We start from the raw sequence: 72,089 nt of genomic DNA on the forward strand, positions 1-72,089 counted from the left end.
AAGCAAGGATCTCACTTCAAAGTTCATTTTAAACCTGTATGTACTCTTTCCCACTATTTTCACCATGATAATTTGGTACAGACTCTTGTCAAATTAGTGAAAAAGATGACTTCACATTTTTGGCTCCAACATAGTAGCTGGTGTTCAGTGTCTAGACAAATTTCACTCAAATTTGGAAAGCCTAGAGAAAACATTCACTCAGGTGGAATGTCTCTGCAGCTCTGGGATTGTTTTTAGATACCTTAGCTGTTCCCGGAGTTTGGGCCTGAAGACTGGGGGAGGGCGGTTTGGTTTTACTGAGTATTAGGCATTAATCAGTCACTGTAGTTCTAAGTGTGTGGCGTGCACACGTATACCCAGTAATATTCACATGAATAATTACAACAAACATATTTCCTCTCAAAGTGGCCATATTTTGACTTAGAAAGACAGAAAACCAACATCTAACAAATAATTAAATTGGAGTTAACCATTCGTATTACAAAATGCTTATTTTGGCTTTTGAGCAGAACTCAAATCTGGGATCTTTCAAACTCCCACCAGCCATTAGAAGTAAGTCACATATAATACAAGGATCTAATATTAGACAGCAATGGATCTTATATAAGAACTGAAACAAAGGTAGAACTGAAACAATTTCATGCGAATGTGAGGGGGCTGGAAATATTTTTAAAAAGAGTGTTTCTCATTGTTGCATGCATAGTGAGAGAAACTGCCAAAATGTGGGCAAAATGAGAGAATTATGCAATGGGAGGAAAGAAATCAAAACATGTAGCATAATTTTGACTCTATTGTTATTAGGTTTTTTTTTTTTTTGAATTAATAATAAAATTGAGCAGGTGGAATGAGTCAGTTGATGACTCAGGAAGGCCCATCGGAAACTTGAAACTGTTAAGTAAAACACTCTTCCTCACCATGAATTTCAGTTTCTTTAAGGAGTTTCTCAACAGAAAACTTAATCTGTAAGATCTCTGCTCTGGGAGAGATCCCAGGTTGCAAGTCCCTGCCCACCATCTGACTCTCAACCCTCAGGAAAATGATAGATTGCTAGGACAGATCCTTCACTTAATTTCTTTCAAATTCAGAGAAGCAAATAATAATTTTTTTAATTGAAGTAAAATTATCAAACACTGTTACAGTAGTTTCAGGTGTACAACATAGTGATCCAACAATTCTGTACATTACTTGCCGCTCACCACGGTAAGTGTGGTCACCATCGGTCACCAAACAACATTCTCATAATCTTACCGACTATATTCCTTGTGCCATCTTTTTGTCTTCCCGATTTACTTGTTTTATAACAGGAAGTTTGTGCCTTTTAATCCTCTGTATCTATTTCACCCCCCTCCCCACCACCTACCTCCCCTCTGGCAACCGTCTGTTTGTTCTTTGTATTTAAGCATCTGTTTTTTTGTCTTTTTTTTCTTTGTTCATTTATGTTTTGTTTCTTAAATTCCATATGTGGAATTGTGTGGTATTTGTCTTTCTCTGTCTCACTTATTTCACTTAGCATTATACCCTCTAGGTCTATCCATGTTGCTGCAAGAAGCAAGATCTCATTCTTTTTTTATGACTCAGTAGTATTCTATTACACACACACACACATCTCACTTTTTTTTTTTTTAAGAATTTTATTTATTTATCTGACATAGAGAGAGACAGTGAGAGAGGGAACACAAGCAGGGAAGTGAGTGAGGATGAAGCAGGCTTCCTGCTGTACAAGGAGCCCCGATGCTGGGCTCGATCCCAGGACTCTGGGATCATAACCTGAGCTGAAGGTAGCATTTAACTAACTGAGCCTCCCAGGCACCCCAGGAAGCAGAAATCTTATAACTGGATATTGAAAATGGTTGCCTCATTAGGGTCTCTCCAACCTGCTTCAATGAACTCTTCTGAGAACTCCAGGGGAAAAAAACATTTTATTCTAAATAAAAACTGTGTGCACTATAATGCCTTTTTTTTTTTTGACATTATTAGCAATTTAGCTCTTCATTGACATCTGAGCTTCCTATTCCAGGAAAGGATGTTTATTTTGACATGCTTGAAGGGAATCCCTAAAATTTTCTGACAGGAACACAGGGGTATTCTGTTTTCATATCCCAATCTCCTTTTAAGAAGATAGGCTTTCAGTCATCAAGTTTTTAAAACTTACTATGGGAATCATACTCACATTACTGCTGGCACACTCCCTTATCCCATGACTGACTGATTGTAATGACCCTCAGTTATGACAGTGACCCACAGGTGATGTGATGCTATGATTGAAAAATGCTGGCCTGAAAAGATATTAGAGATTTCACCTAGATCATTGCCATGTCTGCTTTGAAGGTGAGGTGTAAAGATTTAAAATAGTAAAATAATAATCTCACAAAACAAACTGAGGGTTGCTGGGGGGAGGGGGTTTGGGAGAAGGGGGTGGGATTATGGACATTGGGGAGGGTATGTGCTTTGGTGAGTGCTGTGAAGTGTGTAAACCTGGTGATTCACAGACCTGTACCCCTGGGGATAAAAATATATGTTTATAAAAAATAAAAAATTAAAAAAAAATAGTAAAATAATAGATAAATTAGTGAGGCTATTATTTTTACTAATTTCTAAATTTTTTAAAAAGATTTTCTTTATTTATTTTAGAGAAAGAGTGTGTGTTTGTGTGTGAGCATGGAAAGGGGCAGAGGGAGAAAGAGAATATGAAGCAGATTCTGTGTTGAGCCTAGAGCCTGATGTAGGGATTGAGATCTTAACCCAAGCTGAAATCAAGAATCAGATTCTCAATCAACTGAGCCATCCAGGTGCCCCATAACCACTAAATTTATTAGATATGCTTAAAAATCCTGTGTTTAAAAATCATATTTTCCAGGTATTTTTCAAAGTTCAGAGTTTTTCTGATTTTATAATTTAACAAGACCTGAAAGGACCATGGGTGTCAAACCAGCCCTATGAAGGGCTTCCTTTGCAAGAGGGAGAAGGCAACTTTGTATCCTTTTTAGGCCACTGTTATTTATTTATTTATTTTCATTCACATATAACGAAAGCTAACCTTAAATCATGTAGATGTAAGACAGAATTAAAGTTTTAGATTGGGTGAGATTTTAACTTCCTTACTGGGCTGACATAGTCAATCCATATCTAAATTTGTTTATAGAGAAAACTACATTTACATGAATTATATTTCAGTATGCATCGTGCAGTTAATTAGATTTTATGCACAAAAATGTAAAAGCACCACAGAAGAATACAAAACAGAGTAGGTTGTTTATGGGGTTGGGGGGGATTCTCTTTACTTCCTCATTTATCTTTGGAATGACAGGTTTTTCTTTTTTTAAATTTTTATACAAAATTGACTTATAGTGAAGGAAACCATTCCTCATCTTAATAGTAAGTTTCACAGGAGGTTTGTTTTGCCTTAGTTTTTCTAATTCCTATAGCATTTGTGATTTAATAGTGACCAAAATATGCCTACAGCTTGTAATGTCAGAGAGAAGCACCTATTTGACCACATTTACTAGGAAAAGATGAAAAGCAATCCTAAAACAATGAAAGTTTCTTCTCCTCCTTCACTTTGGGGTTGATTCTTCCTATTTATGTCAAATCAGAAATTTCATGCATTGCTGAATTCTGTTTATCAATCAAGTGTCAATCACTCAGGACAATTCATCCACACTGGCTTGGGGAATCCCTCTGAAGTCTTTTTAAGTTCAAGGTTGGCGGAGACCGCAACAGAAGATCTCCAAACAGCTCTGAGTCAGAACATGCTAATATTGACAGCTAACCATTCTTACTGATGGGTATTATTAACAAAATATTTTTTCTGTCTTGAAAATGCTCAACTTACTTTCCGTCTTACTTTATAATTAATGTCTATGTGGTTTTTATGGGCTCCCTTGACTAAGGGCTCAGGTAGTTAGTGTATGGGTCTCATGAGGTACACATGTATAATTAAGATTTTCTTTTTTTGGTATCATATGTTAAGTTTACTCATCTCTCTCTCTCTTTTTTTTTTCTTTTAAAGATTTTATTTATTTGAGAGAGAGAGAAAAAGAGAGCACATGAGCAAGGGGAGGACAGAGGGAGAAGCAGACTCCCCACTGAGTGGGGAGCCCGACTTGGGGCTCAATCCCAGGACCCCAAGATCATGACCTTAACAAAAGGCCAATGATTCACCAACTGAGCCACCCAGGCGCCCCAAGTTTACTCATCTCTTGTGCATGTGTTTGTTTTTCCTATGGTCCAGACAGAGGAGTATGAATGTGTTGATGCAGAAGATTCCAAACTATGCTCTCAGACCCCCTGGTATTCTGTAGGGTATCTCATGTGTTGGCAAGGAGTATAAGATGGTTCCTGATCTCTCTACCTGCTTTGCTCATAGCAGATCAAGTTTTATCTGCTTTATGTATCTGACTACCATGTATAGTTCTGTGCTGTATAAAAGGGATCTATTGCTGAAAGATAAAATAAATTTAAAAGTACTTGGTGGAGGAAAAATCCATGGCTGCTATTGGAAGAACAACCTCCTGGTTCACCTAGTTCTCCTAAGTGTGTATAAATACGATCAGTATTAAAGCATTGGGAGTATAACAGATTAAATTAATCAATTTTTACATGTTATGTGTCAAAACAAAGGAAATAGATTATTGTTTCTTTCTTTAGCAGGAAAGCCATTTTCCAATACTTATTTGTGAGTTTGGAACTCTGGGAAGCATGGGGATTGAGGACAAGGAGATTCTTGATGCACTGAGATGCTGAGATGTTCCAGTGATCAGAAGACTGAATGCTTCCCCAAAGTCTTACTGTATAGGATAAAACATAGACACTGAAGATGAATTGGGGACATTTAACTGTACTTTAAGTTAGGTAAGTTAAGTGAAGTCATTATTTTTTTTGTTTGTTTGTTTCTTTTTCTGAAAAATACAAGATGACTGAGCCTCACTATGGATGTTTCAAACACATCCATATATCTGGATTCTAACAAGGCATTCGGAGATACCTTTGAACACAGGCTCCCTTTTCTCAACATGGCTTGACTGTCACTTTCTCTTTCCTCATGAAAGCTCTTTCCTACCCTTAGCCTTTTCCATAAGCTTCCTTGTGTGTCCCCTCAACCTTTCATTCTCAGCTGCAGCCCTTGTCTTGTACATCTGAGTTGCAGCCTCTCAGAAGGACCTTTCTGTGGGTCTCATTTACCTGGGACAGAGCGGGTTATTGAGATGTGGAATTTCAGGACTAAAACCAGGAAGGGCCCAGAAACAAGGAGGAGTTGGTTATCTTACCAACATGATTCCCTTTCTTCTCATCTTTGACTGTATTTAATTCCTTTAAGACTGTCGGTAGAATGTGTGATTATTGATCTCAGGATTGTGAGTTTGACCCCCACACTGGATGTGGAGATTACTTAAAAAAAAAAAAAAAAAAAAAGACTCTGTCTTTGATGCCAAAAACTTCTTTGTAATAATTCACTGAACCAGAGCCCATCATTGAACCACAAGGATTTTCCAGTTTGTGCATGGTTCTCCTTCCTCAGTGTCTCACTGTTCAGTTTCCATTTCTCTGAATTGGCCTCCACTGAGAACTGCTTGATCTGCAACTCTAGACTCTAAATTATTCTGTCCCTGCCCTTACATTCTGGTCAGTAACTTTCTGGATGCAACTTCTGATAATAATGACCCTTGTTTTGGCAAGTTCTGGTTTATCACTTCCACCATGAGGCCCTGGAGATTGCCCCCCTGGGCATAGATAGGCATGCCAGTAGCCAGTGGATAACTTGATATCAGGGATGGATTAAAATATAATAATAATCTTTAAGTTCAAATGCAATCCAATCTTTCTACCCTTAACAAGAACTAAGACCTATGAGATCCCAGAACCCTGTCTAAATCATCATGGAAGGATAGGATAACCAGGAGAGTTTAAAATATTCTAACCCTGGCAAGCTGTCTTAGTTAACTTCAGTAGGCTGAAGGTCACTTTCCAGTATCAGTACATGGTGTCACCTTTCCTCTTTGAATGCCTCGAGTTGCACACTCTCAGGCAATCCTCAGTTTGTTGGAAGAGCCTACTAAGACTGGGGGAACCCTCCAGGTGTTTAGTGATGAGGTTCTTATCTACAAAGAGAGGAGACCAATGAAGAAGAATGTGCTCTCGCTGTCTATAAGGAATGATTTCTGTGGAAAGTCCTCATTTATCCATTTACTCATTCACTCATTCACTCAACAAATATTTTCAAGACAATGCCTTTTTCCAGGCACTGGAGTTATGACTGTAAATGAAATAGACAAATAACACTGTCCTCATGGAGCTTAAATGTGAGGGGAGACAGGTAGACAGTAAACAAATAAATAGAATATTATGCAGAAAAGTAAAACTGAAAAGGGAGAAAGGAGTGCTAGGTAGAGGGCCTGCAGTTTACAATGGGAAAAGACATTTCCAACGAGAATGTGACATTTAAGCAAAGTCATGGAGGAGGTGAGAGAGCTGGTCCTTGGACATGGGCTGGCAGAGGTAGAGCATTCCAGGCCAAGCAGAAAAGTGCATGGTTCCTGAGGCTGGATGTGCCTGGAGTGTTAGAGGCTCATGTGGCTGGATTAAAGCAAGGAAGGGGAAGGGAGAAAGCAGGGGTTCCTCTATTGTCCTGCCTGCTTCAAACTGGCCCAGTAAGCTAGGAGCCCTTCCAGTTTGGGAAATACTATGGTTAACTTTCTCCTGGGCAATCTCTGGTCCCATTGTGGGCAGTCCAGCTCTAACTTGGTAATGGTGACCTACGCCTGAATCCTACTCTTTCCCTAATGCACATAGACCATGTGACCTCTTCTGATGTCATCATCATATGGTAGAAAGATAGAAAGTTGGACTCATAGATGTTCAGCTGTTTTCAAGACAGACGTTCAGGTGTTCCTTTAAGAGCACACCTTATTGGAAATAAAATCTTTAAAAAAAAAAAAAAGAGCACACCTTATTGGGATAGGATTTTATTTCATATGCTAGTATGTCCTTTCCTAAAGAATTTGTTATGAAAGTCCCTTATACTTAAAACATGTAAGTTAAAAACAAAAGCAAGAGATTTTTAGCTACAAAGAAATATTTTAATTTTTATTATGATTATTACTATGATTGCTATTTTATGGTTGACAAATTTACAGGCACAGACTGGTGAGATGAGAAGAGGAGGCCACGTTTAAGGAAATTCAACTAGACTCTCATTTTCTTATACAACCACTAGACACCTTCACATCTGTTAGTTCTTTCTTTCTTTTTTTTTTAAACCTCAAAATGGGTGAGAAAAGGTAAAGGAAATAACATTAGTGTCTTTGACAGCTAAGGAAACTAAGAGTGAGTGGGTTTAAGACAGCACTCAACCAGTTAATGGCAAAAGCCTTATTAGAACCAGTGTCTTTTGGGTCAGAGCCTTACAATTTTTTCCACCATGTCTCTGTGCAATGAGACCCACAAAGACGCTTAGTGACAATGTGGAGATTGTTACTGAAATAACACACTGTGAGGAAGCTGATCAAATCAACTTGCTTCTGGCCCACTTTGATTCCGTACTGTGATATGTCTTCTGTATTATAATGCATGTTCACTCATTACGATTTACCTCCATTTATCCTACCCGCAAATGTTGACAGGACACCTTAGTTTAACACAGTCCAGTGGGGAAAACAGTGAAAATGAAGTCTTGTAGGTGCCATAAGGAGACACGAGTTGGGTGCATGGAACACAGCTGGGGGAACACGTAAAAACTGTGGTTTGAGAGACTGAGAAGGTTTCACAGAGATGACATTTCAGCTGGCTTAGAGGAGATGAGAGGGAGTTTGCCAGATACAGAAAAGAGCAAATGGCATCCAGGCAGACTCATTACATACAAAAGCATGTTTATGGGAAAGCACGCGGCACATATGGAATCAGTAGTAATCCACCATGGTTAGAGCCAAGAGTAAGTTGAGGGTGGAAGGAAGATGAGGCTTAAGAAAGTAACTTGAGAGAAATGTCACATGTTCGATTTCATATATTTAACATTTTAACATCTAGGAGAAGACTCGAAGTGAAAATGTCATTTTTGGGTAAGAAATTGGGTGTCTTGGTATCTTCTTCCTTCTTGGGTTATGATGTAACTGGTGGAATCTCTGGATTCCTGCCCTGCCTTTGCCCTGGCATCTTTCAGCCTCTGCCCAGCGTGTTCCCACCAGGTGCATGGTTTTCTTCTCCTTTCCTTCTCCCTGCTTTTCTGATGGAAGGTCTTCCTTCTGAGAAAACTGACTTTGTGGATATAGCACAGATACACGCTTACTTCTGTTTCAGTTCCTTTGCCTGCCAAAACCCAGAGGGAGTGTTAGGCCTGATGGAAGCCTTTCCTCAAGGGGACTTGATGGGCCCTGGAAGGAAGGCGCAAAGGGAGACCCTTGCTCAGGGGCAGCATGAATATGGCCAAATACACCCTCTCTTCCTGGGGCTCAGTAAGGAGCTCTGGCAGCACATTTCTGATGGTTAATTTCTGAACCTAGAAAATATACTTGACTCCTGAATCCAGAAAATACCTTTCCAAGTTGAAAAAAAAAAAAAATCATCGTTCTTTTTAAATGGGGTAACATCTCTGGAATACATCGTTCCCAAAATAAGATCCTCCAATTTGGAAAAATCTAGCTGAAATAAATGAAAATAACAGATGGAAGAGAAATAACAGAAGCTATCCAAAGAACAGCAAGAGATATGAAGTGGGGAATCATCTGTCTAGAAAATGGTACTCAGTTGTACTTTTGAAATTAAAGGTACATTGACTTCTGAAGAGATTGCGATTTTTCTCTTGATAGTTCCCCTTTACACATTATGTCCTTTCTGGGCCACAGTTAGTGCATAGGAGGTATAGTTTGCTTTTCTATTCCTGGTTCTCCCATTTGTGCAGTTTCCATCTGTTCAAAGGTGTTAAGATCAACTGTTCTGGTCTCCTGGATAAAGGTTTGGGCTCTTGGCAGAGCGCTGGATAAATACAGAGTCATGTTATTAGCATAGGGATGTTTAATAACAGATTATTTATGTCCTTTTTGGCTTGTCTGAGTGCAACTGTGGGCGATCCAGGTCTCCTCAGCAGCCTGCAGAGTGCCTGCGACAGCAGGCCTGGGCCTCTGCTCCTCAGCTCAGCCACAGGAGGCCTTCGAATGGCGACAGCAAGGCCTCCCTGGTGCTCCTCCCACGGATCTCCTGAAGCGCCCTGTTCTGCTGCCTCATTGACAATGGAGCCTGTGGGTTACATAATTCATATTCCATTCCTGTTCTTTTCATAACTGTGAGACCTGACACATTGCTGACTTTCTGGGTTTCCTTCATCCTCCCAGCTTCCCTCTTGATGTTCCCATGAATGACTTAGAGGGATCCATCCACCATGAGGCAGTAGATCAGGGCTTTGTCCCTGGCTGTGTGGGCACCGTGTTCAGCTGCCGCCCCCTTACTGGGGTTGCCAAGAGATGTTTATACAAGGAAAGAGAGGGAAGTTTTGGCAGAACAATTTATGCCTCCAGTCTAGTTTCCTTCTCTAATCCCTACCTTGTTTGTCTGGTCTAATGAAATGAATGGGCCACTTGTTTTAAGTTTAGGATGAGACAGTCATGAGCCACTAGCATTTATTACTCTCCATACTCATCCCATGCACCCTCATCTTCCCCAGCACTTTGTCCTTCCAGAGTCAAAGGCATAGCCTGCACAGAGGCATTCTTGGCCTGAAATCTCATCCCCTAAATATTCCTGCAGAAGGACAAAAGGAGCGGAGAGGGAGAGCAAGAAATGGAGAGAGAAGAAGGGGGAAATGAAGAGAGGGGAGAGAAAGACAGAGAGAGAGACAGACAGACAGAGAAGCAAAGAGAGACACAGAGACATAGAGATGGAGAGAGAGAGAGACAGAGAGAAACAGAGAGAGGAGCGGAATGAGAAGAGAGGAGAAACAGAGAGGGAGGAGAGGGGTGAAGAGAGAGACACAGAGAGAGAGAGAGATGGAGACACACACAGAAGGACAGACAGACAGATAGAGGAGGCAGGGGAGGAAAGAGAGAGAAAAAGAGGAGAGACAGAGAGAGAGAGTGGCAGAGAAAGATAGAAACAGAGACAAAGAGACACACAGAGAGAGACAGAGACAGAGAGACTCACACAAACAGGCAGAGACAGAGAGAGACTTTACCAGCCTGTTTGCCAGGAAAACGTATCCCTAACCATTTCTCGACTTAGACTGTGCTCAATATGCCATTTGTCCATCCTGGATGGATGTCTTCATGTGAGTGCCACCATGTCCTTGAGAAAGCTGTAAAGATGAAGTCAGAGTAACCGGGCAGAAGCTGATGTGACCCTTTACTCACTTCCCATGTCACTGCAGTTTTCACAAACAGGTGTTAAATACCTGGTTCAATGGGGCACTTTGGCAGATGTCAAAAGTTTCAATGGAAGCCGCTCCAGAGCAAGAGCTGGGAGGGCCGGAGAAACAACACAGCACAGACCTCCTACCTCTTCTCCAAGCCCTCCTTTCAAGTTTTCATAAAGTTTCAGGGAAACAAGTGACATTCTATCTTCCCAGTGTCAAAGAGGGGGATCTTGAGGTTGTGCTTTCTGGTTAATGGCTGGAGAGGGGGTAGTGAAGTGGGGTCCAGAAGAAAGAGAGACAGTTAATTTCCCACTGGAGATTCCCAAGCAGGGACACTATTATAGCAAGAGTTTGGCTTCAAGTTTGCATGTTAGACCAAAGTGGTACATCTGCTTGCTATCAAAGCCTCCCAGATTATCGTTTTGCTTTTTCTTTCTCCAGCCCCCTCCCCCACAGCTGCTAGAAAAGAGCATGTTCTTTCCTTGTAGTCTATATCTTTGGAACTTGACATCATTCCTTTGCCTTCTTTGGCAACATAAACCCAATAAAGAAGGGGGGGGGCAGAGGAACAAATCTTTTTCTAAAATGAGATGAGAAAGATTTTTGAAGAGAAGAAAATCCATATTACTCTGTATGAGGAAGGCCTTCTTTTTTCCTGACTCCATCACTTCTTGTTTTCTACATCATTTTTTGTCTTACTTATCAAGAACATCTGACACCATGGGAAAATTGTCTCCTTCAAATTGTTGGTACACAATTTTCTTCCGAATTAGTTCTAGCATTAGAGGCCGCCCCCCCCCTCCCCTCCCCACCCTGCCCCACGCTGGTGCATTGGACCCAGGTCCTTGCTGCTAAAGTTCTTTAAGGGAGAAATATCACTGCACCTCCCTGGGGCTTCCTTACTCCTTGCTGCCTGGCTTCTGCCTCCCCTCTTCAATGGAAACTTCTCCTTTAAGGATCACCACTCATCTCTTCATTGCAAAGTCTGTGCTCATCTTCCTAAACTCCCTGCCACATTATCGTTTCTCCTTAGAACCACCTCTCAAAATAAATAAATAAATAAGTAAATAAATGAAACCCCCTCTTCCCCTTTTACAAAGCTGCTCTTTCTTCTTTACCTTTTGCTCTAGAAAGCTGGATATCCCATGGTTTTCACTTCTTCTTTTTCTCACCCTTTGGCAATTCCATCCATGCCTATGATCTGAGCATTTACCTCCCCATCTCTAGAGCTGACACTTCTGTGCTTGTGAGCTCTTGCTTCCTACCTGTCTGATGAGTATCTCCAACAAATTGTCTTATAAGCAATCCAAATTCATGATTCCCAACTGAACTTGTCTTCTTTTCCCCCCAATGTCTCATTCCTCTGTGTTCCCTATTTCCAGGATACTCAGGACCATCATTGATCATACCTTTAACCTATCTTCTTTCCATTTCATTCCCCTTTTCATTACCCTACTTAGGCACTTGGTACCTCTTGTCCAGATTGCTGTAGTAATGAAGCTAATGTTTTTTCCTACATGTCCCTCTGATCTCAAGCATTGCCATAGTTCACACACTAGAGATGGGTCTTCTAAAGTCATAGCTCTGATTATGCTACTCTTCCTGCTCAACAACTTTCAGTTATGGGTCTTTATTAACTTTCAAGGTAAACATTTGGGCCATAGCTTTTAATATTTTTGAGGATCCTATCCCACTGCTTTTTTAGTTTTATCTCCTACCACTTGGCTAAAAACTGAAATGTGTTATATTCCCTTTCCATGCTTTATGTTTCTCTGCTACTTTTACTCTATTTAGTCTATTCTCTCTGCATTTCTCTAATCATTTCTCTAATCATCTAATCAGTCCTGTCTAACCTTTAAGGATTCTCTCTCATGAAGTCTATGTGGCTCATCTAATTCTCCTTTCCATCTTAGAACACCCATTATGGTTTACACTGACCACTCTTGGCATTATCACAGTTCAACTTATTTTAAAACAATGGTGTTCAAGTTTTCTCTCCTACTACACTAGGAAATAGGGAAACTTATCTTCTGCATTTTTAAATCTCCTCCAGCATATAGCACACAACCTTCCTTGCATAGTAGGTGTTCTATTTGTTGCAGAAATGGAGTCCATCTTGATTTTTCTTACCATACTTGGTTAGCAATCAAAACTACCTTCATCTCCTTCTTTCTCACTCCTCCTCCTTCCCCTGCCCCATTTATATATAAAACACAGACTGCTACCATATGGTGCCTTTCTAATCACACTCTCGTGGGAGAGGAAGAGACATGTTATTACAGACTACTGATCCTTTAGCTGTATGAAATGATACTTCTAACTTAAAAGCAGATAGTTGAATTAAAGTTTTGTAGTTTTAATATTCTTTCATTGTATTATTTAACCTCCTTTATCAGGAAGTTGAATGATAGGCATGTACCCTACAGATTGCATTAATTTAACTTTGCAAAGATTTTAATGTGAGACATCCTTTAACAAACTGGAAAATCAAAAGCCTGTGGTGAATAGGTGTACTTCGTGAAGGGAAATTACTTTCTTTTTACTTCAGTATAATCAATGTTGTGGCAAGGAAAAAAAAAAATTAGGCACTGAAAAAAAATCTGAAAAAAAGGTCTAGGTGAGGAATAAAAATTAAAAGTAGGAGAAGCCAAGAGACAAATTGTTCTACATAATAAGCAAATGACAGACTTCTGGTACTGACCAAGATGGAGTAAGTCTACTACTGTTATCTATCCCACTGATTAAAAGTCAAACCTCTGGATGGAATACAAAAAGTCAATTACCTGAAGACTCAGAGAAGTAAATAATAGCAGTCAGGCAAAGGAGGGAAATCAAAACTCGAAGAATGGCTAGTACTGGTAAGTTCCTAATTTTTTTCTCTCTTTTAGGTCTCAACTTTGATTCATGGAAAGACAACAGTCTGAAAGGTGAAACTATACAACAGATATGAGGAGCAAAACCCAAAAGAAAGCTATCTTTCAGGTCAGAGAGCCAGGAAAAGAGGCCTCTGAAACTCAGAGAATGTAGGACATGATCCCTGTTTTATTGTTCATTTCTTTCTTTTCCTGGTCATGCCTGAGCCAACCTCAGCCATGGTGTTGCATTACTCAGATGGTCATGGTGGTATGTATCTAAATCCCAAAAGATAAACCATCTCTATGGTCAGAGAATCTGGGAAAAGGGGCCCCCATATCCTGGAGAGAGAGAGAGAGAGAGAGAGAGAGAGAGTATGTGTGTGTGGTTTGTTCTCTTTTCTTCCCAAGGCTGACTCCTACTGGTACCACCCCCCACGCAATCACTGAACACAACAATACAATACTCTGAGGCTTAAAAACCAAAGAGAAACTCATCGCTCATTATTTTTACCAAAGTAGCTGGTAAAAGGTGTCTTTAAGAATCAAAGAGTTGGGGAATTTTTGAGAAAAGTCAGCTAGAGAGGAATATCCTCTAGTTATGAGGCATAAACCAACACAAGTCCTGAAATCACACCCGAGTTTTACGTGCAGAACAAACCCAAAGAATAGCAAAGCTTTTGAAAGCTAAACTTCATTGGAACTACCACCTACAGAAGATAAGAAAGAACTTACGTTCTGAACTTCACTGAAGAGACTGACTTCTCAAACAACCCAACCCAAACCTGACATTTGCTGGAGGATTTTTACAGGACCTAGAGTTTCACAACATTATATCCAATATGTCCATAAAACAATATATAATTGGGTGCCTGGGTGGCTCAGTGGGTTAAGCCTCTGCCTTTGGCTCAGGTCATGATCTCAGGGTCCTGGGATCAGCCCCGCATCAGGCTCTCTGCTCAGCGGGGAGCCTGCTTCCCCCATCTCTCTCTGCCTGCCTCTCTGCCTACTTGTGATCTCTCTCTCTCTGTGTCAAATAAATAAATAAAATATTAAAAAAACAAACAATATATAATCACCTGACAGATAAAGAACCAGGAGATATGACCAATTCTCAAGGGAAAAGATAATAAATGAACCCAAATCCAGAAAGACTCAGATGTTGGAATTAACAAATAAAAAATTCAAAACAGCTTTTATCACCATCACCACGATGGGGTAAAGGAAAATAGCCTTGAAATGAATGAAGACAGACACTCTCAGCAGAAAAATCAAACAATTAAAATGTAACCAAATGGAAATTTTAGAATGAAAATATATAATGTCTGAAACAAACAAATATTGTATGGCTTAGCAGAATGATGGTGATGCAGAAAAATAATCAGTGAACATAAACAATAGAATGAAATTACCCAATCTGAAACAGAGAGAAATATCAAAAAGAACTGAAAAGAGGCTCAGGACTGTATAGTATAATAGAGAAACCTTTCACATTTATGTCATTGAAGTGCTGGAGAAAGAGTATAGTAAAAGTACAAGAAAAATACTTGAAAAAGTAATGACTGGAGACTTACAGCTTTGATGAAAGGTATAAATAAACAGATTGAAGTAGTTTAATACACACAAAATAAGATCAACTCAATGACATACAGGCCCAGACACATCCTAATCAAACTGTTGAATATTACACACAAAGAAATAATCTTGAAAACAGCAGAGAAAAAAGGATGGGTTATATATAGGAGGTACTTGTGGATTTCTTGTTAGAAACTGTGGAGTCCAGGGGTGCCTCGGTGGCTCAGTGGGTTAAAGCCTCTGCCTTCACCTCGGGTCATGATTCTGGGGTCCTAGGATTGAGCCCCACATTGGGCTCTCTGCTTGGTAGGGATTCTGCTTTCTCCTCTCTCTCTCTGCCTACTTGTGATCTCTCTCTCTGTCAAATAAATAAATAAATAATCTTAAAAAAAAAAAAAAAAAAGAAAAGAAAGAAAAGAAACCGTGGAGTCCAGAAGACAGTGGAACAAGGTCGTTAAAGTGGGGGAAAAAAAAGAAGTTTCAACCCATAATTTTATGTTCAGGAAAAAAAGCTCCTTCCAGAATGAAAGTGAAATAAAGATATTCTTAGCAGCTAAAGGAATTCTTCAGGGCCAAAGGAAATGCTGTCACCCAGAAAATTGAACATCAAGAATGAAAAAAAAGAACAACAGAATTGTTAAATACCTTGGTAAACATAATAGACTATTATTATCATTTTAGGTTTAAAAGATATATATATAAACGTTGGGAGCAAAACCTATACTCTTTGTGATGTGATTTTAAATCTATGTAGCTGTAATACATATAAAAAGGATACCATAAAAGGAAGAGGAAACAGGGACCCAAATGGCTAAAAGCAATAAAATACTAACTGATATTAAGTGACTTTAAACTGATATAAGTAATATTAATTACTAATATATTTAAGTGAACTATGAAAAAGCAACTATTAAAGAAATAGTGAAAAAAATGACCTAAAATCAAACAGATAAGTCAAAATAAAATACTTTAAAATAGTCAAATATACAAAAGAAGACAGGAAAGAGGTGAGCAAGCAAAAAATCAAAGAGCTCTAGAGAAAAACAAACAATAACATATAAGTTTGAATTAAAATACGTCAATAATTCCAGTAAATGTAACTTGTTTAAATAAACCAATGAAAAACAGGGATTGCTCAATTGGAGAAAAATTCAAGACTCAAATATACTATGCCTATAACAAACCCACAAAAAGTACAATTTCATAGACAGATAAATAATTAAAAAGCTAGAAAATGATATGCCAAGCAACAACAAAATCAGAAGACACATGGCGGAACTATAGTAATACCAGACGAAGCACCGTTCAAATGATTAAAGGCAAATGTTACATAATGATGGAGGGGTCACCTCATCAAAATATGTAGTACTTCCAAAAGTGCAGGCATGCACCTAACAAAGTTTATGATATATGAAGCAAAACTGACAGAGCTGAAAAAAGCAACAGGGAAATCCATAACTATAGTTGAAGACTTCAGCAGTCATCTTTCAATAATTGATAAAACAAGTAAATAAAAAATCAGCAAGATTACAGAAACCTGAGAAACACTGTTATCAACTTGAACAAATACATATTCTAAAACATTCGACCCAATAGCCATATAATACACATTTTTTTTTCAAGTACACACAGAAACTTCGCCAAATTAGACCAGGTTCTGGGCAAAAAACCCCTCCTTGAAATGAAAGAGTTAAGATCATTCAAAATGTGTCCTCTGATTATAATGGAATTAAGATAGATAACAACATAGGTGAGACATCTGACATAGCCTCAAATACTTGAAAATCTCACAAGATACTTGTAAATAACCTATGGGTCAGAAAGAACATCTTAAGGAAGTTCAGAAAATATGTTGAACCAAAGAAAAATGAAAATACAATGTGAAAATATAATTTGTGGGGTATCCCTAAAGTGGTGCTTAGTAGAAAATTCCTATCATTAAATGCTCGTGTTAGACAGGAAGAGAGATCTGAAATAAACAATCCAAGAGCTAATATTTTTTTTTAAATCGACAAACAAAACCTAAAAAACCAGAAGGTGGACGGATTGAAGAGCAACTGGAGAGCTCATGCATCTCTGGTAAGAATCCAAAATGATGGAGCTGCTTCGGTGAACATAATGGCTGTTTTTTATAAACTTAAATCTATATTTAACATGTGACACGGCCATTTCACTCCTGACTTAAGGGAAAAACAAAAACAAAAACAAAAACATCTATGTTCACACAAAAAACTATACATGAATTTGTATCACAGCTTTCTTCATAATTTATTTCCCAAACTATAAACAGTTCAAATATTTTTCAACTGATTTTATAAGTTTCCTGGGGCTTCTATAACAGAATATTATAAAATAGGTGGCATAAAACAACAGACATTTATTTCCTCATGGTTCTGGAAGTTAGAGGAGTCTAACTAACCCTGTTGGCAGGGCTGTGCTCCATTTGAAGGCTCTGAGGGAAAATCCTTCGTTGCTTCTTCCTAGCTTCTGATGGCTTTCAGAATTCTTAGTGTTTTTCAGCTTGTAGATATATCAGTCCAAGATCTGTTTCCATTTTGACATGGCTTTCTTTCTCAAGTCTCTGTATCTAAATCTCATTTTCTTTTTCTTACAGAGATACTGTCACTGGACTTATGGTCCACCCTAATCCAGTGTGGCCCCATTTTAACTTGATTGTAACTGCTAAGACCCTCTTTCCAAATAAAGGTCACATTTGCAGATAATGGAGGTAGGAAGTGGAACTCATCTTTTATGGAGATGTAATTCCACTCACTACAATGGTAATTGGATAAAAACACTGTGGTACATCCATCCAGTGGAATATTATCCAGGAATAAAAAGGAACAAACTACCAGTACATGCAACAACACGGACAAATCTGAAATGCATTACATTAATGAAGAAAAGCCAGATTCAAATGTGGCTACCTATTATATGATTCCATTTATATGACATTCTGGTAAAAATAAAATGGTAGAGAGGAAGAACTGATCGGTGGTTGCCATGGATCAGGGGAAGAGGGAGGGTTTGATAGCAAAGAAGCAGCATGAGGGAACTTTGGGGTTATGTTTCCTGTTTCTTGTGTCCTGTTTGGTGTAAAGTTTAAACAATTCCATTTGTTAAGATCTATAAACTGTACGAAAAGAAGAGTAACTTAGAAAATAAGTTCAGGGGCACCTGAGTGGCTCAGTGGGTTAAAGCCTCTGCCTTCAGCTCAGGTCATGATCCCAGGGTCCTGGGATCGAGCCCTGCATTGGGCTCTCTGCTCAGTGGGGAGCCTGCTTCCTCTTCTCTCTCTCTGCCTGCCTCTCTGCCTACTTGGGATCTCTGTCAGATAAATAAATAAAATCTTTAAAAAAAATAAGTTCAAAATGAAAAGTATATGGACAATTTGGAGGGTATGTAAAACCAGATGTTCAAGGAAAATTGCAGTTGCAGCTAGGTGGGACCCGCTATAAAGGATGAAAATTTAAGACAAGCGAGCTGTGGGAGGAATACATTTTTAGACATCTCATTGATGGTATGCAGTGTGATTGCTGCCTCCACATCACCAGAAAATGTCGATTAAGATCGCTGCTGTTCACAATTACATTTATGTTTTGTTTTGTTTTTGGAATTAAAAAACTATAGATCCAGGACTTAAGCAAGGGCAAGTTTCTTTTTTGGCTATAAAGTAATCAGAGGCCAGAAAGAGTAGAGATAATTTTTAATGGTAACTGTCTTCAAATATGATGCACAAGTTAGGTATGGGGAGTGCGGAGTTAGGAAGACAAGTTCCTACACGCAAGAGTGTGGAGTATACACCACCTACGTACACATATTTTCAAAAATCACTTGAATGCTTTACTTTAGACAATTGAGAAAAGAACCAAAACCTAAGATGTAAAAAAGGTAATTTCATGGTTTAAAAGAATCTGAAGAGCGAAACTCAATCATTATAAATTTAACTTGATTTTAGTGTGATTTTAAAACCTTTGAAAGAGAAGTTATATAATGTAAAACTATAATTTAGTGAAGAAAATGGGTTTAAATTTTATGTTTAAATCTATGAACAGCCAGAGTTAGAATGCAGTTGTGAAGGAGTATGGTTGTGGGTGGGAACTGGGGGCGAGCAGAAGCAGGCAGACAAAACAGATTGCTTCACACTTGACTTCAACCACCTTCGAAATAAGGGTAAGCCATTTTTAATTGTTTGACTAAAATATATTCTACCTTCTTCCTTTTTCTTTTTTAAAGATTTTATTTATTTTTTTATTTATTTGAGAGAGGGGGAGAGCACAGTGGGAGATAGAGAGGAAGAAGAAGACTCCCACCAAGTAGGGAGTCAAGTGCAGGTCTTGATGCTAAGGTCCTGGGATCATGATCTGAGCTGAAGGCAGACATTTAACCCACTGAGCCACCCAGGTGCCCCTTTCCCTTCCTTCCTAAGAAAAACCCAGTTTTGTTCAGAGTGGCAAATGACCCAGACAAAAGAAACAAAACAACCGAAACAACCCTCTATTTCTCAGCTTGCTTGTCAGAGGAAGTTTTGTGGCACGATTCTAGCCAATGAAACACAAGAGAAAGCTCATTGCAGGCTCTGGGTAAGTTTTACTACAGGGCTATAAACACCTGTTTCTTCCTTTCTGTTCTTCTCTCTCTTTCTCTCCTTTTCCTCCTCCTTCTTCTCCTCCCGCCACCTTTCTCTTCCCCCTTTGCTCTTCTGTCTTCCTGTTGGGAATATGGGTGGGAGGGCAAAGATACAACCCTCCTCTAGAACATGGTGGCCTCGGTGGGATGCACATCTTATGCTTAGGGCAACAGAGCAGAGTGAGGGGAGGAGTCTGGAATACGGATAACCCTGGGGAGCAGCTGAACAACCTTGTACTTCTATGTTCTGACTTCCTGTTCTGTGAGAACAATGAGTCCTGGTCTGGATGATTTTCTATTTCAGGTAACTGAAGCCAGCCCCCAACGAAAGATGATTTTGAAAGCATAAATCTAACCACTAATATAATCATAAATAAATATATACTTACCAAACTATTAGAGAAGATGAAGGCAGCAAAATATTGCCTAAACAATAACAAAGATATCCAAAAGACATTAACAAAATAATAAATGATGAAACAATTCCACATATACCACAGAAGAAAAATATATATGTGTATATGTATAACATATAAGAAGAAAAATAAAAGTAAAATAAAATCTCACTATAACCTGCTTACAAGAGTTGCTTGTCAAGAAAGAACTATCAAAAATGTAAAATTAAGTGTTCATCAGATATTTATTAGGGAAACAACAAAAGAAAGCAGTACGAGGTACCAGAATTAATATCAGGCAAAATGGAAGCTAAGGTAACAAACATTTAACTGCAGAAGTTCTTTTATTTTGATAAAAAATACAATGAATTACAAAATGTCCTTTTAAGAGCCATCTGCCTTAACTACACATTTATCAGTCAACATTTCTCAAACGAATAAAAGATAAATTGGTTAAAAGACTGTTGAGAAAGCCTTTAGCATGCTCTTTTTGGTCTTCAGACATTGTGAAAATAAAAAATACATAATGACACAGAAAATGTAAGTAATACATTTAATGAGATTGAAGCAATCATTATATATTAATGTGAGAATACATGTTCTTTTTAAGGGTTGAGTACATTTTCAAAACTAAAAATTATTTAAAAATTACAAAATCAATAGGTAATATACTTTGACCTTTATTCCAAAGAAAATGAAACTACAAAATCAGAGCTGTTTGGTGCTGCAAACCAAGCTTAGATGATCAAGAAAAATACTCATATTATAAACATATAGAATTGTGAAAAAAAGGGTCCTTCAAAATGACAAACTTTATTATTCCCAAATATTAAATATGCAGAATGAAATACTATGATTTTCACCTAAGGTGAAATTAAAAGAGATGTAACTTTGTACTTCTGTATTTTAGGCATTTTCTACCAATAAGTACTATATTCATGATACATGATAAACAGTAATTGGTGATAAGAACAGAAAACCGAACTGAGTGTTCAGTATGAATTAATTTTGTAAGTGTGTGTGCATGTGTGTGTGTGTGTGTGTGTGTGTGTGTGAATTTATAGAGAGAAAAGTTTAAAAAAATATGCTACGATATTAAGAGTGGTTATCTTAGAGCTGAGGATATTTCTTCAGTTTTCTACAAAGAATGTCTATCGTGTCTACAATTAGGGGAAAATAAATATTAATAAAAAATTAAGCAGTCATTGGAAGTTTCCTTTTGAGATGGCATAAGAATTCATGCTTAACAGCATCTCCTCTTTCCAAGTATGTAGCAACACTAGTTCAAATATTTATGTATACATATTTTAATAGATATGATATATGTTTATTACATATATGTGTGTATATATGCTTATATATACACATATATTTTTAAAAAAGAGAATAGAAAATAAATAGCTGGGCTCAAAACACATTAGTAACTTAAGATGCTGAGTGAGGTTGGTATACAAGTCTAGAAGCCAGAAAATGGGACAGATGACTAAGGGTTTAACTTCTGTGGGAATGATCTAAATGTACTCCTTAGGAGACAGGCCAGGTAAACCACTGATTAAAGCCTCGGGCACCTCCCACTCCCACTCCCATTCCCAAGACAGGAAGCTGGACAGAAGTAGGCAGTTGGGCATTTTCTACCAGTAAGTACTATTATCATGATTCATGATAAACAGTAAAAGGTCCAGAACTTACTGCCTGGTCCTTTAGTACTAAGAAACAGAGATGCAGCAAGACAAACACATGAACTTACATTCTAGGAAGGAGTTGGGTGGCCAGCTGGACTGGAGGTTGCATCTGGGATAGCCCCAGTGCCACTATGGATTAGGAGCCCAGGACTATCACAAATACTAGGCTGGTGGTGGTGGCTGGGGTGGGAGGGAGGCAGGAAGAAGTGATCAGAAAAGTTCTGGAGAGGATGGGAGGCTTGGTTAATGAAAGGGGAAGGAAGGAAGAGGCAAGACAGAAGAGAGAGAGAGAGAGGAGGAATAACAGGCAATTTCTTACTTGAAATTCCTAGACACAGGAAGAACTCTAATGCAGAGAAAGATCCAATAATATCAGCCATCAGAACTTGGATTCTCTCCAGGTGAATTGTGCAATGTATGTAGAAAGAAGGCCTCATAATTAACTGGAACTTCTTTCCTCATAATTAACTGGCCATGATCAATGTATGTAAAAGACATGGAACCCAAACCAGTTAATCTAGGCATCCAAAGGCTGTGCTGGGGAGGCGTTTGGTACAGAACCATAATTTAACACAGATAGATATGTATTATAGGTATGTTATGCATGTAGTACAATTTTACAAATAACATATAATAATATATAATTTAATTATATATTCATATATAATTTAATTAAACATTAAATCATATATCATAAATCATACATTATAATATGAAATCAAATTATATATAATATGATAATATCTATAATATATAACTTAATTATACATTCATGTATAATCATATATATTCATATATAACTAAATTATATGTTTACATATAATTAAACATTTAAAAATTTAAAAATCTTTGTATCACCTATTAGGGAAGATGTCAATAGTAGTTAGCAAGGGAGAATATTGCTGCATCAGTTTAGTGATCATATGACTCAGAATGACATTCAGGCTCCTAGAGATTGTGAGGCTTAATGATTTAACAATATTTTAAAACATCAGAGGTCCCAGCATGACACTGGAGTATCTTAGAATCTAAGTACCACCACAGCCTAGGGTGAGAGGCCTGTAGGGTTCAGGGTTCACCCTGGTGCTGCTTCCTGGAGCACTCCCAGGGACACCGTGTAATTGGGGTCAGTTTGGACTTTGCAACGCTAAGAGGCTATGAAGCCTCTAAAGTTCTGGAAAGCCACCCGGTGGTACTAGAGAACAATCCACAGAGTTGTGCCCCTGCTGGACCCTCTGTACGCTTCCTTCTGGAGTGCTCCTCCCCAGCTTTGGCTCTCACTTCCCATTTCACTTCCCTCTCAGACTCTCATCGTGGCCAATTCTGTTTGCTGTTGTGGCCGTCATGTTACTCAGAGGCCCCTGAGCTCATGGTTTCAGTTACAACCCCTTCTTTCAAGATCTTAGATCCCAGGGACTGGCTGGGAAGGGTATTATAAGGACACCATCAGAGCTGTCCTTCTAAACCATTGTCCATAACACTGTCCTTTGATTTTCTTATACCTGGAGGTGGCTCCCACCTCCTGAGAGACACTTCTTGGTGTTTAATTAGGATAGAATGTCCCTCTCCTTTATGTGGGTCTTAATCTAGGCATAAGAGGGCCTACTTGTCAGTCCCAGGCTATCTTTGGTAGAATCCCCTGAGAGGTAGGAATCTTCAGGAATATAAGTGTCCCCTCCCATACCCAGACTCCATATCCCAGACTCCATATCCCAATGCCAAGATACAGAAGAGTGCGTACAGCTGTCTTCCACCTTCACTAAGGACAGAGCAAGGAAGAAAAGTTCTAATTTGCAGGAAAAAGAATTCTAGTCAGATTATAAGTAACAATTCCCACTATTGAAGATTACTAATCTTTGAAAGACTGATGGGAGCATTTTTTTTAAAAAAATCAATAGGCTTCTCATATGCCAGATAGTCTTCCAGGGGCCAGGGGTGCAGAAATGTCTAAGAAACAGTCTTAGTGGCCTCATTGCCGTGGCTGGGTGATGGTTTCCCAACCTCCTCCTATTGATATTTGGGTTCAGATAAATCTTTGTGATTGGAGGTTATTTTGGACATTTCAGGGTGTTAAACAACATCTCTTCCTTCTACCCACCAGATGCCAGTAGGAGGCCCTCCCCCAGTTGTGATGAAAATGTCTCTAGACTTTGCCAAATGTCCCTTGGAGAAGGGTTGGGGAGCACAGCTGCCTGAGTTGGGGAATCACTCATTTAAGAATGTATTAAAATCCGTGAACCCTGATTTTTTATTTGAGCTGGTGTTAGGGGAGAAATAGTTCTCTTCATGATACTTTTACATTGCACGGATCTACGACGTAGGTAAAAGAAAAATGGGGAGGAGGTTGTAGCCTGATGGGACCCCAGAGACTTACTCCTGGTGGGCAGGCTTTAGTTTGCCCCTACAATAAGGTACTAGCACAAGGGCGGGTGTCAAAAGCCTGTAGTGATCAGTCGCATCAGTGTAGCATTAAGGCCCAAGAAGGCAAGCCGTGAAAACAAGTCCTAACTGGCATCAAATAAAAGATTTTTAACCACATGGAGCAAATCATTCTCTGGGCTGTGCCAGGAAGGAATCTGGAAGGGACACAATTATGGAGATTACAACTAGAGAGATGATTAGAGACTTGGGGAATTCTTTTTTCAAGGACTTGCTAAGGAAATGGGACTGTAATTAGAAAGGGAAGTAGAATGAAGGCCTTTTTTTTTTTTTCTCCCTCTCTTTTAGGTCAACTAAAAAGCTTCAGTAAATATATAACAAGAACCTACGAAACTTCCATATCAGTGGGAAAATGTGCTAACTTCAAAAATCACTAATGAATACATCCTAAAGCAAAGTACTGCATTTGAAAATCAGTCTCTCCGTTACCTGTCAAGTCCAGACCTTCAGGAGTTTAGGTATAGCCTGGAATAGCAGTTGACAAGCTATTGAAATGAAAATTCTGAATAAAATTAAGACAGCCCATTAGCCCAAATGGGGGAACATTGTAAGAGTTCATGGATTTGTGACTGTTAATTTTTTTTTTTTTGTCATTGATATTCTTACTTGGAAAAGTAGAGAAAGTAATTTTTGCATTTTTGGGTGTAGGGGGGTTATAAAAACCCAAACTGAGATCTGAGGTTTTTATAGTTTGGCAAATTTCAAAGATATGAAAGCAGAATTTTTGGCACTCGGGGATTGAGAGGCAAATGACATCATATGGCTTAAGGGAAATAGAGAGCTAAAAACGTACATTTGGAAAATTTCAGAAGCTGGCTGCCGCTGAAATAATTTTGATTTTTTTTTTCCAGTAAATTTAGTTGTCACAAAAGGCGCTCGATTGACAGCCCCGCAGAGGAAAACGTGCGAGTCCGGGAGATGTGATGTCAGCTCCTGCCTGAGGAACGCCTGGGCTGGAGGGCCTGCGGTTGCCTTGTCAGAGCGGGTCTTTCGGGGGCCACTCCCCGCGTTGGTGACACCCTGGGGGTGAGTGAAATGATTTAGCCGTGGTCTGGTGGGTTTGTGGGGAGGAAGGAGAGCCAGTTTCCCCTGCCCAGTCCCAGTTTCTTGAGTCCCTTGGCATCTCAAATAATTATTGGGGTGATTGGCGGGATTATTCATTTTGAAGCTCAGCATAGTCATCCCAAAGCTTCTGCATGACTTTTCATTTCCTGAAAGGGAGGTCATGGGCATGATAGGTGAGTTAAAACACGGAGGACAAAGATGGTGAGAATGGATGAGAGGAAAAATATCTTCCAATGAAATCATGATGGATAGATGATTGACGGTTGGTGTTCCTCATCCTTGAGTTGGGGAGGGGAAGCCAATTCGGGGGAAAGGATATGTATCTGGATTTAGGATGGATTGAGGTTGGGAGACCTGAGGTCACAGGACTTTTTCCTGTCCTATCTTTTCTTTTTTCTCCCCCAGTTTGCTAATTCTCAGCAACCAACCTCGAGTGCAAGGCTTTGCAGAGAGATGGTAAATGAGAAGTTATATAAAAACATCTTTAAATGAGAAAAAAAAATATTAAAACGGGATTAAAAACAAAATGAAGAGGAAAGACAGAAAATGCACTTCGTGTTTCAAATACACACCTGCAAAGGGGTATTGGAGGCCCGGGACCGTTAGGGTGAGTGGGGAGGTCTGACCCTTATTGTGATGTTATTGCGTTCATCCCTCCAAGCCCACCTCTGACATTTCTCCAGGTTAACATCAGTGTTGATCCTCATTTGGAGAAATAGGACTGGGCCATGCGGTGTGCTTCTCACTATGGTCATGTCCAGTGAATTTCATACTTGTTTCCAAATCTTGATTTAAAGCATTTGATTTCCCACCCCCCTTGTCTATCTGGCTCTGCATTTCCCATAGGATTACTGAACCTGCTGGTGTTTGCCATGACTACATCCAGAAATATATCACACTTTTACCCCTGAAATCACCTCAGCCTGCTGCTTTCAGATTACGGGCTCCTCTTTGTGCCTTCCCTCCCTTATTCTCTCCTTCTCCCTCCTCACTGGGGAGAACAGCCATGGAGCCTGTCAGCTCTCTCCTTGCTTTGTCCCCCCCATACTCCTGCCCCAACAACCTGAATGAACCTTTCTGGAAGAATTCTGTCTACCCCTTGCTCTCTGGTTTACCTACTTGGTTTTTTATTTTTCCCTTCCTTACTTCACTTTTTTGCAGGCTAACCCAGGCACTTGTGGACTCTTGCTCCTAACTCTTTTTGTTTCCCCAAAGTCTCTGCTACATGAATTATTCCCTCTTTTTCTTAAATCTTCGATTACTCTTTCTCTACACTGGCTCCTACCCCCTCTGGCTACAAACATACTTAGATCTTCTTCATCTTAGGAAAAAAAAAAATCTACAAAAACTTCTGTGTCTCCCTCAGCTGTTATCCTTTTCAAACTCCCTTTAAAACAAATGCCTCTATTTCTTGACCTACACTTGACTCATCAACATGATTTGATTCTGTCCCTGACCATCCCACTCCAGACTTTTCTGTAGAAATTGTCAGCAGTGATCAGTCTTTAATTGTCAGATCAAATCGGATCATCTACTTTCATCTTCCTTTTACCTGGTCTCCCTACAGCTTGATACTAATACTTAGTTTCCCTCCTTGAAGCTCTTCCCTCCTGATTTTGCTCCCATGTCTTTGACACACATTCATTTACTTCTTGCTGGCTCCTTTCCCTTTATCCTCTCCTTACACGCCGACTCTCCCTTTGGTACCCCTTCTCTCTTCATTCTACAAGCTCTCTCAGGGCAGTATTATTTACTTCTGTGTTTTCAACATTGTCTTTCCCATGGGTGACTTTCAAATCATACTTCCAGGACTGACCTCATGCATGAACTCCCTCTCTAGTATTTCCAGTTGTCTTCTGATATTTCAAGTTCAAGCTATCAGAAAGTGAAGTCATTATCTCCAGAATCCGGCATGGCACTTGGCATGCAACGGTCTTGCTGAAGCAGAGAAGACTTTTCAGCAGGTCAGAAGATCGTTTCCAAGATGGTCACTTCTGTGTTCTTCCCTTTCCCCTGGAAAATTCAAAACCAGGCAGATGCAAACTGATAATTCCCATCCCGACGTATCTTGAGAAACTCTATCAATTCTGAAATTACAGAAAACAGATTACAAAATAATAACTTCAAAGCCTTGTATGAACAGATGTGTTGGTCAGCTTTGCAGTAGGACCAGAAGGCCTTGGACAGCCTGACTGCAGGGCTAGTACAGAGTTGGTAGATGCTTCAGTGTTATCTCTGTGTGCCTTGATCTATTCATGCCACTTCCCTTGCATATCCTAGAAATTATAGCTCTGGAATTCTGCATCAAGGCTCAGCTCTGTTATTTTCTTGGTACGGTATGTATTATTCATGTCGTTTTAGTCCAAATTCATTTTGCCTTCTGGTCGAGACTGATAATTCAGACTTCACCTAAGATACTGTGAATCAGAGAGGGACTCTGTCAGTGGGTGGTACCACTGGTCTGATCAGATGGATGGTTGATCTTCTGAGTGCCTGTTTCATGAAACCCAGAGAACGGAATAGTAAGAAAGTATTTAGTGGTAAAACCATGGGTGTCCCCCTGATCTCTCTTAAATATCACATCTTAAGCAATTACCTTTGTATAATAAAAGCATTAGCAATGTTTACTTGGGCCCGCTTGAAGCACCTCATACATTCTTTGGAGGTACCTAAAAAAAGAAGGAGCCCTGGACCAGTAAAGAGAAAAATCAAGAATAGGAGGCATTTGGTGACACAATGACAAACAAAGCCCATTGTACTGTTCTTAGAGTTGGCAAAACTACCCCAAGATTTCTCCTCCTTTTTTTTACTATGGTGGTCTAATAATGATGAAAATATACCTGGGTTAAATTCACATCAGGATCTCAGGTTTTGAATTGGAAGCCAGTATCCATCTATGGGAGGTTCACCTAAGGAGGGGGATGGATGTTGGAGTCTTTCTGGTTCTAGGAATGCAGAGATCTTTCTGTCTCCCAGACAGGAAGGAAATGTAAGCAAGGATAAAATAGGCAATGGTCGGTAACACAATTCTTTTCTCTCTTTAGTATTTTTGTCTGGACCCCAACTTGAAGATGTGTTTAAGATCTATGGAGAGCAGACGCCTGTCATAAGGGATACTTGCTGCTCCATTGGGGCTGGGAAGAGAGGTGGAGAGGGGGAAAGACAGTGCGGATGGAGGAGGGAGGCGTGGCTCTGCTCGCAACTAGAAGACACTTCCTAATGGGACACACGGAGCCTTATTTAATTCTCCTGTGGTGTTTCAGTCTGGATGCTTTCAGATCTTTTGAACTCGATGCTTTTATCTTCTACTGACTCAGTCGATGCAGACGAGAAAGTCCTGTGAGGCAGTAATGTCACCAAAAAACTGTGTCCTCAGCTTTTATTGTTCTAATTGTATCCGCTCTGGAAGGCACTGGAATTGACACAGCCCAATCAATAATGACTACTTTTAAGTGAGGAACCATTCTTGGAGACACTGCTGCAGCATTTGAGATTTACAGATATTTTCTCATTCAATTAAGAAGATGGAGACCATTCAACCTCTGCTGGTCAGAGAGCTGGAATTCCTGTAACAAACTTTTGCCCAACTACATTTGGCAGCAGAATTCCCCTATAAGAGAAAATCTGGGCCGTGTCCCCTGACTTGATGCCCAATATTTTATATATTCAAGGGAACAATGTGGAACAGAGAAGAGCATTCTTTAAGTTTATTGGGAAGAAACCCTCCTGATCAAAATTCTCCTTACAAGTTTGCTTGGATCAGGCAAAAAGCTGTCCATTGATGATGGTCCTTAATAGCTTGTAGCTTCTTCTATGACCATGGAGGGAAGATCACAAAAGCTATGCGATCCCTTAGAACAGCTTAAATTCTTGATGCATATATAGAAAATAATTTGGATTCCCAGATTTGGGTATTTGGTATAAACTCTTCTATCTTATTACGGACAGAGGGGCCTCCAATTGCAGGTATGGCACTGGACCAGATGTGGAGCCCCTGACAGCTGGAGGATAGTCCCACTAAGATACCCAAAGCTCAAAGGTAACAATGATTTAAACAAGGAAATCTTATTAAGGCATAATATATATACACAATAGAATATACAAATAATAAGGGTGCAACTTGATGAAATCCCTCCTATACACATATCTAAATCAACTTATAGAATACTGCCAGCATTCCAGAAAACTTCATCATGCTTTTTCCTAGTAAATATCCCCAGAAGCTTACCATTATTTTTTTTTATCTGCATAGATTACCTTTTGTATTTCACTTTATATTCAACATTATATTGGTGAGATTCACCATGATGCTGTTTGAAACATAATTTTATTCCTTTTTATTGCTACTTACTAGTCCATTATATGAATATAACTAAATCATATTTACCCATTCTACTGTGGATGGTCATTTGAAATGTTTCCAAGTCTTAGCTCTTATGAGAAAAACTGCAATAAATATTCTTATACCAGTCTTGTACGTTGCCAAAACATTTTCATAATAATTATTAAATCCATCAGCAATGGAGGGGGGATCCAGATGTTCTACCTTTTTTTTTTTTTAAAACCAATACTTAGTATTTTCAGTCATCTAAAATTTTAGCCATCCTGGTGAGCATGTAGTGATACCTTATTGTGGTTTTATTTTGCATTTTCCTGATGAAAATACCATCTTGCACTGAGCATTATTTCTTGTGCTTAATGGTCATTTGGATGTTTCATTTACAAAGTATCTGTCCAAAAGTTTTGTTTACTTTGAAAAAATTGGGTTGCTTGGGCTTTCCTTATGGATATAGTAATGCTGTGTATATTCTCAGAGTTCTTTGTCTAATGTATATTGAAAATATCTTTTTTTTTTAAGATTTTGTTTATTTTATTTATTTGACAGAGAGAAATCATAAGTAGACGGAGAGGCAGGCAGAGAGAGAGAGGGAAGCAGGCTCCCTGCTGAGCAGAGAGCCTGATGCGGGACTTGATCATGACCTGAGCCGAAGGCAGCGGCTTAACCCACTGAGCCACCCAGGCGCCCCTATATTGAAAATATCTTATCGTGGACTGTCAGTTGTCTCAAAAGTGCTCCCTCTCCACGGTTCTCTCTTGCTGACATTGATGGTTATACCTAATTTCAGCCTTCTAGTACTGAAGTCCAAAGGAAGCAAGGAGAACCAAAGGGGAAATGGAGATCCCCATATCAAGTATTAATCAGTGGGAAGGTGCATTTTCTGCACAACCATTCCTAAACCCAAACACCTCATGTCTCTTTTTGTCTTGTGGTGCCCTCTACTCTTGCTGTTAGCACCCACATTATACTGCAGTCTCTTGACAAGACCCTGAGCTCCTCGAGGCCAGGAATATGTCTTCTCATCTGTGTATCCCCAAAAACCAAGTCAGGGCCTGGCTATGTTCCACTCTGTCGTTGCTCAAAAAATATGTATTAAGGAAATGGATGAATGGGATGATTTTAAGCATAGAAGCTACATGACAGGATTCGCATTTCAAGTAGATAATTCTGGCAGCAGTTTGGAGAGAGAGGATGGAGGTCTCAAATATTAAGTGGCAATTTTAGATCACACGGATTTAGACAGCAAATCCAGAGAAAATATGCTGAACAATAACAGAAAAGGTCTGTATGTGTTTTTCTTCTATAGCCAAGGGATGCACAATCAACCCCAAGGCAATGATGATGTCAAATTTTGTTAGAGAATCTACTGAATCTGAGTTGGTGATAGATGACAATACAAAACAACAAAAAAAAGATATGTCATAAAGCCCAAATGACAAATGTCAATTGAATAGTACAGACAGTTAGGTGCTAAGAGTTCAGAGAAGCTAGTGATTACCATGAGCCACATGGATCAGGATTTTACCAGTAAGATTTTTTTCCTTAATACTAAGATGTTAGCTGATGTGCTTTTTTTATGATGATGATAAATATTATTACAATCCCGAAACTAGAATGCGTTGAACGAGAAAATACAAAAGATGAGTCTTGATGTTTTTACTATCTCTCAGCCTCAGAATCAACACTGAGAAGAGAGGAGTCAGTAGAAGTTTCTAGAGCCACAAGGATTAGCACTGCTGAACTCAGAACAGCAGCGGCTCTGTAGGCTATTGTCAGCTGCAGATTCTTGGACATGGGTGCTCACCCCCTCTTCACAGTGGACCCTGATTCTGCACTCGTGCTCTAGTCTTCCAGCCAAAAGGTATTTTTGCCACAAGACCCCAATGAAGCTGACTGTGCACTCTTTTAGATGGGGGATATAATACTTAGAAATCCTCAGGTTACATTTTTAATTTGAAATTGGGGCAGTCATAAAAAAAAAAAATCTTGCCATTTACAACAGTGTGGATGGAGCTAGAGTGTACTAATCTAAGCAAAATAAGTCAATCAGAGAAGGACAATTATCACATGATCTTACTGATATGTGGAATTTAAGAAACAAGGCAGAGGATCATAGAGGAAGAGAGGAAAAATGAAACAAGATGAAAACAGAGAGGGAGACAAACCATAAGAGACTCTTAATCTCAGGAAACAGACGGCTGCTGGAGCAGAGAGGGTAGGTGGATGGGGCGGCTAGATGATGGACATCGGGGAGGGTATGTGTATGGTAGTGCTGTGAATTGTGTAAGACTGATGAATCACAGACCTGTACCCCTGAAACAAAAATTACATTGTATAATAATATTTTAAAAAATGTTGACACTCAGAGAAACTCCACAAACTTAATTTTTTTAGGTGGTAAGTTTTTTGGGGTGCCTGGGTGTACAGTTGGTTAAGCGTCTAACTCTCGGTTTTGGTTTAGGTCATGGATTCAGAGTCATGAGATCCAGACCTGTGTGGGGTTCTGCGCTCCGTGCAGAGTCTGCCTAAGACTTTCCCTCTCTCTGGCCTCTCCCTGCTCTCTCTGTGTTTCTTTCAAATAAATAAATAAACTCTTTGAAATAAAATAAAGTGGTAAGGTTTTTTTTTTTTTTTAAGTAAAATATGCATAACATAGAATTCACCAACTTAAGCATTTTTAAGTCTATAATTCAGTGGCATGAAGAATATTCACACTGTTGTGTAACCAACACCACTCCAGAATATTTTCATCTTCTCAAACTGAAACTTTGTACCTATTAAACATCCCCTTCCTCCCATCCTCCAGCCCTTGGCAAGCACCCTTCTGTTCTCTGCCTTTATTATTTATTTATTTATTATTTGACTACTCTAGTACCTCGTGGAAGTAGAGTCACACAGTATTTGTACTTATGTGACTGACTCATTTCACTGAGCATAATGTCATCAAGATTCATCCATGCCGGAGCATGTGGAAGAATTTCCTTTACGTGATTGAATAATAGTCTAGTCTCTGTATATACCACATTTTGTTTAGCCATTCAGAAACTTGAATTGTATTGTTCCTACTTCTCCAAAGTGAAGGTAAAATTTTTATGCCTTTTTACATGTTGTCAGAAGAAGACATAAAGTGGGAGGGAAGGGCACCTAAATTTATTGAGAAACTACTACGTACCCACAGTTAGGCAGTATTCTTTACACAGTGTAGCCATTTGTGCCTCACACCAGCCCTGTAAAGTAGGTGTGATCATATCCATATTCATCCAAAGGAATTGGAGTGATTTATATTCAAGCTTATGAGACCACAATGATTGTTCATTGTTCACTATTTTGTTGTGCATAGGGGCAAAGCCCAGGGAAAGCTGACACCATGCCGTTTTGAAAAGTCTACGTTTATCTTTGGTTATTCCTCATACTTTTACTGTCTTTCCACTTTCAGCATCCTTTCCCCACTCCCAGATAATCTGTCATCAAGGTCAGCCACGTTCTAGCTTTAAGAGGAATTATTTTCTTATATTGAAAAAGACACATACCTTAGTAAGGAAAACCATGATTATTTCAATAGATGCTGAAAAGCATTTTAATTCTTCATATTCATTATTTAAGAAAAAAAGAACTTAAATACTTAGCAACCTGAATGACAAGATCCAGGTCTCCTGACCCTGGATTATTCGTCCGTAAAATGAGAACTAGATCTCTCCAAGTCTTGGATTTTCCCTTGTCTCTTGCTATTCAACCCAATGAATGATTTTTGTAAATTACATTGCTGTTTGTTTCTGTTATGCTCTGCAGTCCTGGAAGGTACTTCAGTGATGAGAATGCTGAATAATAGAGAAGAAAGGTTGTTTTGGGGTGCTGGGAGTTGGCACTATAAATTCACTCTAGAAACGTCAACACTTGAACTCAGTTCTTTACTAACTGAACAGCTAAGCCGTGGGGATATTGCTGAGTGATAGACTAATTCAATTTTGACAGGTGATTCTCTTAGCTGACCTCAGGATCATGGTATGATTTTACCCTGCTCTACACTTCTTGTAAAATACTTGGGTGAGAGGTCTGCTAGCTAAATGATCAAGTTTGTAGATGACATGAAGGTAGAAGGGATAACAATATTAGGAGTCCAAAGAATTTTATAAGCTGGAAGCATGATCTGAATTTAAGAATATTAAAGAGATGCAGGTGTCAGCATATAGATCCCAAAAGCCAACTAACTCTTCAAGCAGAGACACGGTAGGTAGTGAATTAGTCAGTTGCAAGGGATGGAAACATCACTTTCATGGACACCACAGAGGGAGGTTTTGGCTCTTACAAGCAAACCATGAGGGCTTGGAACTTGAGTGCTGTTAGGACTTTATCAAGTTGTCTTATTTCTGATTCTCCTCGTGAATTTTTTTGTTTGTTTGTTTTCTCTATGAGGAAAGAACTCTGGCCTTGAACAGCTCTCAGACTCACATGTTTCTAGTTGAGTCAATAGAAATAAAATAATTATCTTGCCCCAGTTAAATAAATTCTTTTGAAGGAATCTTTAGGCCACTAAAGGCCTAAAGGTCCACTTTGAAGGACCACTTTAGGTCAAATGCCATAGCCAGGTAGGGGAATGTATATAAAGCATCTGCTTGCCATGGGAATCACATAGTGAGAAAATTTTCCAGCATGAAAGGTGGTGTTAATGAAGGGTCCAAAACAAGAAAGACTCAGGGGTTTTGTTGACTCTAAGGATGATAGAAGTTGCTGGTAATAGGGGCTTGTTAGAAAAGCTTGAAGTTTGCCATGATAGAACTAGGGTATCTGGAGTCGAGGACATAATGGGTGTCTGTTTTTCACTTCTCAGTTCATTCTTGTTGGTCATCTGGTTGAAAAGGAAAATTGACAGATTAGAATGTATCCATAGGAGAGTTCCCAGAAAGGTGAAGAAACACAAAGTTTTATTATGTGCACAAAATTAAGGATCAGGGATATTGAACCCAGAGAAGAGGATGTCTGTGGAGACATAATGAATGTCAGTAATGTATCTGAGGAGATGTCCTGTGGAAACAGGACTGAACTTGCCCTGTGCTACCCTAGGGAGACAGTCTGGTACCAGCACCACCTGGGACCTGCAAGCCTTCCTATGCAATGGAAAGAGCAAAGTCTGAAGAACCTGACAGACCAGGCCACTCATGAGACTTGTCATGTTTGGTGCCTTGATTAATGTGTCTCATGGGAACATATGAGCATCTCATCACACGTGTTAAAGATTCTGTGATGTAATGAACCTAACACTGCTAATATCATGCCTGACATGTAGTGTGGCTTCATTCACAGTAGCATTAGTATTAATAGACTTCGCATAAACATAAGGAAGGAATTTTCAACAAATTGGGTGATCCAACAGCCAGTGGGAGCCCACACAGGTAGTGAGCTTGCTGTCCCTGCAGGTGTTTGAGCAGAGGCTTGAAAACCACATGGTGGAGCACACTCAAACACCTCCTCTGGCTGTTGGACTAGGTGGCTTCCAGGGTCCTTTCTGATTTAGAAAGTCAGTGATTCTGGATCCTTATCCATTTCTTAACTCCTTTAACTATTTTTCAAATTCGTATTCATAATTTATCTGTTTTCAAAAATCTAACAAGTAACAGTTTCAGCGATAATTATTGCATTTCTATATTTATAGATAACTGGCACATATGGAGGTGGAATAGCACAATTTGATATTTTCTCATGTGCCAGATTTTTTTAATAAATATAGAAAATCCTATAGTTATGAAAAACTATTTGTTAAAATTAAACATATATGCAACTGGGCATCTGTTCTGATGTACCAGCTCTCTTGAGAACCGAGTTTCCTGTTGCCATTGGATAAAACCCAATATTAGCCCAGAGTTCAAGGGCCCTATGTGTCAGATGGCCCAAATAAAAGCTAAAAAAACCTCACTAGTTCTCACATGTATAGCACTTCTGTTCATTCTGGTTAGAGTTTAGTTTTCTATCTATAAAAATAAAAAAATATCCCCTCCCTGCAAAAAGCTATAGTAGGAAATATATATATATATATATATATATATATATATATATATATATATTTTTTTTTTTTTTTTTTTTCTGCTCAATGATAAGGATTCCAAGTAGACTACACAATACAGTGAAAAGAGTGAAAAGAAGAGATTTTTAGGGCGAGCTAGATTTGGGTAGAAATTTCTGTCTCTCTTCCGTTCTCCGTGTGTGATCTTGGGCAAATTGTTTAACATTCTTGGGCCTTATTTTCCCACCAGTAAAAGGAAGAGAGTAACACCTATTTTTAGATATGTTGTTAAGGGTAAAATAATTATCAACATGGTACATTTCTTGCAATAGACATTTAAAAAATATTGATTCCCTTCTTGATATGTGTGAGTTTATGCATTTTGGAAATGACAATAGGGATTGTACTGATGTTGGCAATAGTTTTAAAGTAAGATCTACCATTTATTGAGTGCTTCTTATGCTCTCAGTAATAGATTAAACATTTAAAATACCGATCTGTTATAATTCTATGAGCAGCTCCACAGAATGCCTGGCATTTTATAAGAGAGAAAACTGTTAGAGAAGTTAGCTTCTTAAAGATCCTAAAGCTTGCAAGTGGCGGAACAGGATCTCACAGCTGGTTCCAGAGCCTGATTTTTAACTCTTACTCGATAGTGCCTGGCTAAAATTCTAGAAAAATCTTTAAAAGAACCAGAGTAACATTAATAGTATTTTAGAGTTAGCATAGATGGTGTTTGCATTTTCATTTCACTCAGGTGAAACATGAGTTTTTTTTTGGTGTTGTGTGGTTGAATTTTCACAACCCCCTATCTTTTTGTAATTACAACTCCCATAGCTTTTAACAGATAACCATTGGATTAAGATTTCCTAGCCATTACCATGGCATTAGTTTTCCAGTAGGTCTGTTTCTGCCACTTTTATGCTTTGTTTAATCATATAAAACCAAACCTGCGTATTTATTTTTCTCTTACTATTAATTTGCATGGTGAAATATTCCAGGCGCTATGATCTGTACAAAATTATGGACGAGTGAGCTCTATCCCTTGTCTCCTTTCATTTGGGAAATTTCCCTTTGGGTCTGTCATGCCCTCCACCTCCACGAATAGTCAAGTCCAGCTGCTTCCATTCCCACTGGTGTGCCTGGGGGACAGGAGGCTCATCCCCCCGCGGGCTGGGCAGAGTGCCTGGTTCTTACTGCCTGTTGACTGCCTGTGACCCCTGAGAGCTTCCAGATATGTTCGGAACACCTGTTCTTTCAATTTAGAAGGACACAGCTCTTAGTTTCACTGAATGTCAAAGTTTAATTTGCTACCTTCCAATTTAGGCTTATTTTTGAGAATTCAAAACTCCTTTCAGATAAATTAAGTTCAACTACTGGTGGTTAGGGAGTTGTTTGACCTTGAATTATTTTCTTTTTCTTTTTGGAGAAGACTCGACAAAGGGGCTGACAGATGAGATTGAACACTGGAAAAACCTAGGAGAGTTTATGAGCATGAATATACAGATCAAGGGGCAAGTAAATATGTCAGAGGCTGGTGGCATCATCTCCTGAACAGAAACCATCCACACCTTTTTGACGATTATGTCTGGGGCCCTACAAATTTCATGTTCTGTGTTTTAGGTGGTCTTCTATATTAAACTTTTTGATAGTTAACAGGTTCTCAATAAATTTTTAGGTAATATAAAAAATATGAAGAGATTCAAGAATGTCAAGAATCCAGTCTTTCAAGATTTTATTTATTTATCTGAGAGACAGAGAGAGAGAGAATAAGCAAGGGGAGTAGCAGGCAGAGGGAGAGAGAGAAGCAGGCTCTGTGCTGAGCGGAACTCAATCCCAGGACTCTGAGATCATGACCTGAGCCAAAGGCAGATGCTTAACCAACTGAGCCACCCAGGTGCCCCAAGAATCTAAAATTTAAAATACCACTGTATATCTTTGATTTTTTAATTCAATAAGGATTTTCCTTGTATCCATAAAGAAGCTGCTGCTCTTAGGTTTAATGAACTCTTGTCTTTACGTTCACACAGAAAGTCCCTGAGAAGTGTCACTTGGTATTTTTTCCCAAATTATAGACCGCTTGGAAGACAACAAGGAAACTCCAATGCAAAGGAATGTATGATTTGACCATCATCTAGGGCAGTGGTTCTCAAATCACCTGAAAGCCTTGCTAAAGTACATGGTTGGGCCTCACAGAGTCTCAGATATGGTAGGTCTGTTGTGAGGCCTAAGAATCTGCATTTCTAACAAACTACGAGTTGATGCTGGCACTTCTGATCTAGGGATCCTCTTATAAAAAGCACTGATCTAGAGCCATGTTCACTAACAGAAACATAATATGAGAAACATAGGGAATTTAAAATGTTCCAGTACCCTCATAAGAAAGTAAAAGGAACAGGTGAAATAAATGGTAGAAATATATTTTATTTTAATCTAAAGTAGCCAAGATATTATCATTTCAACATATAGTCAATATAAAAATGATTAATGATATATTTTACATTCTTCTTTTCATATCAAGTCTTCCAAATCTGTTGCTTTCTTTATGCTTACAGCACATTTGATTTCAGACTAAACCACATTCCAAGTGTCCCATAGCCACAGGTAGCTACTGGCTACTATATTGGAAAGTGAAGAATGAATATTCTAATAAATTACATTGCTAAGAAACAGCTCAAAGAAGTCAATAGTGATTCTCAACACTGGTTGCACATCAGAAGCACTTGGAGGAACGTTAAAAATATACCATTGCCTCAGACCCATTCCCCGAGAATCTTAGTTAGTTGGTCTGGGGTCAAAGGTAGGCACCAGCATTTAAAAAAATCTGCTCCAAGTAATTCTAATGTGCAGCCAGATCAAGAATTCCTGGGACAGATGGAGGCCGAACTGAAGGTAAGATTGACTTACATATGCAGAATCCAGCCACATGTTTCCTTGGTGCTATGGTCTGAGTGTGCCCCCCTACAAATTCATGTGTTGAAATCTTAACCCCCAAAGACGGTGATATTAGGAGGAGGGGACTTTTGGAGGTGCTTAGGTTATGAGGGTGAAGTCTGACGAATGGGATCAGTATCCTCATAAAAGAGGCTTTAGGGAGCTCTGTCCCAACTCCACCATGTGAGGACACAGCGGGAGGTTGGCCCTGTGCAGCCCTGGAGAGGTGGAGGGGGCCTTCCTCAGAACTGTCATGCTGGTGTCACGACCATGGACATCAGCCTTGAGACATTTGTTTTTAGAAGGCACCCGGTTTATGGTCGTTTGTTATAGTAGCCTGAATGGACTAAGTCACTTGGCAAAGGGAAAAGAGAAACTAACATGAATACCACTACATCTAAGGCACTTTCCAAAAGATTGTTTTATTTACTTCATATAATCCTGCAAAGCAGATCTTACTGCTATTTTGCAGAAGGTGTAGTGGAAATGTGACAACATCAAGTTTGTTAGCCAGTTTCTGTTGTACTGAATCAAGAGCAGATCCTAAGTGACAGATGAAGTGACAAATTCCAAGACCTGCTCTTCCTGTGGTACCATCTTGCCTGCCTTGTCTTATTTACTGATAATGCAAAGTTCCTTCAGCTGGAACTGCAGGTCCGCTCTTCCTTTTCTACTTGTTCAACTGAGTACAATTCCTCACCTTTAAAGAAAACTAAAACCAAATTTCATTAATAAAGTCAGTGGCTACTTTTTCACAGAGGATCTAGATAATATTCCAAGTATTTTGGGTGGGGGTGGGGCAGCAGGGGAGTCATCAAATCAAGATGATTAAACACAGGTCATTTCCTCTCACTTTTCTGTCTTAACGGGAACTCCCTCTGCGTCATCCCTTATATTTGATTCTCCAAGTTGAAAGAGATGTCCATTTGATGTCTGAGAAACTTTTCTAGCTCTGACTTACATACTTTAAATTTCTTTTCTTAGAACTTGCGAGCCGCCTTTTGGCAGGAACATGGGATCATCACCAGCATGGTGTGCCCAGGGGTTGTGATGGCTTGAGGCGGGGCGGGGGGTGGGGTGGCATCCAGGGGCAGCTCTGGCACTCAGGAGTGGGCAACTGTCCTCCACTCTCTCACATAGATTTACTAGGAGCTTTCCTGAAGTGAAATGTGTGACCAAAAGTCTTTTGTGTTTTTTTAATCATATGGGATTTAGTATATTTAATATGTGATTTGAATCTCAGACCTGAAGTGACTTAAGCCCTTACATATGCCACCTCACTCTATCCTTCCTAGTTTTATGTGGAGGAGATGTCTGTTTGAGGCTAAGAATTACAATTGCTTTCCAATGTTTTACTTATAGGGTCTCTCCTGGCTCACTTTTCATGTACTTCAAAAATCATCAAACAAAACAAAATAGGAATTTGGGTCTCGCTGATCTCAATTGTCCTCAATTTCTTCTTTAACATTAATAGTATTAAGTAGATCTCCTAATTAAACTAATTATTTGTTATTCTTGCTGTAGAGGACCTAAGTGTGACCTTGGAATCCCACTGCCGAGAACCTTAATTCTGAAATAGAGTTAACATTTGAACAACACAGGTTTGAACGGCACACTCCACTTATATGTGGTTGATTTTCCATAAATTCAGTATAGTACTCTAAACGTATTTTCTTTTCCTTATGGTTTTCTTAATAACATTTTTCTTTTCTTCATAGATTGTTTCATTGTAAGAATACAATGTATAATGCATATAACATACAAAATATGTATTAATTGTGTATTTATCGGTAAGTCTTCTGGGTTACAGTAGGCTATCCATAGTTGAGGCTTTGGGGAGTCAAAAGTTATACATGGATTTTAGACTGTGCTGGGGGGATCAGCACTCCTAAATCCAATGTTGTTCAAAGGTCAACTGTTCTTTCTTGCAACTTCTATTTTTGAGTACCTGGATCTAATAAACTCCAGTAAACCTTGTTCAAATTCATGACACGAGTTCCTGAAATTTGGTGACTACAGGTTCATAAAAAGGCATTTTACCCATCCTTTATTAACTTATTGGCAACCAGTCTTCATTATAAATATGAGGACATGACAGAGAGGTAAGAATTTTGAATGATACTAGTATAAATATTTGACCAATTTATGCCAGATTTGGGTCAAAAAAAAAAAAAAAAGAGAAAGAGAGAGAAGACTTCAGATTATGGAAAAAGTAGGAAATAGATTAGATAGTTAGGTTTGGTTGAATTAGGTAAACTCAGAATCAGGCAAAATAATTTGCTCCCCAAATTTTGTTATAGAGTCTTATTCTCATTGGGTGAGTTATGGAACTGAATTTGAGTATGTGCCAAGTGCTGCTTGGTGGTGGTGGCAGTGATTTTGGTAGGGAAAAGGAATTTTAGTTGTCTTCAGCATGATTTTGTCCCACCTCAAGGCACCCCAAATACTGGTGAAAATAAGGTACTTGCTGTCTAAGTCCTCTAGGTCCCTTCTGGTGAGATTAGATTGCCTCCCTATATAATGGGGTGCTTGTCCCCAAGTCTTTTGGATTCATTCAGCTGAGGTGTCAAAAGTGGAGGACTTGGTGGATGTCAGGTATCTCCCACTCTAAAGCTATGTGCATGCCTACTCCTACTGTGTGCCAGGATCCTGTCAGCATCAGCCATTCACCTTCAGTCATTACAAAGGGCTGTGTTGTGAGGACTGCTTAGGAACAGTGGTCAGTGTGTTGTACCCCGAGCCGTGAGGAGGACATGTTTCTCCTTCATTGAAAGCAACTAAAGAAGGGAGCTTCAAGAGAAGCAAGGAGGCAGTTTACTATGTCTTCTGGACTTTGGGGAATACACACACTGTAAAGGTGCATGCTTGCTGGAGCTGGCAGAGAAAGGGATGCCCAAGTTCCCGGCAAGAAGCACAACCCTCAGGCAGAACAGAGGGCCTGTCTCCAGGTAAGACAAGGGCCCAACAGAGGGAGTCAACCTGGAGACTGAGAGGCTTCCTGCCCAGACCATCTGAAGGGGTTATTTGACCCCAGGGAAGGATGGAAATTCCATTGAGGGCCAGGAAGGAGGGAGCCCAGGGTGGTTATCTGAAAGGAAGGTAATAGAAAATACAAAGTTGGTTTCTGTTAGCATCCTGAAGAGTGGTACTTCAATAAAATATTTTATAAAATGTAATTTCAAGTCATCCCCAAATAAAGATACAATAAAAGTAAAGGGGTTAAATTTTGCAGATCCCCTGGCTTTACCTAAGTTACCTGTCTCTAAGGAGTGTTGGGGATGTCACACTAATTGTACTGAACTACAAAGATTCTCTCAGCAGTGGTATAGGGGACAGGTCAGAGGAGGGAGACAAGAGAATTCCCTCCTCTCTCTTGGTCTATCGTTTTCCTTGTCCCACAATCAGATGTCCTTGCACAGAGCTCCCATAATAAACCCTTGCCTGCTCCATCACTGCACTTATAAAAATTGTTCTTATTTTATTTTATGACTTATCTCTGGAACTAGCCCCTTAGCACTAAAGCATCAGGGATTCCTATTCCTGTTTGTCTTCAGAGCACCTAGGACAGCTCCTGGACCACTGTCTGTGTTCTAGGAATGTTTGTCACAAGGGTGAGTGAGAGTTTCAGTCCTGTCACGAGCTCTGGGGCCTTGAAGACTGGGCCTTCTCTGATAATTTACTTTATTTGGGCTTCAGTCTTAGTGTACCAGGGTTGGTCTCCATTCCTGTTTCCTCCACACCAAAAATCTCCAATGTAGTAAGTATAAGAAAAGAAGACTCAAATAACAGAAGGAATCAAAGGCAATGTCAATGGTTGGGAGAATATGGTTGAAGCAACACAACAACTTTCAGTTAGCAGTGGTAATTGGGACACTGAGAACTTTTCTGAAACGTGTTTATCTAAGATGAAAGGGACCATATGTTATTAAAGACCAGTCTGTATGTCAGGTTTAAGTTGGAATATTGGGGGCTATCTTTACACTAGTGATGGAAGGTTGATAGTGAAGTTGATTGAGAGAGAATAAAGCAAAGTAGTAAAGACAAGAGTTGCAGGCAATCTGAGAGTTGGTGGGTGGTAAGGGGAAGATCCTACCTCCCCACAAAGGGTTAGCAAGTGCAGAGGAGATTTTGGGAGGCACTGTCCCTGGGAACCTAAAGAAAAAATAATTCAAAAGCTGTTTTGCAAAACCCAAATATTTTGGTGCTTGTAGTTCAAGGTAAGAAATTGAGGTTGAGCCTCTGCCTTCGGCTCAGGTCATGATCTCAGGGTCCTGGGATCGATCGAGTCCCGCATTGGGCTCTCTGCTCAGTGGGGAGCCTGCTTCCCTCTCTCTCTCTCTGCCTGCCTCTCTGCCTACTTGTGATCTCTCTCTGTCATAAAATAAAATAAAATCTTAGAAAAAAAAAGAAATTGAGGTTGAATTTGGATGGCTTTAGAACTCCTTGTCAACCCTCATGGGTCAGCATGATCTCCTTTACCATCACTGTCCCACAAAGAGCCGTCAACATATGCCTTTAAAAAGAAAACTGTTGTAATGTTATATACCCACAGAACAGAAAGTTCCAAATTGACTTGGAAGAGTATTATATTTATTATATTATGTTTTATAATAGTATATAAATTATTCCAATTTTATACTAAAATATATTCACACTTCTCCAAAAAAACATGCTAATTATTTCAGGTAGCATTTTAATGGATTATTCTTGGAGCAGGTCAAAAAAGAATGTATAGGGGTTAATAAATTATTACTCACACCTAAAGATATCTTCATTCTCTCCCCAAACATCTGTTTGATGTCACGGGGTCATGTAGAAAAAGACTAAATCTAGTTCTTTAAAGAAGAAACAGGAATTATTTTCATCAGCAACCAGCACGTGGGGTGCTGCAACAGGACCTTGGAATGTCGTCAGAAATTCAGTCAACTTCAAGGCCAAAAACTGAAGGCTTAGAATCGGCTGAATCGTATGAATTAGGACCGGGGAGGGCATGGCCAAAAATTGGGGGAAGAAAACTTAGTATGGGGATGGAATCTGGTAAAGTCTGCCTCAACAGCACTCTTTGGACATTATAGAATTTGTGATTTTTTTTTTTTTTTTTCCCCTAGACAGGGGTGTTACTTTCCTCTAGGTGTTGCCCACTAACTTTGCAGGAACCAATGGAGGAGCCAATCAGGAGCATGCCCCACTTTTTCTCTTCCTTATCTTCTGAAAGGGACAAAGTATTTCCATGGAACCCTCAAGGCACAGGGAGAAGAAAACGGTCTATGTTATAAAAACCTCTTTTGTATATATTATGAACCACCATATCAGGAAATCTATGAACAATCTGAAAATTGCTCAGAAGGCTGAGTGTGAGAAAGCTGTACTGTATCAAAGAAAGCGTCCAGAGGACACATTTTCAAAAGGGAAAATTGCCAGCACAGAGCACTGTGGACAATCAACATGAAAACAGGGGCTGATATAATCACAGCTAAAGGAACAAATGTTAAGCGTTCTCCCTTCAGCTCAGCTGGCCTATTATACCTCTGAATACCCAGGCTTACAATGCCTCCCCTCCCTGCCTCCAATTCCAGAAGTGTCAGACAGGAGACACAGTGCCAGCAAAAAACCTTCCACCGATCTCTTGTTAGCTAACTGCGGTGTTTTGTTCCGTGGTTACATGTCTGCACAGGCCGTCATTGTGTCAGTCATAATTACCACCTGTTCGCCCGCTCCCTTCAGGTTCCATCACCTCTGCGGCATTAAGCAGCCAGCGGCAGGAAGCAGTGTGGATTGCCCAGGAGCAGCGACTGTCAGGCTCTGGGTTTCAGAGTATAATTGCTGCCTGCACGCACAGAGCTCTGGCCTCTTCCCCTCCTCCCCCGCCCCTCCCCGGGTCGGAAAGGAAAACACCCAGCTGTACACATTCTTTAGGCAGAGGAGATCAGAGGCACATCAGATGTCATCTTCTGGCCATGAATCGGACCTGAGCTCTAACACAAACATGCCATTCTGTGACCAAAAATAAAAGTTCAATTTTTTAAAAACTGTACAGACCACACCTCCTTGCCTCCGTTTAGTGCTAAATAGTACTAAATAGTGCTCCCAGCTGCATAGATTGTTTTCTTTTTCCTAGCATTATGCTCTGAGGCTTTTGATTAGAGACTTTCTTAAAAATGATGTTCAGATTGGATCGTTGCATCTTTCCCGACTCGTTCTAAGATCATACTGAGCAAATAACAGATAGCACTAGCTAATAGGAATGCAGCACTTAGCGCGGGACAGGCATTGAGCATTCTGCGTTTAAGTACATAATTTAGTCTTCATGATGCCCTAATCTGGTAGCTACCATTTTCATTCCCTTTCATGGATGACAAGATCAAAACATAGAATGGTGAAGCTCTACCCGCTCCTTAACTGTGCTATTATCTTTCCTTTCCTCCAAACCTTTGTACCTGAGGTATTCGCAGTGCTGGGCCTTTCCTTCCCATAAAGCTAATTCCTGCACATGCTAAGAACTCATCTCAAAGTCAAGTTGCTGGGAAAGCCCTTCCTGACCTCATCCCCTATTCCGAATTAAATATTTTAAATATTCTTATGGACTTGAGCTGATATGACTGGTGATCTGTTTATTTCTATCATTGGCATAACTGTTATTTATGCTACCATAATTGTTGGTGTTATGTCTATTACTTTCTTATGGCTTGGGTCTATAAATCTCCCAAATAATTTAGTTCCCTGAGTCAATCTCTTCTGACTCAGGACGAGTTTAACATCTATGTAACTATTAGCAGGAAAAAGATGATGAAAATTATGGCACTTTTTACACTGTCTTTTTTTTTCCCCTTAAATTTGCCAAAATATGGGGACTTGGACTTTATATGTTTATCATGTAGTACCAGTCATGAATGTTTATTACTGACACAATATTGCTCGGGAAGAGAATATTCCTTAGAATTATTAAAATGTCATATTTATGCAGATAGACTCTGTGAGTTCAAAGTGCAATGCTTTCACTTGGGGACTTGACAGCAGTAGAGTCATCCCAGGAGAGGAGGATGGAATTGCATCGAGTAGGCCTATGGTTCTCAAAGTTGGCTGGTCATGAGAATTACCTGAAGAACTCTGAAAAAACAGATTTCCTGGTATTCCACCACCCCTGAATCAGCATGTTTGTAGGTGAGGCCAAGGAACATGCATTTGTCAAACTGCCCTAAGGTAATTCTGATGATCAGCCTGTTTCTAGCTGTTTGAGGTGGTTTTCAGTGGTTTGGTTTGAGTAATTACTCAAAGTACATAAAAGCAATCTTCTGATGTGTGGACACAGGACCCCCAGAGAGGATAAAATAAACAGATCACCAGTCATATCAGCAGCATGAAGCAAATGAAGAAGAAATGTACATTTTCTTCTGGTCAGGATTCTCAAAAACAGGCTCAACGAGAATAACCTGGAGGAGCTTTTTTTATACAAGGCCTATGCCCTGGGGCTCATACTTGCCAATTAACTCAGCATCTTAAATCAGAGCACAACTCAGACATTAAGATTCTTTGAAAAGAAGCCAGATGATGCAGCCAGGTCAGGGGTGGAATTAATGGCACATTCCAGAAAGTTCGAACCCAAGGTACTTCAGAAATCATCATTAGCTGGGAAAACTGGACTTTCCCAAAGACTTTCCTTAGGACGCTACTTCATCAGATGCTCTGAAAACAGAATTCTATGATCCAGTATATTTGGGGATCCAGTATATTTGTCTCCTGTGTATGCCCATCTTTGAGGCTTATGTGCCCAGTACAGATGAGTGTCTCAAGACATGTGACCAAGAAAACTGTGAGCTTGGTTTAATTCAGTATTTTCCCCCAGAAGCTACTTTTTATTTTCATGGCATTTACCAGCATCCACTGGAGCTGCAGGAGCAATGACTCCAGGTAAGGAGGCCAGGTACCTGATCCCTGTGCAAGGGCATCTTGTGGCCGAGGCTCTTCTTTGTCATGTATTAGGTACTGGGGGACCAAGACCTTGGAATCCTGGTTTTGACACTTCAGTTTTAAAATGATGGGTTTTGAGGGGTTGGTGGAGATTGGTCTTTACCAGTGTGAATGAATCAGGATGCTTTGACCTTTTGTTCTATGTTACCGTCATTTACTAGGTCATACACAACTTTCAATGGGCTGCAGAAACATTAGTGATGGAAACCTCACTGCCCCACCTTCTGCAGAACAAAAGACTTTGGCATTGGCTTGAAACCCACATAGAATTAGGGCTTGGTCATTGCCTTCCTCTAGGCACCAAAATGGAAGTACAAGTGACATATTTTCTGTATAAGCAGAAGCCTCTGGAGCAATTCCCTGGTTTGGTTGTGTCTCCTGACGCTCTCTCTAACCTGAGAACCGTGCCACCAGAGAGCCGGTGCTCCTGCAACCAGGGCCGCAGGACTGGATGGCACATGCGCTTGAGTCCAGCCAAGCCCAGTTTAGTCCTGGTGTAACCTGAGCAAGAAATAAATAGTGGTGATTGTAAACCAGGAAGATTTTAGAATAATTTATTACAACTAAATGCAAGATATCAACTTCATTTGGTTCCTGACTCAAGGAAAACAAATTAAAAAAAAAATGGGATGATCACAAAAATTTCTATACTGACCTTAAGAAGTTGAAAAAATGTAATGGAGCTGTTTTGCTTGTGTTTAAATAAAGGATCCTTCCATTTAGTGATCCATACTAAAATACTTTCTGTATGAAGGAAACTAATATGGGGACAGGGAAGTGTGTGGAGTTATAAATGAAAAATGTCTGACAGTTGATTATTGTTGAACCTGGGAAATGGGTAATCAGGCCTTCACCGTATTATTCTAGTTTGTATGTTTTTGAGATTTTTTTTTCCTAAACCATAAAGTTAAAAAAAGGAACATTCTCCCAAACTACTCTCTATAGGTTGAAAATTAATGAAGTTTCTTGTTAGAATTATAACAATCTTCTAATTTTATAGCATTGCCAATGAGCCATCCCGATCATAAAAGAGTCAGCCAGAGATAGCTAATAATTTCCACCGTGCAATTATTGTTACTATTTGTCTCAATGGGAATTGGTACATGTTTTGAGTTGGAACACTAAGAAAGAGAAATGAAGATCTAGAGAACTCAAAGGATAATTATCCTTCTTTGAATATTGACACACTTACATGTTTTTCCAGACGTAGATTTTGTGTAGGCGAGAGCTATTTGATTATAAAAGATCCGGTTTCTCCAAATTTTTTAGAGGTAAAAACTTCATTAATTAGCATCAAGGAAAATGGAGCATCTGTTGCTTTTTTGTCAACAGATTTTAATAATATTGAACACTGCTAATTGGATAGAACTGAAATATAGCTCTTTGTATGTTAAATTAAGATGGTTTCTTCTATTTTTTTTTTCAGCAAATTTTATTTAAACCACGGCAACTCTTCAGAGTTTTCCTCAACCTCTTAAGTTAAAATGATTTTGTATACTTAGAGAGAAAAAGGATTCGTGTCAGAAAATGCTGTCATGATTCTGTTGTGATAGTTACTGTGACCCTGTCAGAAGAAGAACAGCCAAACTTGCTAACATTCCAGCTCAAGTGTTCTCTTGAATGTTTCTGCAGTCAGAAGATGAAAGCAATATATTCAACAGGCGTGAGGAGAAACTACAATGCAGCACTGGTTAAAGACTGAATGAATGATTGGCCATCACAGGAGTGGTAGGGATAGGAGACAGCCCAGGCTTGCTAATGCTGCCTCACTCAAGGGACTCCCCTCTCTGAGTGTGCTTCTTGGGTTGTCCCACCCCACCACTTTTCACTTGTACTTCCTTAGCCACAGAGAGGCCACAGAAGCTGACATCTGAGCCTTCTTCATCCCACAGAAGCCAGTGCTTCTTTCCATCTTGTGGTTGCCAGGGTCTTCAGGGAATCCCAGCAGGGAAGACCTCACCTGAATAGTACAGCCTTGCAAGGTAAAGTCTGCATAGCCTGCCTCGTGGACCTTGACAAGTGGCATTACCCTTCTGACTCTCTCTCACTTGAGTCTGCTGCTCAAGCCTTGTGCATATCTCTAGAATCCAAATTTCCCTTACTCAAAACTAGTAGCATGGACCATGCTCTTGCCCACTCAAGTCATAAGATTTGGCTACCATAAGAGGTTCTCCCCAAATCCTTCAAAAACTTTTACTCTTTCAAAGGGTACTTAAAGGTTTTCTTGAAAAAAAATTTCCCTTAGAAATAAAAGCTTTTCAGGTAACATATTTGCCATAATGTCCATGTTCTCAATTCTTTCCTTAGAAGGCAGTCACGTTTACACACACACATACACACACACACTCACATTCTCCTTCTATGTTCATAGCCTCTAAGTTACAAAATAATAAAAAACAACACTGTTTTTGGTTGGTTTGCTTGTTTAGTGTTAGTTGGTCCTTAATTCTGCATCTTGTTTTAGGGGTTGTAGAAAACAGCACAATATTAAGGTTTTGGTATAAATTCTATTAAATTTAATGCAAAATTCAAAAACAATGGTCAAAATTTTTGGAGCTCTTAGGTGCTATGAAGATGCAAAAAATAGCTAAGATATTGTCCCTGATCTTGAGGAGCCTAACTTCTTTAATAATAAGTAGAGTCTATGGAAATTTGCAACTTTTCACTTTTTCATTTCATAGACACCTTCCATGATTTCTTTTCTCCTGTACCACAATTCTTTCTTGGCTCTGAGGGAAAAGGAGAAGGATACTGTTGAGGGGATGCTGTTGATGTTGAACAAAGGGAAAACAAAAGAACAAAATGAACATTTTGTACCATTTTACAACTAACAAAATACTTCCTGTTTGGCCCTCACAATCCTGAACCTACCCCCGACCCTTGCCTTTTGTCCACACCATTTCCTGGACCCCTTCTGTGTGCCAGGACCTGGGATATTCAGAAATGGAACAATCCCTACTTGGGCTTAGAGAAGTTTGCAGAAAGAGACAGATAAGTAAAATGAGTTGCTGAACAGTGTGATAGGTTAGATGTTGGAGGTTAAAAAAAAATAGGTCTAGAGAAACTTGGTTGGGCCCAAGTAAGTTTCAACTTTACTTAGTGAGTAGAAATCTGAGACACATTTGAACTGTCTGAATTGAGTACATAAGAGAAAGCAGAGCAGCACCATGGAAAGAGTGATAAAAGATAACTTGAGATTCAATTCTGCACGTCACTGCTTGTTAGCTGGGTGTTTTGAACAAATTACTTTGGGGTAGAAGTGATCAGAGGTCAGCATGGGATAAGCATCTGGAAATGCTTGATGGAAGGTGAATCTTGAAGAGTAAGCAGCATCTGGTCAGCAGAGGAAATGGGTAGAAAGGCATTCAGACACTCACTAGTTCACTAGCATGGAGGCAGGGGGGTAGATTGTCTACTTGGCTAGAGCAGAGGACTAGGGCTGGTGGTGCTAGGCAGACAGCAATGATTAAGGACTTCATTAGCCATTCTCAGTTCTGGGTGAAGCCACTGCAAGATCCCCAGCAGGCATGACACATCACCTTTACACTTGCACAATGAATTAGAATGAGTTAGGACTACAGTGGAGGCAGGAGAACTATTGGGAAGTTACAGAAGCTGCTTTGGAAAGAAAGGATGAGTGGCTGGACCATTCTGGGCATTGGCAGTGAGTATGGAAAGGGAGAGATTGGCCAAGAGGAGTTTAGTATTCTACCCAACACTAGCACTGGATAGGTACATAGCTGCAGTTACCTACATAACACATATGAAGTAGCTTTCTAGTGGTGGGCGCATAGTTTGAGGAGGAGATGGCATCTTGTGGGGTAGAAAAGTCTACTCTTTCTATGGGCAGACAGAGAACTATGCTAGGTCACTTGGCTCAAAAAATGGAGGATTCTGCCATCCCTTGCTCCTTTACCTAGTGTTAAATGATACAGATACAAATGACAAACTCAAATGAGGACCTCGAGGCCCAGCAATGTTCAGCTAGTGAGGGTAGAGCCAGAGTTTACATCCTAGTAGTCTAACTGTAAGTGCCTATATTTGTAAGTATGTGTGGTTGACACCATCACCTTGACTTTTACAGATAAGGAAACTGAAGCTCTGGGGGTTGAAAGCAATTTGTGCACCACTCAAAGTCAAAAGTGGTAGAAAGGGAAATGAAACTCAAGATGTCTGTCTCCAAATCTCACTTTCCTAAAATCAAATTAACCTTAATAATTTCAAGTGGCAAAAATATGACAGAATCCAAGAAATTCTGGGCTAGTAATTCAGGGATTGAACACGGATGAATTGCTTTAAAATTATGAATTGTATATCTAAGAATACGATTTTGAAGCAATTAAATTGTCATCAATTTCTTGGCCATATTTTGAATGCTGAGGAAAAAATGTCTACTTTGTAAATTTGATACTTCTTTTCCTGTAATATTACTGAGGAGAATTATCTATAAAACAGAGGGCGATTTTGCAGTATTACAAGAGTTATACAAAGATACACTTGGGTACAATAAGTACTGTAATATTGGTGAAAATGACCCCTATCTTATGGAGATTTCCAATTGCCTGTGTTCCATAATTGTGCATTCAGATGCTAATTGCACAAAGCTCTTGCCACTGCTTTGAGGTGTGTTGACAACTACAGATCCTGAACTCCTGTGTCTTTTCAGCCCCAGAATACACAAAGTCATAATAATAATGATTCTAAAATGTCTGTCATCTAACGAGTCTTACATTCTTTTCACATAATAACAGATAATTCATTTTTTCTACCACCCTTTTGAGACAAACAGTTCTTTTCTATTTATTGTACAGTGAAACTGAGGTTGGGAGTAATTGCGAGCCATATACCACAGTGGTGATGGTGACAGGGATGATAAAGAACACTTTTGGGGTGGTCCTTTGTGGACAAAAGAAACGCATATCTGTGTGTTCTCTTCAGTACTGACCAGAGTGTTGTGTGCAAAGAGTATGGCTCTGTCTTCACAGATAAAGAAAGAGAGACTCAGGAAGCTTGGGTTCCTTCACTCACTTTTTCACCCATTCAGTAAGTGCCTGGTCAGTGACCATTCAAGGTGCTGAAAACATAGTTGCTGACAACAGGGACAAAAATGTCTGCCCTGTGGAGCTTATACTCTGGTTACCTGCTCTGTGAGTCAGTTTGGGCGGCCATAACAAAACACAGACAGGCGGCTTCAACAACAGAAATGTATTCTGTCACAGTTCTGGAAGCTAGAGTTCCAAATTCAAGGTATTGGCAGAGTTGGGTTCTCCTGAGGCCTCTCTCCTTGGCTTGCAGATGGCTGCCGTTCTGCTGGGTTCTCACATGGCCCTTCCTCTATGTGCCCACTTGGGTGGTGTCTCTTCATGTGGGCGAATTTCCTCTTCTTCTGAGAACACCAGTCAGTGACTACACTAAGGACTTCATTTTAATTTAATCACTTCTTCAAAGGCATCCCCAAATATAGTCATATTTAGAATATGGGGTATGGTGAGGTAGGGCCTCAATATATACTTTCAGGGGTGGACACAATTCAGCCTATAGCAACAGCCTACTGCGTCCCTCAGATAGCAGGTACTAGAGCCAGTGTTAATCTCTGTTTTCTTTTCTTTTTTTTTTTTTTTTTAACATATTTTCTGAATTTAGAAGAAGCTGCCTCTTGCCCACCAGGTTAAGACCTAAAACACTGCTATCAGGATGCAACAGGAGTGCGTGTGTGTATGTGTGTGTTTGCATGCATTCACACGTGTGTGTGTGTGTGTGTGTGTGTGTGTGTTTATGACTGAGCTACCTACACAGAGGAGAAACTTCAGTTTAGGGCAATTGCTCTCTTGAGGCTGTGCTCCTGAGAACTTTCTGACTCATTGCTTAGATCTCACCAATTATTCCTTCTTCCGCCGTCAGCCCTTGAATATTTTGGTTCTTCCAAATCTCTTCCGATGACTTCAAAATTCACGAGCCATTTTAAAAGTAGCAGCTTTGACTATTCTTTAAGCTAGAGCTTCTTTCTCTTTGACATCAAGATTTTTCTTCTGTTAACTTCAAATATTTCCCCCTCTACACCAACCATTTAATGCTCACCCGTGGCTTAGCCTTTCAAACACCTTAATAATATATTTTGTGTGTATCTTTTTCTATCAGTTTTAACTATGCTCTTCTCCCTGTTATGCTAGTATAAACAAAGCTATTAACTGAATGATATTGTTTTTAAAAAATGTCTTAAAAAGTCCTACTGCTTTTTTAAAATGCTGCTTCTAAGCACAAGCAAATCCATATGATTGAAATTTCCATTCTGTGCTCTTTGGTATACTGCCTGTGAAATAAATAAAAGACAGCTTCTGCATTTGGTAACCTTGAAGTTCTCCAAGTACTTTTACCTCCAAGGCTGGGTAAGTGAATGTTTTCAAGTGACTTAAGGAGACAAGGTTGGGGGGTGTGCAGGGGGAGGGAGCTTGGCTCTTAAGTGAAACAAGGACAGTTCTGGAGATATTCAGAACTCAAATTAAAAGAAGTAAGCAGAAGTGAGGAAGGAGAAAACACCAGAGTGGAACAATTTTATAATTTAAGATGCACATCTGGTAGCATTTTGATATTGTCATATGAACAGAACCTCTTATTCTTCTAATGTATTCAGATGCGACATGGTGCATTTCTCCTGAAAGAAGGACAGATGACTTCACATGTGTCCCTTTATCTCCCACAAGTGCCACCTCTGCACACAGTGCAGCTGTCTCTAGGGTACAACAGAACTACTATTTAATGAAAAATAATTGGATACCTTCTTCAATGATGAGCAGAAAGAAAGATATTTGGGACCCCACCAAAATAGTAAAAGCAATCATTCGTGCAGATGAATTCTGGCCTAGCCATCAACTATTTTTGTTATAATAACAACAGTTAAAAAAAAAAGTCTTTGGACCTGTTTTTAATAAAAAATGAAAATAGTATCCAGAAGCACCAAGAGCTATTTTTCTCCTATAAATATGTACTTTCTTTATAGATCTAGGCATCTTGAGGCTTGAAGTTCTTCACGGCAAATAATTCTGTGGTTGCCTATTTTTCATAGGATGAAAAAGTTCATATAAGATGCATATAATGACTTTTAACTGTCTAAATATTAGGCAGATACTAGGGTAACTTCAAGAACTGAATGAGCACTATGAGATGAGCAGGGGTTGGTGAGCTTTTTCTACAAAAAGCCAGATAGTCAATATTGTAGGCTTCATGCATCAGACCATCTCTGTGACAAATAGTCAGCTCTGTCACTGAATTGTGAAAGCAGGCATAGACAACATGTAGATGAGTGGGCGTGGCCATATTCCAACTTTCATTTATGGACCCTGAAATTGGAATTACACAGAATTTCCATGTGTCACAGAATATTCTTCTGATTTTTTTCAACCATTTAAAAAGTGTAAAACAAGTTCTTTGCATGTGGGTTTGTCGGAAACCTGAGAGATGCTGTTATTGGCTGACCCCTGGGATGAAGGCTCATGGGACATCAGAACTTAGGCTATTTAGTGATATGTCACGCTATTGATTGGAGTTGGAGAATGAAGGTATTCATATCAATATCCCTGAACTATCAGGTAAATGAGTTGCTGTATTGTTAGGACCTTGATTTTCTGCCACGGGTAGCCAACATCTGCAAAACTGCTTGGTTCTCTTAGAATCTAACTCTACGTGGTAGAGACGATAGTTTCTGTTTTTTATTTATTTGTTTTTGTTGGTTAAGTCCTCCGTATCTTTCTTCTCTCCTACCCCTTCCTCCCACTTGAGGAGAATCTTTGGGAGCCTGGTTCTCAGGTCTTCTCTGAGAATTAAGGGAAAGACAGGATCATAGTGGTCCGGAGAGTGGAGGAAGGGGTAGAGAAGTCAGAGAGGCAAGGCTGATTTGCTTATCAAAATTTGGAGGGTATGAGAAAATAGGGCGATATCATGATGGCCAACAGGGTGGGGCCAGTTCTGGATCTTAGAATGTGAGAAGCTGTATAGGAAAGAATTGAGGAAAGAAGGAAAGGAAATTGAGTAATGTTATATATTTTTGACTGATTCCCTTCTCATGTTTTCTAGAAATATAAGTAAATAATAGAAGTCTCTTTAGAAGTTTACTTTTTGGCTGCTGGGCTATGTGTCTTTGTTAAGATTCCACACAGAGACCAGGCCACGTGAGGCCCTGGGATTTATTAGGTATAGAGCTGTCTAAATTTTCATAAAACGAATAACATCACATGCACAAAGCAACATATTTTATTTTTACTTACTCTTTCCTAGATATCTTGGAATTACTAAATATTTTATGGACTGTGACAAGAGTGCACAACACTCACAGGGGCTATGGTTGCCGAAAAATAGGTTAATTAGAATTTTAGCTTTGGGCTTTGATGGTAATGATTATTCGCTGTCTTTGCTTCTCCTAAGAAGGTTTGAGCCTTTGTTTTGGTTCACAGGTAGCGATCTGAGTTGGATTCCTCATTTGAGTAATGTGTTCTCTAATGGACTTAAAGAACAGCATTAGGAAAATAATTAATTTGAAAAGGTAATTGCCACTTCCTTGTAAATTAAGAAATATCTATTTATGTGCACAGACTCAGAAGAGTTATAACACATGATTCTTATCCAATGAGGACTTACTGTCTTAGTTCAGGTAACATGAAGTGGTGGAGAATAGAGAGTAGTCTGAGAATGAGGGCAGCAAGGCACCCTGGGTATAGATATAAATATCTGAGATATACAAGGTATCATAAATTGTTTAGAGCAGCTGCCAAAACTTTCATTAGAAACTATGTGAAACACAGAAAAACAATAAAAATCTGTGGAATGGATGAATGGGATAGCCTTTCTTCATTCTGTCTTGGGCCTGAAGCCATGGTTTAGGACTCCCCTAGAAAACACATTGCTTTAAACACATTTTCTTTAAGCCAAGAAACTGGTTTATTCCTCATCGTGTTCTTAACCATGATCAACGTCATCCACATGCTTTTTCACTCTGATAGGATCATAGCACAAAAGTAACTCTTCAGAATGCAATTACATTTTAAAATAATTTAATAACTCAAGGACAGCATCCAAAGGAATGAAATTCATTTGCTCAGTTCTTTCAAATCTCAGGCTACAATCAAATTATCACCAAGATCCTCACCAATAAGAGCAAAGAATGGTTCTGAATAATCAAATACTTGCAGATACACACTTCCTTCCCAACACACCCCTGTTCATTGCTTATACCTTGGATGTAAAAGATTTTGATCAAGATTTTCTATACTCACGCTGCTACCCCAGGTTTGCTCATCTATATACTGTCTGATATCATTGTGGGTACAGTTGTCTGTAATAGTAAAGCTAAGCTTATATCTAACTCAGATAAATAGCACCAGGGAGCACAGTACATTTTGTTATTTACTCTTTGAGCATGCTGAAGTCTCAATTATAAATTGTATGAGGTAATTTATCTTCAGTTTATATAATGAAAGCCTCATGTATACCACAGAAACCTAGAAATGCTCTCAAGGAGTCATTCATGTTCTGTTTGCATTTAAATACATAGCATGTCTCAAAACTTTTTTTTACTGTGAGGGCATGCCTTAACTTTGTTTCCTCTAGCTCCCCAGAGGCTACTCATGAATGGATATTTTCTATTTATAGACCCAGAAGTGAGTTAATCAGGACACACTTAGAAACCCAATTCTCCTCATGTGATTGGATCTTTAATTATTCTTGGTACCAACAGATTCGGTGACTCCTGTGCTGGGGTTTCTTGCAGTGTGAATCCTCACTCTGTTTTGTTGGGTTTAGCTTTGTTTATTTCCCTTGCCTATCCCTTGCATTCTTTCCCGAGACTAAATTCAGACCCTGCTTGGGGAGGTCCTGAAACCTTATGAGAAGACGGTATCTACTGAAAAAAATACATCGACCTAAAATTCTATACCCATTGGAAGTGTCTTTCAAAAACCAAAAAGAAATAATGACATCTTCACACATGCAAAAGCTGAAAGAATCCATCACTAGCAGAACAATATAAGAAAATGTTAAATGAGGGCGACTGGGTAGCTCAGGAAGTTGAGTCTTTGCCTTCAGCTCAGGTGATGGTCTCAGGGTCCTGCGTTGGGCTCTCTGCTCGGCAGAGAGCCTGCTTCTCTCTCCCTCCCTGCCTGCCTCTCTACCTGCTTGTGATCTATCTCTCTCTCTGTCAAACAAATAAATAATCTTAAAAAAAAGAAAAAGAAAATGTTAAATGTAGTCTTTTGGGGAGAAGAATAACATATGGTATATGGACAGGTAGAGAAGGAATGATGAACACCAGAAATAGTTAAAAATGGGTAAATACATCAGATTTTTTTCTCATTATTTAAATCTCTTTAAAATATAATTGAACATTTAAATAGGATAATAACAATGTACTTAAAGTAACAAGCTTGACACCACAAAGCATAAGGACCATAATAAGATAAAAGGGAGTCTCCTATTATAACGTTTCCATACTATACATGAGTTAGTATAATATCACTTTATAAGTTAAGTTGTGGTAAGCTAAAAATGTATTCTGTAAACTCTATTACTAACACTGTAAAAACAATACATTTATGACTAGTAAGTCAATAAAAAATAAAGTAAAATCATAAGAATAAGAAGTTAAAAAGAGGGGGAGGACAAATAACAAAGCCAAGAGCAAGATAATAGACTTAAACCTTAGAGTACCAATACTCACATTAAGTAAGAGTGGTCTAAACATCACACAGATAGGGTCAGGTTGAATACAAAAAACAAGACCCAGCTCTATGCTGTCTGCAAGAAACATATTGTGAGTGTGAGGACAAAACTAGTTTAAAAAAGAGAATGGAAAATAAAGTACTATATTAACACCAATTAAAGGAAATCTGGAATATCTGTGTTGTTATCAAAGTATATTTCAGAACAAAGAGTATTACCAAGGACAAAGAAGATAATTTCATAGTAAGAGAGGAACCAATTTATCAAGAGGCCAAAATATCCTAAATGTACATACTCAATGACAGAACTCCAGAATATATGAGGAAAAAATGAGAATTACAAGGAAAAACAGATTTATAATTATAATCAGAAATTTCAATACACCTTTGTCAATAATTGATAGAAGAGATAGAAAATAAATAAGGACATAGAAGACTTGAAGAATATTATCGACCAACCCTATCTGGTTGATATTTGTAGAGCTCTATCTGATAATAACACTATGGTCATTATTGTTAAGTGCACACAGAGCATTTACCAAGACAGACCATATTCTGGGCCATAAAACAAGTCTCAATAAATGGAAAAGGATACACATGATGTAAGTAATACAAAGTAGGCTGTCTGATCAAAATTCAATTAAATTAGAAACTAATAACAAAAAGATCTCTGGTGAACTCGCAAATATTTGGAAACTAAATAATCTACTTCTAAATAACCCATGAATCAAAGAAGAAATCAGAAGTGAAATTAGGATTTTGACATGAAAACAAAAACAAATCAAAAAAACCCCAAGAGCACAAGATGTCAATGTTTATGTAATACAAAGTAGTACTGTGGCAAAAACCCAAAGTATGAACCATGATATGAGAAGAGAAGAAACATCTCAAAGAAATAACCTCAGCAGAGAACCATGACACATGGCTACATTTAGAAAGACTGACAATATCAAGCTGGTGAGAGTGTGAAGGAATTGGAACTCTCATGGACTGCTGGTGAAAATATAAAATGGCACAGCCACTTTGGCAGTTTCTTAAAACTTTTAAACATATGCTTCCAAGATGATCCAATGATTCTACTCCATGAGAGAAATAAGCATATACTCATACCTGTATTTATTTAGGAAAATTTATTTATTTAGGAAATACAGGTATACTCATACCAATACAGGTATACTCATACCTGTATTTATTTATTTATTTATCTATCTATTTATTTATTTATTTATTCATGGCAGCTTTATTTGTAAACAACCCCAGAGGTCAATAGTCAGTGAATGGAAAAATAAGTGTGGCATGTTCATATTATGGAATATTACTCAGCAATAAAGAATAATGAATTATTGATACACAACAACACAGATGAATGTCAAAATAAGTGGGCTTAGTGGAAAAAGCCAGACAAAAAAGAGTCCATATTGTATAATATCTATAAAATTTATATTTATAGAAAATTTATAGAAATCTTATATGTATACATAGATATGTACATAGATGCATATATAAAATGTATAAAGTTTATGAATTTATAAAAAATTCTAGAAATAGCAAACTCACCTGTGGTGACAGAAAGCAGATGAATGGTCTGTGGGGACAATGGGAAAGGAGAGAAAAGGAAGGCATTACCAAGGGGCATGGGGGGATTTCGAGGTAATGGTTGTATGCACTATCTTGATTACAGTGATGGTTTCATAGTTGAATACATACATCAAAATGTATAAAATTTTATTTTTAGGGGATGCCTGGGTGGCTCAGTCAGTTAAGCACCCAACTCTTGATTTTAGCTCAGGTCATGATCTCAGGGTTGTGGGATCATAGCTCAGGTCATGATCTCAGGGTTGTGGGATCAAGCCCTGCACTGGGCTCCCTGCTCTGCAGGGATTCTGCTTGAGACTCTCCCCCTCCCTCTCCCTCTGCTCCCCTCCCTGCTCATGCTCTTTTTCTCTCTCTCTCTAAAATAAATTAAAAAAAAAAAATCTTTGTTTATGGTTTATTGCCATTTGTGCTTAACCTCTCACAAAAAAAATCCTACCACCACATCTTCCTACCATACCAATTGTGATCCCCCCACCCCCATTTATAAGCTTAGAGAGCATTGGGCTCAGTGTTAGGAGCAGGAAACTGGAACAAATCAAACTGGGTTTAGCTTTCAGTGAGCCTTCAGTCTTGGAAAATTCATAAAGAAGCAGCTTTTATGTAGGGCTTGGTAATCTATAAGATATTGATTTTCACAACATTATCTCATTTGAGCATAATTATTTTTAACCTAAGGTGTCAACCACATTTCAAAGGAATACACATATAAACATAAAATAGGAATTTGACCCTACATGCAATTTTGGGAGCAGCTTATGCAATCTATGTGAGACTTGTTTCTGGGTATGGTGCAGAAAATGCAAGTTCTCAGCTGGAGTCTTTGGGAAGAGAAGGTGGACCTGGACAGGAAGTGGAGGTAGACTGGAACATGAGATGATGTCTCTCCACCTGGATGATGTCTCCACTCGAAGACACAGGTGTCCCTCAGTATGGCATGAAACACTCACGTGGCCCAAAAGTTGAGCAAGCTGGAAGTTAGCCCTGTGTTACACATGAAGACATTTTAAAAATAAAAAACAACATCTATGAGTTGTGGTAGTATCCCAAACTCCACTCTGCCCCTTTTAAGAGTTAAAAGCAAGATGGCTGGCTGTTGCTCCATTTCCACCTTCCAATCTTGAGCAAAACTTCTATTGTGGACCAAGTAGGGAATTCTAGGACATGTAATTCAATTTAGTTTTGACACAATCCAAATCTCCCCCTTTTGTGTGTGTGTGTGTGTGTGTGTGTGTGTGTGTGTGTGTGTGTGTGATTTAGATTGTATCAGTATGGTTGAATGACATGACCTAGAATTCCTTTCCTGGTCCACAAGAGAGCTTTCATGTGTACGCTCACAAATAAATGCTACATAATATGTTGTATGAATCAGACGTGTGAGTTTACATTTAGTACTTTTGGAGAAGCTCTTCTATGAGAAATAACAACCATTGCCAAGCATGTGTGGTGAGCCAGGATCTGTGCTGGTGGCTTTACATACATTATGTAGTTCTATCCTTAAGTAATTCTTTGTATTTGTGTCATCATCACCATTTCATAGAGGAGAAAACGAGGGCCGAGAGGCTAAGTGACTTGCCCAGGGTTAGATGTTAGCAGGAGGCAGAGAAGGCCTTCAAACCCAAAGCCCGTGTTCCTAACATATGCTCTAAACCTACACGGCAATTCAGTAAGACAAAAATAAAAAACAAAACTAAAAAATATGAGTAGTAAATCACCAGAACATTTTTAAATAACCAACTAAAGAACTTTTAAAACATGGCAATGTTAAACAAATTGAAAACCCTCGGAGATAAATAACCGTTCGGATCACATTTTGAAGATTGTAATCTCATCTGTGTAGGACCCTTTAATTTGTGCTGAGTACACACACTCCTAAAATATATGCCAACACCATGTGAATGTTTCCTGACTTCAACTTAAGGAAAAAAAAAAAAAAAAGAGGAATCAGAATAGCCTCCGTGGATCAGGGACAGCCTGCTGGGTGGGGGAGGGAAAAGCAGGAGCCAGAAACCGAGAGCCCCCAAACCTGTAAACTAGAGAAGCCTGAAGCTGAGCGAGAGATATGCAAAGATGGCAGGGTCTGTAATGAAAAATCTCCTTTATTAAACTGTGCTTTATCTGGGAACAGTCTTCCTTTTAGGAACATATCCAAGCAGAGATAAAGGCATCTTACTATCCTCATTAAACTGTGCATGGTTTGATGCAATCAGACTTGTATAATTTGCATATGGAGCAGTTTAATCTCGCTCATCCTGTCTTGCACCTATTGTTAATCATGCCTAGGCTTCTTTCCTCCATCCCCCTCCTCCTCCACTAACCCTTTGATTTAAGCAGATAAATGAATAGACATAAGGACATCAACATCTTTGTGAGTGATCATCAGCCTTGTATATTCAGAATATCCCTTGGTTTGCTGATTAGGTCTTGGTTGTCATTCCGTATGTTTTTGATAGTGTCCGTCTTTGCTAATTTAGAAAAAGCTGTATATAGCACATTAAGAAGGCAGAAAAATATTATTATCGCTCATTGGGGGCCCACGAAGCACCTTTGAGTCAGTATGTGAGATCTGTGTAAGCGTGCTTTTAAGAATATGAAAACTTTGTAACTACTTCCTAGCAGTAAGTATGCCAATAACATGCAGTTATGAAGATGGGTGCAATTTGATATTCTATGTGTTGGTTTTGGTGAGTATGAGAATTATTCAGAGTCTTTGCTTTGGTCAGGTATAATGCTTCCCCTTAGTTATATTAAGGGGATCAAGTATGGAGAGTGGGAAAAAGGAAGCAGTATAAGATTTTCTTTATTTCCTGGGGTGCCTGGGTGGCTAGGTGGGTTAAAGCCTCTGCCTTTAGCTCAGGTTACGATCCCAGGGTCCTGGGATCCAGTCCCGCATCGGGCTCTCTGCTCAGCGGGGAGCCTGCTTCCTCCTCTCTGCCTGCCTCTCTGCCTACTTGTGGTCTCTGTCTGTCAAATAAATAAATAAAATCTTAAAAAAAAAAAAAAAAAGATTTCCTTTGCCTCCTATCAACTTCGACTTAACCCCAAATCCTAAAAATATTTTCCATCTGTCCCTTCACCTGACTGTCACACTGTCTCCCTGTGTTGGAGGTAGGGGAGGAGCACAGGAACGAAGATGGTGGGAGATTTTCTCTGAAGTGACTTGCATCTATCGAGCACTCATGGAAACCAGCAAAGGTGTCAGTGAGAAATCCTTATTCATATCATCCCCACCATGGGATAGATTGTGTTGTTGCTTAGAAGTGAAGATCCTGCCCTCAAGAGACATGTAAAGAAGTGTAAATGTATCTCAGGGAAGAACCCTGAAAGACTTAGAAGCATGAGGTGAGTAACATTGAAATATTTTAGTCAAATCTGTACAATACTCATTATTTTGCTCTGCTTGCCCCCACTTCAAGTTACAGCAGGTGGTTCATTGTAAGAAGACACACTCTTATCATAGGTTCAAGGGCAAGAGGATGTGGGGAGCAAAGGGGAAGGCAAACCCTGCCCTGTCTGGCAGGGACAGCCTTCCTGAGGGTGAGAAAGGAACCTGGATTTTGAAGTGGTGGGAAAACAGTAAGGAAAAAAAGCAGTTCCAGGCTTTGGGAAAATAGTAAACTTGGGGAAGTTGATTTACTACTTGGGATGTAGTCAGTAATGGTCACAGAAAGGTGTTAGGGCATTAAGCAAAGCAAGGAAGAAAGCAAGAATGATTAGGGGAAAGAGTGAGTTCTCATGAGCGAGATGATGGAGATGATCTTCTCTTAGGAAGTGAGGAGTAGTAGTGCAGCACATTCACCAACCTTAACTTCCCTCATTCCACTCTGGGTCTTCAGGAGATAGACCTTTTAGAGGATGCATTCTGAGTTTGAAGTCAGATACACATGGGTATCCAAGTCTTCTCCTCTGGAGGACCAAATAGGAAATAGCAACAGGATAGTCCATGAATTACCTCATTTAATTTTCTCCATACTAGGCAGTTAATACTATTATCATCATCCCAATTTCTCAGATGATGTAATGGGCTTGGGAAGGCACCTCAGGTAGCTGGCCCAAGATGGCTCAGAAATTTGTTGGTGTGGGCTTCCCAACATCTACCATCATGCCTCCACTTTCTGTTAGCCCCTGACTTCCTTTAAGGAAAACTGCTTCATGTCGTTATTGTGGGAGAGTGATTCTTTTATTTATTTATTTATTTATTTAAGATTTTATTTATTTGACAGAGGGAAACTCAGCGAGAGAGGGAACACCAGCAGGGGGAATGGGAAAGGGAGAAGCAGGCTTCCTGCTGAGCAGGGAGCCTGATGTGGGGCTCAATCCCGGGACCCTGGGATCACGACCTGAACCAAAGGTAGATGCTTAACGACTGAGCCACCCTTAGTGCCTGCCACTTATGCTTCCCTCTCAAGCCACCTCTGACCACAGAAGCTGCCGGGGCAAGTCCTTTGTTTAGTTGCTCCTGGCACACACTGGGGCAGGCATGGGACTCAAGTTTATCCCACTGGTCCTGGACACACAATGCAAAACATGTTGGGAGCAGGTATTCATAGCAGCAATGGTCCGCCTTTTTTGTGGTCCAACCTGTCTAGAGGCTGGATTTCCTCGGTTTCTGCCTGCATGCCAGCCCCAGGTTTTATGGCTTGCATTGATTTTAAGCACCCCACATATCCTTAAAATAATGACTCCTCTTCCAACAGAGCCAGAGAACAACTGTTACCTTGAACCTCAAGTTCAGGGCATCCCTGCATCCCTTCATTCTCCCAACAATGAGAAGGCCTCATTCTTGCGTCATGATTTGGTGATGCATTTGCTCATTTCTCTGCTGTACTCATATAAATCCCACCCATTGGTCAATTCAGTTGCTTTTCCTAACTACTCTAGTCCTGATGGATTTTCTGTTACCATAGCCTACTGTACCCCAAATGTGGCTCAGACCATTGAGCATTAGCACTGTGTATTACACTGTTCAATGAAGGCATTCTAAGCTCATGGATGCATCTATTTATTCAACAATATTTGTTATTCAACAGGACTCTTCTAGGAGTTAATGACGAAGTGGGAAATACACACTACAATCATGTGACACGTGCTTCCAAAGAGGAAGTAAGAGTTCTATGGGAAATTTTGATGGGAAGTCTAACCTCATCCTGGGCCAAGGAGAGGTCCAGAGGTGTATGAAATTTCTAAACTGTAGTATGGAACTGCATGCATATTCTAATTTTTCTAAAGCAGGCCTTTGTAACTACCATCAGATTCTCAAAGAAGTCCATGATCCGCAAAGTACTAAGAACCAAAACTCTAAGTAAACATGCTAGTCTTGTCTCTCAATGAGTAAAATCTCTTTGAGTTAGGGAACTGTCTTGTAAATTTTATCTGTTCCCTAGGTGACCTACCCAACAGTGCTAAGCATATAGTAGATTCTCAATATTATTGATTCCCAAAAGACTTGAACAAATAAAAAGCATTGTTTCAAAATGTCGGTCAAGAGACGCCTTCCAGTCACGTTTTTCTAAAATTCAAATTGAATCATCATGTATGTTTTTGAACATCATGTAGTTCAGAACTGTATTGCCTGAGATAAAAACATGACAGGGAGGAAACGAGATCATTCTTAACTTCTGGATTGTGATTTTAGTCCGAAAGCTGTAATTTTCAGTGCCTGCTGACCCTGTTTTTGGATGTCAGGCTGTTGCCCTACGTTGTCTGTGATCTTTCAGGGTGAGTCTCGGGTAAGAGCATTTTAATTTCGTCATTGCCTCAATAGGTAACTATCCCTGTTCCCCATATTTGCCGCCAAGCTGGGAGGAATACAAAATGCCTTTCTCATTCATAATGATTGCTATCAGACTTCTGGGAGATCTGATTGAAAAAGTGAGTCCTCTGGCCAGACAAGGAATCTGGAAATAGCTTTTTATAGTTTTGAGAAGTCTTGGAATGAAAGATGTTAGGAGAACAAGTGGCAAGCAGGTCAGAATCAATATTTATTGGCTTATTAAAGAAAGGGGGATGTTGGGAACTAGTATCTCTCCACATGTGTGGGCTGGGGAATAAGAGTTTATACATGCCAACTGCTGCCTGCCTATGGATACCAACTGTTAGGGTCAAGCATTCTCACTTTTCTTATACTTACAAGCTTTGAAGTTTCTCATTTAACATGTTTTGGGGCTGTGTGTTAGAGCTTCAGGTGTTAATGCAGTCATTATTACACTAGGAATGAATCCTAGTTTTTTTTCTATCCTCTCTCTCTTCACCCTACCCTTTCTCCATAAGTTCCCCCCTTCCCCTTTAGTATTTAGTCTGTGTGGGGAATAATCCAGTAGGATTTCAGTCTTCAAAGATAGCCCATCTCTGGGTTAAGGAAATCATGGCTGTGCTCTGGAATCCGTGTCTCACTTGGGGAAGGCAAGGCACAGAATGCATCACCACCCAGCGCCCTGATGAGAATGATTTCCCCTACAATAGGAGGAGGCCTGTGAGGGTTTACTTCCCACTCCTCACCTCTCCTTTTGTGTCTTCTTCCATCTCCAATAAAAGTCTCCTCCGTTATTGCCGATACTAAATATTCCTCCTGTAAAATTTCTTTCTTTTGTATCCGAGTGCTCTCTAGGGTGGAGAAGGATATATATATATATATATATATTATATATACTAATATATATATTATATATACTAAACCGTATGTGAATCTCGGCACACCATATTAACTCATGCAATTCAAACACTGAATACAACTTTTACTGAGCAGCTAGTCTATACTTGACACTGTACTATGTGCTTTATCTAGGTCAATGCATAGCATTTCCTCCAAAATCTTCAGTAGCAGCCTCCCTCATGACATCAGTTACATTTTTGCGTTGGCTCAAAAACTTTTGTCCTGTATCATGTGTACACGTATGGATAAATATAAAATAAAATGTAAATGATAAGTTTTATATGAAAAAAAGTAATAATAATTTAAAATATATTTTTTTCTGAAGGTTATTTAGTTGACAAGCAATAGGACCAAAGTCTGAATCAGCATGATCTTGCTTCAAATTTAAGATCTGGGGTGCCTGGGTGGTTCAGTGAGTTAAAGCCTCTGCCTTCGGCTCAGGTCATGATCCCAGGGTCCTGGAATCGAGCCCCGAATTGGGCTCTCTGCTTAGCAGGGAGGCTGTTTCTTTCACTCTCTGCCTATTTGTGATCTCTCTCTGTCAAATAAATAAATAAAATCTTTTTAAAAAATTTAAGATCTTTCCATTATACAAAGAGAAATAAAACCGAAATCACTAAATATACAGATAGATATACCTATGCATCTATATGTATATCTATATATAGATATGTTTGAAATACTTGATTAAAAATATATTAGTTCCCTCATATATCTAACTTCCCTACATTTGCATTGGGACAGGTTTTTATAAAGTGTAACACCTAAATATTATTGAGGACTAAGAGATAGAGAGATTCAGTCATTTAGTGTTATAAAGTGTCTACTCTGGGCTAGGAACTTTTCTAGTTGCTGAGGAGATAACCACCAACAAAACAAAGATTCCAAGTCTCTGGGGAAGCTTACATTCCAATGGGGGCAAATAACAAAAAATATACATGTGTGTGAAATATAGTATGTTAGAGGATTGCCAGTGCTATGGAAAACATAAATTATGGATGAGCAGTGGTGTAAGGAGGATGAGTGAGAGGCAATTATAAATTATAAGTTGGAGTCCATCTAGAAAGCTACCTAATGTGCTTTTAAAAGAGAATAAGAAGAACAGAAGACAGTGAGTACAGAAAAATCTCTTGTTGTACCCGGGTGGCACTTTCAGTTAAGCATCTGACACCTGGTTTTGGCTCAGGTCTGATCTCAAGGTTGTGGGATCAAGCTTTAGGTTGACTCAGCTGACTCAGAGCCCTTCATCCTCATGGTACCAAGAAAAGGAAACAAAGGACATGGGCACTGCTATGGGTAGCTAGTGTGAAAATGTGCTGAAGTCCTCAGTGAATGGCTTCCATTTTCCATGGATGCAAGAAGCAAAGTTATCAGATGAGAGTGCCCATGAAAAGGGAACATTAAAGATGGGAGGTGTGAAATCATCATCGAAGGAGTAGCGGTACCTTAGCAGGATCTGAAGATCTGAGATTAGTGATCATAATTTTAAGTGAAAATAGCAAGTTAAAGATTAATGTAAAAAAGTTATGTGGCAATTCCACTCTGCGCCAAACTCATCCCAACACTCAAGGTCTTGGAAAATTGGAGGGGAGTGAACAAGTGAGAAAGAAGTGACAGACCAAAATCAGGATTTGCTCAAGTAAAAATTACCTACGCCCATATGTTTAAGCCCTATGAAAATGTTCATCATTAAGAGTCTTAGTTCTTTCTTCATTGCAATGACCTACCTGCTCAAGTCCTTTGTGAGTAGGACTGCTATTATCACTCTGGTCAACTGGTTACCCTTGGTTGCATATCTGTTTGGAAAAGATCCCCCAAATTTCTGTGGGTTTAGGTGGTCAACCGCAGTCTTTGTGACTTCTTATATGAGTGTCCTAGAAGGCAAAGAGCACCCTTGAATGTTGAAAGTGGATATCTCGTTTCATCTTGCCGATAAGACAGCAAAAGCCCAGAAAGGAAAGTGATTTGCATAAAGTCATCTAATTTGGGACAGAAGTAGTGCTGGTAGCCATATTTGAACCTCCTGCCCATTGTTCCTTCCAGCACTTCTCTCAGCTGGTTCTTGGGACTCAAGACAACTGCACAACTTCTTTTAACTATGAAGTGAAAAGTGGCTCTTGTGCTGGATTTTACAATGTCACTTCATGCCAGACACATAAGCCATACTGATATGAAATTAATTTCATTTTTTGCCAGTGCTCTAACAACTAGTGATTTAAATTATGACACCTTGAGAGAACTAGCTGAGACGTGAGATTTTAAGATTTCATCACTAATCAGGATGATCAGGACAATAGTGAAAATTTTCAAATTGGCAATCATAATTGGACCCCTTCTCCTCCTTTCCATGACATTCCATGTTATAATGCTTTATCCTAAAATTAAGATTTGTACTTCTAATATGTCCAGTGCCCACTCACATCAGACTGGCAGTGTGAATTCTAGACCTTCCATTAGACCAATTATCGCTAACTGTGAAAAGTAGAATAGCATACTATCCACTATATAAAAATTTTGATGTTCCCAGTAATAATGGTGCACCTACATGGGAGAGAACAATATGAGGAGGAAACAATTATGGGGGCAAGTCATAAAATATACTTCTGCTTAGTTTCCCATAAGTAAGTAGTTAACTTTTGTCATTGCTGTGAAGGAATTAACATTTTCTGAGATACAAGTTTTTCTTCAACCCATAGCGTAATTCCTTACTTTCTTCAATAAGTTGGGATTTATGTGGGCAGAAGCACAGAAGATGGAGCAATGGGTTGTTCCTGGAAGGGGATGATGGATTATCTGACGGACTTGTCTACATCAGTTGTTACTCTGTAGTGAGCACGGGCAGGCTGACTTCAATGCAAAGTTTCCAGGGAAGCGTGGCTTAGAAATTTAAGCAGAATGAATGAGCATGATTTTATTCATAAGTGTAGCTATTTGAAACAATGATGGTGATTCTCAAGTGAGTCTCAAGTGTGTCTGGTTGTGAATCTAAACCTGGAGAAGGAAAAACTACACTCTTTTGGACATAATGTATGCATCAGGGACATCTTTATTAAGGCAAAGGTCTACTTCCAGGTTCTCCAGGAACCTGTCATCCTTATAGTTAGAGACCTCTACAGATCCGAGAATGTCTGTCTGTGCAAACATGTGTGCACACACATACACGTTGGTTGGTTTTGTGGGGAGTGATTGAGATGGAGAAAAGACAATCATTCGAATTACAATGATATATAAAGAAATGCAAATCTATAGATTGTGGGGACAATGGTTGTTCTCCTACCCAAACCTCTGAGAGGATTTTATTACAAAAGATCTCTAGAGTACCTAGAAGACATCTTGGAGGGACTTAGTAATGTCACCACAGCCCTCTGCTTTTCCTTCCTGCCTCATACTGCATATCTAAGAGAATGGCCAGAGATATTTGTTGTTTCACATATACTCATCATTTGAAACTTCTTCATGTACTAAGTCCACACTCCAAATCATGTCATCTTTTCCATCTCTATGTAAGACATTTACATTGACATTGCTGTGCTCACTGTGGACTCTCAGAAAATATTTGGATGTAATATTTGGATGTAAATGGAAGACCATGGGCTCTTAAATTTACCTAGCTTATTATGACAAGATAAAATAATTGATAAAGCATTTGATACTGGGCAATAGACATTGTGCAAGAAAAGTGGGCTTTTACCCTAACTTATTTCAAGTACTTAGTAACTTGAGGTATCCTTGGGGAAAAGGATGGGCTCTTTGGGGGTCACATGAGATAATCCAGTATATTCTATAACCACTGTCTTCCAAAATTCCTGATTGGTTTTAATAGGAGGACTTGGTGATGAAAGAAGAGATGATCTTCTTCATGTGAATGATCATCTTTTTGCCTTGGTGGGAAATAATAAATAGAAGTAACAACAATTACTGACTGGTGTTGACAAAAAGGCTTTGTGAAGTCTTGGAAATGAAGTGACTAGTTTTCATCTGTTTAGGTTATCATTGCAGTAACTGTCCAGAGGTCCAGGTTTTGGGCTACAGTGGCTGAAATGGTCCATGTGGGGCTTTCCTTGATGAGGAATTGAACCGTGATATCTTGGAGAAGTAAATTCACCAAAAAGAGAATTGAAGGAGTCCTTCTGAGATAGCAGTAAGACCTCCTCATGTGTTAGTTTGAATATAAAGTCATCAATTAATCACTAGTTAATTTAAAAGACATTCGTTAGGCCATCATGCTGGGTATTAGGGGTACTCAAAGGTAACTATGATAGACCCTTGTCAGCATAGAGCTTACAGTCTGAAGAGGAAAGCAGGCATTCACAAATGATCTTTTTGTAATTTTAAGAAAAGGTAAAAATAAGTGACAGAAAGGTGTAAATGGAAAGTAATGCTAACACATCCCAGGTGAGTGCCTGCAGGCATATACAGGACATGGTCCTTATGCTTTCAGAACGTGCTGTCCACTTGTAGCAATGACAAGTCATCTTACTGTTTCAAGAAAGGATAAGGCAGCTGGAATAACAATAATTGCAGTGGGTTTTCATAAAAGAAAGATGTCTATTCCAGCTGGGGTGATCAGAGAAGCCCTTACTGCTAAGGAAGGAATTGAGTCTACTCATAGAAGCTGTTTCTCTGACAGATGAAAGGGACAGAATAAGAGGCACCTCAAATAGTGAAAAAAATGGGAGAATAAAGGGCATGTTCTGGGCTCCATATCTGTGATTCCAAAAAATTCTGGTCAGGGTGACTCTGAAAAGTTTCTTGTGTAATGGTAGATTCTTGGGTCCCCTGAGAAGGAGTGGCACTTTTTCAAGTGTGCCCAAGGTTCTGTTCACCAGCCAGGTCTTTACAATATGCAAAGAAAGGTTGATTTCCATAGGGGAACGAGGAAAAGCAAGATGAGGGACTGACTGGGGTCAGATCAAAGAGCTGTGGGTGACAGGCTGAGGCTTTTGGTAAAAGAGACACTGTCCTCCTCTTTCTAGAGGCCACTCTGGTACTTCTCCAGGTTGATTGTGATAGGCGTGGCAAAAGTTGTTTTAATTTGGAGAGGTAGGGGACATCATCTCTTCCAGCCCTGGGAAGCTTCTGGAGCACTCTGACTTGGCATCCTAAAAGGGTGTCAGAGTGATTCAGGCTTTGTTAGCCTTTCCATGTTTGCAGCAAGGGATCTGAGCTCCTTGCTTAACCAATGACCCTCACCCAGTCTCCTGAGAACCTCAGGGACCACCTTCAGGGTCATCATAGGCCACACGGGAAGAAGTGAACATTTGGACCAGCCTTGAGTCTTGTTAGAACCAGCCAGATAGTGGGCATGACATCTGATCTTAGTTCCTTAGTTCTCTTTCTTCATCTGCAACCTCCCTTCCTAACCCCTTCCTCTGCCTCCATCATTCCCACCTTATGATAGTGTGGGTACAACCACACAGAGTGCTCCCCCCCATCTCTAACACAATGAATGCTTCTGTCAGTTCAGATAAGAGCACCCACCGGATAGAATGGCAATATTTTCAATTCTGGTAAACATGATCATAAGTTCAGTTTATTAATATTGCAACAGTTGCACTAAATGAGATCACTTGGCTAACAAAACATTTATCAACAAAACGCTGCCACCTACTGAAGTTTTGCAAACAGCCCAGATGATTGGATACGATCACAAATTCACTCTGTCACAAGCTTATGGTCTTTTCTGAAATCATTCTGAAGAAAAGAATGATAACCCGCAAAACCAGACAAGACATCTCTTTCGTGCAGTCTGTTAGAAAGTGTCAGAGTAAATCCTGCAGAGTGGCATCCAAACAGAGAAAAAGGTATGGGGGACCTTTATGTTTAGTTGATTATGGAATTTTCTAGTAGGGTCTGGGATGCTCCTAAACGACTGCAAGCTAGGGCTATGTCTATTAGGAAATTGTTCTTTACAAATTGATTTGTAATATTGATGTTCAATCTGCAGAGAAGGCACATAAAAATGCCCCAGTTTTTATTTTTATTTTCTGGAAAATAAATAAATATATTTGGTACCAAGAAACATCCCAAAGAAACTTATGATGATAATAAAAGCTATTTTTCTATGAGACTATATAACTCTGGATATATAGTTTCATTCAACACTGCTTAAACTATGGAAACCAGGTTAGAAAGGCATAATGAAGTTTTGTGGGGCTTATGAAGTTTAGACCACTTTAGTAAGTCGTGAGAGAACTAATTTGTTGTGCCAAGGGGGAGTCAGGGAAACAAAACAAAACAATGATGATTTCTGTGTGATTTATTTCTTCTAAAGCTAATAGTCACTCTTCTTTGAAAATTCTCAGGACATCATTTTGAAATGCTGAATGACAAAACAGGGCTCTCGGTACCATGACTCACACTCACCTCCTGCAGCTCAATTCTGGAGCAAGCAGTGTTGACCAGAAAAGAAAACATGCTTGAACGCCTGTGTCTGCTTCTCACTCTAGTTTACATAGATGGGAAAGCGTCATTTCTCCCACCATACTGTGATGTTCTCAAGGGTATTGTCCTTGATCCTTGGGTTTAGGACAGCGGCTTGCACATTGCAGGCACCAGGAAATGAGACATTGAAGAAGTTAGTAGGTCTGAGATATCTATGTAGTAAGCCACACCAATTTTAGAGAACTAATTTTGTAGATTCCTAGCATCTAGGGGGGGGTTTAAGGACTCCGCTTTCTCTCTCTCTCCCTCTCTTTTTCGGGGAATTCCTATACCTCCCTGACAGCCATGGGCATGAGATTACTGGTTCAGTGGTTTCAATGGGTGAATGTAGCTTTTCTCCCCACTCTCTTCAAGGGCAGAAGGATGGAGAGGAGGGACCCGTGCTGCCTGTGTCCGTCGGTGGGATGGGAAAAGCTCCTAGCCTGGACATCTCTTAAGCATGTTCGTTCATACATCTGTTCTGGCATTTTTCTAAATTCATA

The 72,089-nt window shown here is 39.4% G+C and overlaps 1 long non-coding RNA gene across 1 annotated transcript; it reads left to right on the forward strand.

Moving 5' to 3' along the window:
- The first annotated feature begins 24,769 nt into the window (after positions 1–24,769).
- Positions 24,770–48,684, forward strand: LOC116588024. Its single transcript, XR_004284744.1, has 3 exons — positions 24,770–24,934; positions 43,353–46,152; positions 47,639–48,684. It is a non-coding gene; the product is annotated as an uncharacterized LOC116588024 (long non-coding RNA).
- Positions 48,685–72,089: the final 23,405 nt, after the last annotated feature.

Source organism: Mustela erminea, chromosome 4 (genome assembly GCF_009829155.1).
Source record: "Mustela erminea isolate mMusErm1 chromosome 4, mMusErm1.Pri, whole genome shotgun sequence".
In the NCBI taxonomy this organism is placed as follows: Eukaryota; Metazoa; Chordata; class Mammalia; order Carnivora; family Mustelidae; genus Mustela; species Mustela erminea.